General features: G+C 44.7%; 2 protein-coding genes across 4 annotated transcripts in view; both read left to right on the top strand.

Annotated features, from left to right (window-relative positions):
• Positions 1-23,467, top strand: part of LOC107384657 (microtubule-associated protein futsch) — a 43,971-nt gene extending 20,504 nt beyond the window's left edge. Inside the window, exons 13-20 of the mRNA XM_054735987.2 lie at positions 1-1,287; positions 1,367-1,586; positions 15,744-15,954; positions 17,454-17,642; positions 17,729-17,942; positions 18,968-19,047; positions 19,349-19,405; positions 21,500-23,467. The exon at positions 1-1,287 is cut by the window's left edge and continues 839 nt beyond it. Coding sequence (XP_054591962.2) covers positions 1-1,287; positions 1,367-1,586; positions 15,744-15,954; positions 17,454-17,642; positions 17,729-17,942; positions 18,968-19,047; positions 19,349-19,382 — 2,235 coding nt within the window. The 3' untranslated portion in view covers positions 19,383-19,405; positions 21,500-23,467. The remainder of the gene's footprint in view (positions 1,288-1,366; positions 1,587-15,743; positions 15,955-17,453; positions 17,643-17,728; positions 17,943-18,967; positions 19,048-19,348; positions 19,406-21,499) is intronic.
• Positions 23,468-34,407: 10,940 nt separating this feature from the next.
• Positions 34,408-61,937, top strand: abi3bpb (ABI family, member 3 (NESH) binding protein b). 3 transcript variants are annotated; one of them, XM_015957924.3, is made up of 23 exons: positions 34,408-34,610; positions 38,523-38,702; positions 44,083-44,151; positions 44,229-44,361; positions 46,626-46,807; positions 48,076-48,128; positions 48,547-48,577; positions 48,699-48,779; positions 49,084-49,158; positions 52,104-52,325; positions 52,511-52,588; positions 52,966-53,148; positions 55,178-55,243; positions 57,520-57,582; positions 57,680-57,805; positions 57,945-58,034; positions 58,113-58,322; positions 58,443-58,548; positions 60,061-60,140; positions 60,618-60,647; positions 60,731-60,889; positions 60,967-61,089; positions 61,592-61,937. In XM_015957924.3, the coding sequence occupies exons 1-23, from the start codon at positions 34,532-34,534 to the stop codon at positions 61,705-61,707; spliced, it is 2,535 nt and encodes an 844-aa protein (XP_015813410.1). In that variant the 5' UTR covers positions 34,408-34,531; the 3' UTR covers positions 61,708-61,937. The 3 variants fall into 3 exon arrangements, with proteins under 3 accessions (XP_015813410.1, XP_015813411.1, XP_015813415.1); XM_015957925.3 differs by lacking the exon at positions 52,511-52,588; XM_015957929.3 differs by lacking the exons at positions 52,511-52,588; positions 52,966-53,148; positions 55,178-55,243.
• The last annotated feature ends 9,461 nt before the right edge of the window (positions 61,938-71,398 follow it).

The following is a 71,398-nucleotide window of genomic DNA, read 5'->3' as shown; positions in this document are numbered from 1 at the left end:
GTTAGTGACATTAGCTCTGAATCTGTCACTGATGAGGTCTTCTCGGATAAGCCTGAACATCCACTTATCGAGACAAGAATCCATGAAGAGGTTCAGATCTTAGAGGAACAGCATTTAGAGTCTGGTACATCTGCAGGACCTACCAAAGCCCCAGACCAAGACCTTGTCGTAGACGAGGTTTTTATTTTCACAACAACAAAAAGTCCTGTTCCTATTCCAGACCACAGCAGCAGCCTCGTGCTCTCACCTGAAAAGGACTCGCCGTTCACTCGAGTGTCTGACTCAGTGCCAGAAGATGAAGATCTGTTTCACCAAGTAGATCAAAACCACCAAGAAGGGACTGAAGTTCCTGTAAGCCCTCAGTCCTTAGATAGCTCTCAATCTACATCAGTGGGCAAAATGGAAAGTGCCCTACATGATCTCCAGGGATCACCAGACTCTTCATTACCTGACCAAGATTTGGGTCCAACCACAGCGGAAGTTTCAGGAGGGACAAAAGAACAGTTGGGCGTGGAACTACAACCTGCAACAACAAAAGCAAGCTCTGTGGAAGGCAAAGCAGAACCTTCAGAGGTCAAAGTACAAACTTCAGAGGTCATAAAGGAACCCTCACAAGCTATAGGAGAACCTTCAGATGTAGATACTTCTGGACAAGAAGGCAAATTCAAACCTTCTGAAATGGAAAGCAAAGAATTTTCTCAAGAAGAAGCAGAACATTTGACTAAAGAAGAACAGCTTTTAGAAGCAGACCTTTCAGGAGAAGTTAAACCTTCAGTAGTAAAAGCTGAACCTTCAAAGGGAGAAGTGGAACCAACAGGAAGTAAAGTGGAGCCTTCTGAAAGTGACCCAGGGTCATTAGAGAAACCTGTAGGACAGGAAGAAGAACTTTTCAGAACGAAAACAGAACCTTCTGGAGAAATAGAACTTTCACAAGGGGCAGTAGATGGCATTATCCTTCAAACACCAGCTTCCTCTCTCAAGAAGGTGAATGGCAGCACTCCTGTGATTGACCTCCAACCTGTTGAACAGGATATCCTGGACGTTCCAAGAATTGGTGTCAGCATTGATCTATTCCAGTATGGTACTGGGGCGAGCGAAGGTGAGAGTAGTGGTTTCTCCAGTGAGAATCAGGGATCCGACCTTCAGGCCTTTGCTTTACCGACCAGGCCAGGCAGAGATCTGACAGTTTTCTTCAGCTTGAGGGTCACCAACATGGTGTTCTCCATGGACCTCTTTAACAAGAGCTCCTCAGAATATAAAGCTCTTGAACAACGGTTTGTGGAACTGGTGAGAACTCAGAATATGTCTCAATGAGTTCACTTTGAGCTTTAGATGTTTAAAGTAAATTCTTGTCTTTGCTTTGCAGCTTGTCCCATACCTACAGTCCAACTTGAGCAACTTCCAGAACCTGGAGATCCTCAACTTCAGGAATGGCAGCATTGTTGTGAACAGCCGAATGCGGTTTGGTAAACCAGTCCCTAAAGAGGTCACCAACATCATCTACCTGATCCTGGAGGACTTTGCCAACAATGCCTACCAGACAATGAACCTGGCCATTGACAAGCACTCCCTTGATGTTGAATCAGGTACAGCTGGGAGAACTTCAACCCTTTAAGTCTTTATACAACATAAATAGGAAGCTGTTGTTGTAGAAGCTAATTTTCACAAGGGATTAAGGAAATGCTGACATTGTTTTGATATCAGTCGATGGTGGCAGAGAAGTTAAGTGCCTGCCCCGCAATCAAGGGGTTGCAGGTTCATTCCACATTCAAGCTACCGCAGTCATTGTGTTGTTGGGCAAAACACTCGCCTGCTGAGGGTGGTCGGAAGGACCAGTGGTGTCTAGTGTGTATGTCTGTATATGGTGTAAAGTGCCTTGGGGAGTTCTAGGATCTAGGTCTGTTATATAGAAATACTATTTTACCATAATCCCCAAAACTTCTTCTAAGTAAGTACTTGTCAATTAAAAAGAGCCTTACAACAAAAAGATAAGCAGAAATGCTGTTGCTTTATGTTAAAACAGAATAAAACCAATAATGAAAGTTGATAAAAACACAAGTACCAAACATACAGATTCATAGGGCTGCTCAATTAATCGAATTTTAATCACGATTACGATCCGAGTTTTGAACGATTATAAAAAACAAAACAAGCCGATTATTTGCTCCTCCCACTTGCGCTGCCCTGAGTTGCAAATGAAGCGCTCCTCCTAGGGTGTTGCCAACTTAGCGACTTTGACGCTATTTCTAACAGCTTCTCAGACCCCCTTCTTGACTTTTTAAATCTTAAAAGTACCTAACGAACACCTCAGAAACATCTCTGGTAACTCTTAGCTACTTTCTGGATAACTGTCGTCGACGTTTCCTGCAGGTTAGCTAAACACTCCGCCTGCGCTCCGGACCGTTCTTCAGGACATTAGGAAAGGGAATGATGTAGTGATGTGTCGGTCGCTAAAGAAACGGCTCTCGGAGCCGGTTCCCTGTTGGATTAACCAGAGTGAGTGACACACACTGTACCTGCGGGCTCCTGAGCTGCTAAAAACGGCTAAATGTGCGTGTGCGGCGCGCTAAACATACGTGCAGCTTGCCCCGATTGCTGTGAGACCGGGTTGGGGGGTGGGGGATTGCAGCTGTGGTTGGGACAATTATTACATTAACTGATGGACTTGTAAATAAATAGTTTATAAATAAGGTAGAATAAGTTCCTCACGCTGATAAATAATAACTAATCTCTCTGAGGACATGGTGCTAGTGCACGCTCCTACAGCAGCTTGACACAACTTAAATAAATGTTATGCAACATTTTGTGAACATCAATTTATTTGCGTTTATTTGTTATAAATGCCACTGTATAATTCTTGCTGTCAGTATTTGCAAGATATTGGTATTTGGGTCTGTACTGGTTAGACTTAAATGAGTTAAACCAAGGTCTATAGCCCTTGGGTCATAGACTATGAGCTATAAGTATATTGGTCTTTTTATACTGGGAATCAGAAGTTATTTTAGTGATCATCTTGTTTCTTATTTATTTTTGTCCTGATTGCACCCTGAGCAATTTTATGACTGAATAAAAACAAATAAAATCAACATAAATAGAAAAATCGTCCTAAATAATTGTGATCTCAATTTCAGTCACCATAATCGTGATTATTATTTTTGCCATAATCGAGCAGCCCTACAGATTCATATGTACTAAAATCATGCATACTCCTAAGACAAGGTGCAAATACAAAATGGAAGGCTGTGACCGTCCTATGTGAGTGTGGGGGCTTTGGCATGGATTGTTTAATACAGGGGTGTGAGCACCTGGTTCCAAAATCTGCGGCTGCCTTGATCTCACGAAGTTATCTTTGCGTACATATGCATGACATCAGAGCAAGTCGGCATCGAGTTAGCGTCAAGTCGGACACAAATCTAACCGGCATTCACTGCGCGCCGATCACCGGTGATCTAATCTCCGTAGAACTGGCTCATCTGGAACAAGGCTGCTCACATAAGTCTGAGCAGCTGGACCATGCAGTCAGTGTGGAAAGATAAACACTGCAGCAGCCATCGAGTCAAACTGACCTGAGCGTGTCATTAAATCATCTTGGTCTGGAAGGTCTGTGCGCTTTCTGTCAGCAGCAGATTACTGAGCGGTTAAAATCCATTTCTGGGCTTCAAAGTGGGCCAATTTCTGAGTAAACTCGCTGAGTAAGAGGAGTGTTCTCAGTTTGTCCGATGCGTGGGACGGTACCGCTGCAGACGCTGATGCTAGTAGCATGGGCGCTAATGACTGTAAAGACACTGGTTTTTCTTCTTGAAGCATAAACATGTTCCATCTTTGTTGAAACACCCTTCCTTCTGCATCGATCTTTCTCTTCCTGGACATTTTGGGATCATTTCTGGACAGTTATTTTCACTTGTTGCATTAAGTTAACACGAATTTGGATACACTGCGACCTAGTCGCGAAATACTGCCACTGCAGTGGTAACACAATCGCCATTATGGGAAATGTAGTTTATAGTCAATGTATGCTTTGAAGCGGCATAGACCTATTTTAAGACACTTGAAGCTCTCGCGAGCCACATCTGGCCCGCGGGCCTTGTGTCTGACACGTGTGGTTTAATGCTCTTAAGGCCGTCCGATAGAAACTGTCTACTGGTCTTTTTGCATGAGCCTTGGCTGCCTTGTACCTCCTGCCCAAGGGCATCAGCTCGAAAAGGTTGTGGTCCAGATGAAAACTGTCTTTGCTCTGTTGAGGTAACAAGCTTTGGTAATGTCCTCCAGGAGAGACAGCTGACAGCTTATAATTGTTTCTGTCATTGTCAATGCTCTTTGATTTTTGTCCGCTTCAGAACTAGAGTTCCACACTGCAAGGCAGTATGTCAGGAGCGACTCCACTACAGCGCAGTAAAATGACCGTAGCAGCCTTTTCTTTGTCTTTGCTTTTTTTTAAACTCCCAGGAAATAAAGCCTCTGATGAGCCTTCTTCACTGTAGTGGTCATACTGTACTCTGACGAACTTAAAGGACCCCACTCTTTCAACCACACCTCTTTAATGTACAGGGGTGCTGGGTCCTGGTCTCTTTATCCCAGAGTCCACAGCCATCTCTTTGGTTTTACTGGGATTTAGGTGGGTTGTTTTCTGAGCATTAAACTGTAAGTCTGTGCACTTCATCCCTATAAGCTGACTCATTGTCACCCGAGACAAGTCCAACCACAATTGTGTCATCAGCAAACTTAATTATGGTGTTAGATGGGTGCACAGAATCACAGTCATATGTACTGTATGTGTAAGGTAGTGGGCTTCAAACACAACCTTGTGGAGTGCCAGTGCTCATGTCACGGTAGATGAGGTGTAAGGGCCCATTCTTACATATCTCTGTTGATGTTCTAAATGGCTCCGGGCTTTCTGGCTGGCTGTGGAGACTGTACCTTCAGTAGATCTTTTGGGTTTAAAAGTAAACTGATGTGGATCCAAGTTGGGAGGAAGAAATGCTTTGATGTGTTGCAGAAACACTTTCTCAAAACACTTTATTGCGATGGTAGTGACAGCAATTGGTCTGTAGTTTAGATCCGAGGCACATGCTTTTTAAGGAGTGGTATTGTAGTAGCTGATTTATTGCAGGTTTGGGTGTAGGCTTGTGAAAGGCGAAGATTGAACATTTTGGTGACAACCCCATAAGCTGATTTGCACCGGCCTAGGCCAGGAGCCTTCTTGGTTTCGCAGACCTCTTCACCTGTCTGATATCATGTTACAGCAGAGAGAAGTCATGTAAAGACAGAGAGTGGAGCAGGGAGGGAGGCAGCAACAGGGCTAGTCGTCTCAAAGCGGGCAAATTGAGTTCCTCACACTAATTGTCAGCACCAGTGATATTGCTGAGCATGTCCTTGTGATTGGTGAGCTGTTGTAATTCTTCCCACATCCTGCATTCAGATGGGCTTCAACCTCCCTCCTAAACACCCCTTTTGCCTCTTTAATGCCTCTCCATAAATCCGCCTTAGCTGTGCTGTAATTAATGTCACTTGTTTTAAAAGCAATGCTGCACCTCTTAATTAGCATCATGACCTCACCAGTCACAGTTTGATTATGCTATCCGCCATTAAACCAAGAAGAAGAATCAGATCAAGTTTAATATCGCTGTTTGGTGTCATAAATAATGTTGTGCCTCTCCACTGCCAGGATTAAAGCCATGAAAAAAACACCGTTGCGCTTCTCAAAAGATGCAGGGAAAAATAAGCTGTTAGGTCACACATATGTGGATAAGAAATCACTCCTCTGCAATAGTTTTTATTTAGAAAATGAAACGACTTTTTTCACTGAAACCATGTGTGATTTCCTGTCTAGCTCTAAGTTAACTGCAGAAATTAATGTGTCCCAGAAGCTGCTCACAACAGAAAAAGACCCAATCCTATCTTTAGCGAAATGTTCCGCATAGCGGCCGGCTTGGATTAACCCAATAGACCAGGGGTTCCTGACCTAGGGTCAGTGACCCCGCCAAAATTGAAGGGGGTCCTCACAGTTTTGTCTGTGCTGAGATTGTGAAGTTACCAAGATTATATTTGTAAAAATTACATTTATAAAACCCAATAACACATCCAATTGTATAATGCAAGTGCTGCATTAGTTATAACTATATGTCCCTACAGAGTGTTTAATTGATCACTTTGAATGTGTTTATGGGTAGAGCTGTGGTTGGGGGTCCTGGCTTGTCTTGGACATGGTCAGGAGGTCCTCAAGCATAAAGCATTGGGAACTGCTGCTATAGACTATGACGGATTCTATTAGATGCAGAGACGTTCCGCGCAGCTCATGCCTCCAGTGTGGATTGGGGTTTTGACCGAGACTGAAAGACCTACATTTGTTTGGCCTCTAGTCAGTGACCTTCTTCCAGGATCATATTAATGGATTTGTTGAGTGACACATCCTGATGATCTCATCTCCTCCATCATAGTCATCTTTCCCCTTAAAGCTGTAATCTTGTCTACATGTAAAATAAGCAATACAAGGTGTGGAGACGTGGAGGTAGTTCAGCCAGCTTTAGTTTATTTGTGGGTATATTCACTTTGTTCTCGGTGTCCTTTCACCTGTTAGGATCTGATCTAATACCTGAGATAATCTGTCTGAGTGGAACGTGAGCAGCAGCATGTACACTTACTCACTGCTGTCATGTTTATTGTTTACCTCCATCTGTTTGAACACAAGGTGTTTGCCTCGCTTCTGGCCTTTAAAATGTTAATCAGAAGAACTTATTCCTGATGGCACGTGTTTGTCAAGTTGTTTACAATCAAATCTCACTTAGAGTGGCTGTAGCTAAGCTGGATCTGCGGTCATCAACCTGGGAAAAACACCAACAATAATTGATTAGTTAAACACAATAAGATTTAACATTTCTTCTTTAAAATAACAAAATAAAAGTATAAACTGATCGTGGTGAAATTTAAACTTTAGAGAGGTTTCTGCATGAAAAACATTCAGATTCTAAAAGATTCAAGATCACAACCCTTCAAAATTCTACAATTGATGATTACTGATTTGAAAAAGTGTTATTTGGAGAACAGTGTCTGTTAGACGTGTTAATCTGTTGTTGTACGGCCCTCAGCAGGACACAAACTAGATTAATATAGGTTTAAGAATGTTTAAATGCTACAGATTACTCATGGTCATTAGTGAGCTGGAGATACTCTAACATCCATAAATGGACATTTTACCTGATGTCCTCTGAGGGATACCTCCTTCTTTTCAGCATCGCTGTTGAGCTGCAACTCTCTAATCTGTCTGAGCCATCTATAGGAGCTCCTGACAGACTAGTAAACCTAATCTACAACTGTGAGTCACTGCAGTCTGAACTCACGATAATCAGTTTACTCCCGTCATCTTCACTGTACTGTGCAGACAGGTTTTCCATTGCACAAGCACATGCCCGACCATACTGGGTCATGACCCGGCTAGAGGGTTGCGTGGGGTCATCTGCGTGACAATAACTTTTTCTTTCTGTCAAAAGGACAGAAAACCCACTGGTTCTAACGAGATAGCAGCCCTCGGGTTGCCTATGTCTGATTCACAAGCCACTCAAAAATACATGTAAGGAAAATGAGAGGTTCTTACATTTTATTTAATGAGCCGTAAGGCGCGGGATTCCATAGGAAATATGAAATCCGCCTTACGGATCGAGGGTTATTTGAACCAGAAGATTGGATCTTTTTAATACAGAGATTATGTAACCGTTATGTATTCACTCAGAGACAACAGAATAGAGAGAGTCAAGTTTAAAAGTTAAGAATTTTATTACTAACAAATTAAAGAGCGGGTCAAGTGTGCCTCAGAGTCCTTCTCCACCCACGTATCAATTTTAAAAACTGCAACAGGCGTTGCCTGGCAGACCGAGAGGGCGAAGCCGCGGCAGTGACGAAGACGATGGGTAACGAGATGATGCTAGCTCCCTTCACTCTGAGCAGTCATTAGAAGTGGAGGACGTTTCTCCCCCTCCTTACCCAGACACTTGAGAAGAAAGGAACCAAGTCTATTTGGAGGAGACAAGCGGACCTGAGCCTTATTGTTTTGAGCTTGTGAGTTGCCTGAAACTACCGGAACTGACCCAACAGATCCAGCTCTGAATGGTAAGTAGCCGTTAGCCATAGCATTAGGTTAGCTGCAGGGTTTGGCTCCACGGCCCTAGAGAGCTAGTATTCAGCATGTTTTAGAGATATATCTGCTTTAACACACCTGGTTTTAATCAGCAACAAATAGCTGAGCTGCTTAACAGCTAATCTTTTTTTTTTGAGAAGTTTGAGAAGTTTAATGAGAAATTAAAATCAATAGTACAACATAATAGTATAACAAAGAAACATTTGCAGGTTTACAAGCAAACACACAACTTACACAATGCTAAGAATGGGTGCAGGCAGAAGCATAAGCTTATAAGCCCAGCCCCCCAAACCCTTTGAACTTAAACAAAATTTTAGAATAGCATACCGATTCCATAATTTTTACATCATGTTTGAAATGTCTGGGAATATATTCAAATCCCCATTCTAGCTTTATAAAAACAAAATAATGATAACCTGTTAAAGCAGGAAAACCACTGAAACGTGCTGGATATCAGCTCTCCAGGAGCCCTGGGCTCAAGTTAGTCTGCTGCATAAAGTTATGAAAATACCCCATGAGAAAATTATTCTGTAATGTGTTCAGCCCACTAAAACTGCCCTGATTTCATTATTCATTTACTGATACCAGCTGCTCTCTTGGTCGTAGGTGATCCTCTGGTGTCTGCAGCTGGTCTCCTGCTGGTGTTGTCAGGATCAGGAGCTTCCAGAAGAATGTGCCTTTCAATGACTCTTTCCCCCTTATTTGTTATATTAATTAAATAAATCTCAATTTATATATTTCCTGTTTTTGTTCATGTCCATAAATACTTAAACATGCTTGAAATTAAAACGAGCTTTTAACAGTGAGGTGCTAGTTTAATTCATCACAATAGAGCTAGTTAAACATGCAACAAAAATGTGATAATGTAATTTATAAATATCCATTAAATTATAAAAACTGGAATCAAAATAAGACATTTGGCAGCACAAAAAACTTGTCAAACACAATATTTATTATAATAATTGTAGGCAGACAGGAGACAGAGCTGATGGAGGTTCTCAGTCATCAAAGGATGGCTGAAGGCTTTCCAGGAACAGGAGATGTGGTGTTGCCTCTTCTCTCTATTCTGCCAGATGAGCTGATAGGTTACAGGTGTGTGAGGACATCCTCATGCTGTCATAACCAGATGACATGAGTTTTCAGGTGATCAGCCAGACTAATGATGAGATGCAGAAAGAAATCCAGGACAGTGTACAGTAATAACAATAATAATATGTGGTGTTGCTCACCTTATGTGCTGTTATAGAGTTATTAACGTGTGCCTGCCTCATGGTGTAGAGTCCATATTTTGCTGAGTGTCCTGCAATAATGCAGGTTATTAGTTAATTTACTTTTGATAGCAAAGAACAAAATATTTAATGTAAAAGTTATTTACCAGGTGAATCAGCTCACACATCACCACCAAGTGTCACAGGGGCAGAATCGCTAGCCTCCTTCATGATGTCATGATGTAATCACATACTTATTTAATTGTTAATATCTTAAAATTCTGAAATGTTTTTATTTATTTTTTTTACCTTGAACAGTTCACTGAGCTTGCACTGTCACTGAGGTGGAAGCTGGAATCAACAGCAGACACCTCACATCTTGGTCTTTTCAGGGGTGTGGACGCTGCTCTGGGACTTTCTGGAAGATGAATTTCCATCATGGTCCCTGTGTCACAAGACACACTGAGGCTGTGAACTCTATTCTGAGTGGTTATGTAAAAACAAAGAAACAGCACATTTATAAATGTTTAAAAGAGCATAAAATCACGTGTAACAATAATCTGTGAAACAAATTAAAACTAGAAGGTGATAATAAAATGTTTACATAGAAGATTATTAAAAATAATTCACCTTTGATACGCCGGTAAGGCTTCACGTCAGCCTGGACAAATGCATTCTTGCAGATTACTAAATCAGTCTGACAGCCAATGTCTTGGGTAGATTTAGCCTGAAAAAAATAGAAGCACATTGTTGTTGGAGTTTATAAAGTCAGATAATATACAAAAGAAACTGTCCTATATAGGTGCTTTATAACATTCCTAGTGTGTGATCGTTATTATAACGTAAAAGTCAGTCACATATGATGTGAAGAGCCTGAAATGCGACCTCCTGAACAGAATTCCTCACAGAACCGGGTCACGTTGTGGTGTAAAGCTGGATTTCACGCTGTAATGCTGTCTGTCAACTAGTGCTGCGTTAGTTAGAGCCACTGTTATCAGAATTACAGACTGACACAAAAACAACCCGAATTTTCTCCGAGCCTGACAGTAATAGTCATGTGGACCATTTCGTCGGCCAGGGCTTCGAGATATGTTCCGATTCGCCGCTGACTCTAACCTTACATCCCGTTCCACATTTTGTGAACTTGACAAATTAGCCCGAAGGCAGTGCAGACTGATATTAGCTAAATGAAGTGATCCACATCTCTCAAACTTTGCATTTAGGTAGGGAATTGTCTTTAGAAGATGTTATAACTTTTTTTTAGCTTACTCTCCTCAGACTGGAGCCCGCCATGGTGGGGGAGCAGAGTCAGTGGGCTGCATCTAAATCGTGGAAGAGCCACGGTGGGCACGGCCTCCCTCTTCAAACGGAGACGTGCAGAATAACCCAGTTCAAACTCCATCATGTTGGCGATGGAATCACGGGTAAAATGCTGGTTGCAAACTACAGCACCAGGCGGGAGCTGACTGTTTTCCAGTACATCGATTACGCGCAATCACTGGCGCCTAATTTCTAAGTCCAGCGGAAAGGAGTGCAACCCCACAGAGCCACCGAACCCACTACACTACACCCTCTCACCATACTAACACGATAGGAGCACTAAACCCGAACTACTTTCCTAATCACACTAACAGCTAAACACTAACTAAACTACAATATCCAACAGCCAAGCTAACACTAAATAAGTATGTATAACACTAAAAGATATGCTAAAGATTAGGATATGCTAATGCTGTATGCTAATGCTGAACTACCGCTAACCGTCCGACACTCGCTTGCAAATCCAACTCCCAACTCGCCACAAGGCGTGGCCGAGACTCTCGATGCTTTTATAACTTTGACACAGAGCTGCTACGTAGTACTCTACTGGTTTACGTAGTATCTTTCTCTTTAGCCATTGGCTAAAGTGTATTCAAAATGGCTCAAACTCTATGTTTTAAGCTGAAGGTGGCACTATACTGTGGTATTTAGGCAGAATTTTTAATTTTTAAAGAAAATGCACCAAAATGCTAAAATGATGAATACACACACATTTAAAACACTATTAGACACTCATTTATACAGTTCATCAGCAAAAAAAAGTTGATGTAGACGTTACTTGCTCTTTAAACTAGGCTGACTTCAGAACTAAGTGTACAGTGTAACTAAAAATGGATGAGACGGTGAATGGATGACGTGTCATGTAAATCAGAACCAGCAAATCCAAAGAAGCGATTAGTTCTGACGGGAACTGAAGATGTTGTTTTGAAATAAGCTTGGGTTAGTTTCAGAACTGCATGAGACACCATCAAGCCGGGTCTACCTGCCTTGGGGAAGTCCTCTGGTAGATCAGGAATGTCGAGGCCCAGCGGACCCTCTCTGGAAACCGAGCTGGTAGAAAAAGTCGCGGTTCCGACCAGACCCGTCTTGAGTTACCTCCGGCACACGGCTGTTTTATTGGCGTCTGTTCAGACCCAGCCTGGGTCGGTGGAGCTTTTATTCTGAAAGGAGCTGTGGTTGCCGCTGGTTGTTATAGCGACTGGATTTTTCAGCTTGTCTTGGTTCTTTCGGTTGAAGAGTTAAAGGTCGGATTGGCCACTCCGACGCTTGCTCTGGAACTCTTGAACTTAGGTTAGAGCTGACGTGGCATCTGTTTTATACCTCGGATGTTATGGTTTATTGTCGAATGAAAATGACCAAACACCGTCAGAAGCACGCCTCCGTCAGATCTGTAAGGTTATGATTGGATCAGTGAAAGAATGTGTTATGTCTTTTTAACACTACGTGAAATGAGTCCTGTTGGAATCCTTAAAGTCACAGACTTATTTTCTAGGATCATAATTTAGTAATTAGTATTTTAATTTCACAGGTCGGTCACATCTTATTATATTGACTAACACTGATGGATTAGCTTATTAAAATAGAGTTCTTTGATTAATTAAAAGAAAATAGTTCATTCTTCGTTCTTCTGTCTTCATTGCTGGAACGTAAACAGTTTAGAAGCGAATGCATGACCTTGAGGCTGTTTCATGCACTCTGACACTGTGTCAAAAGGAAACAGCTGTTAGAGGGTAGAAATGACTCATCACGTTACATACATAACACTACATTTCAACAGCATGCTTTTAGACAGGTGGGTGGTTAAATTCCAGATTTGTCGGCTCCACATCCATGATGGGAATGCCCCTCTCCACCACATCCCAAAGGTGCTCTAGCGAACTGAGATCAGATGACTGTGGAGGCCATTTGGGTCCAGTGAACTCACTGTCATGTTCAAGAAACCAGTCTGAGATGATTGGAGCTTTATGACATGGTGTACTATCCTTCTGGAAGTTGCCATCACAAGATGGGTACATTGTGGTCATAAAGGGATGGACATGGTCAGCAACAATACTCTGGTAGGCTGTGGCTTAGCAACAATGATCAATTAGTACTAAGGTGCCCAAAGTGTGCCAAAGAATGTCCCCCACACCATCACACCACCAGCAGCAGCCTGAACCATTGATGTGAGGCAGGATGGATCCATGCTTTCACGTTGTTGACGCCAAATTCTGACTCTAGACTCATCAGACCAGGAAACATTTTTCCAATCCTCTATTGTCCAACTTTGGTGAGCCTGTGTGGAATGGATCATAGCCTGTTTCCTGTTCTTAGCTGACATGAGTGGCACCGGGTGTGGTCTTCTGCTGCTGTAGTCCATCTGCCTCAAGGTTCGACGTGTTGTGTGGTCAGAGATGCTCTTCTGCAGACCTTGGTTGTAGCGAATGGTTATATAAGCTACTGTCGCCTTTCTATCAGCTCGAACCAGTCTGACCATTCTCCTCTGACCTCTGGCATCAACAAGGCACTTTCACTCACAGAACACCGCTCACTGAATGTTTTTCCCTTTTCAGACCATCCTCTGGAAACCCTAGAGATGGTTGTGTGTGACAGTCCCAGAAGATCAGCAGTTTCTGAAATACTCAGACCAGCTCGTCAGGCAACAACAACTACGCCACGTTCAAAGTCACTTTAATCTCCTTTCTTCCCCATTCTGAAGCTCGGTTTGAACTGCAGTGGATTGTCTTCACCATGTCAACATGCCTAAATGCGTAGAGTTGCCACCATGTGATTGGCTAATTAGTAATTTGTGTTAATGAGCAGTTGGACCGGTGTACCCAATAAAGTGGCCAGTGAGTGTAGACTGGGTCAGACAAACCAGCCTAAAGGATTGAACCCAATCACAACTTTCTTTGTATGAGGATGACTTAACCTTATCTTTCAGGAAGGGAGATGACTTCATGGTCCTCTGATCCCTTCTGGTATCTGGGCAACCACTCCTATCTCTATTATGTTTGGGTGGCAGTCCTTGCCTGGGCAGGGGATGAGATAATATTAGATAACAGAACCCCCTCCCCCAACTCACCACCCCCTCCACGCTCACACCAAGATTTCTCCTTTTTCTTGATTTTCTTTTCTCCTGTGTCTGGTTGACCACCCCACTCTTTTTTCCATATTTGAACAACCTCTCCTATCACTCTCCCCTGCCCTGTGTCTTAAGTTTTACACAAGTGTCAAACTCAGTTTGGTCCAAAACCCAAGCTTTGCGCCTTGATTTGACCTTAAGTTGTCTCAAAAGACAAGAAGATCATTGGTTATATTTAACTGATGAAGCCAGTTGGCAGACTAATGGCTCTTTGTCATTGCTCAGCATGGCTGCACTTGGCTAGACTGTACTCTGCCCTACATGGTTCAGGTGGTTTTTGATTCCAACAGAGAAAGGCGGACGTACAAAGGCATGTGGGTTACTCTCCACCCTCTAGCCTGAAAGTCTCTGACATTACGTTTTCTGCCCTGCTCTGTACACTTGGAACCACATCAAAGGCAGTGCTATAAAAGGAATGGCAACCTGGCACCTGTTAGTAATAGAAACACATTGAAACAGAGTTGAACAGAATTGAGACATGCCGAATAAGTACTTAATAAATACTTAATACTTAATACTCAAGAATAAATATGCCTATGGGGGCCTAAGTCACTTCCGCACCATGGGTCCTCGGAAGAACGAAAAAATGAATGCAAGTCAACGGGGCTAAAAATGTTATTTTCTAATCTGCTTAGCCTTAGGCCATGGATCACACATATGTTGTACTGCAATTTAAATAAAAAGTAATGATGGGTGTTTCGACCACGCCAGTCATGTACTTTGAGATTTATTAGCTTGTAAAAGTTCGTAATTAGCATGACTACACACCACGTTGCATATGTGACGTCACCACATAATCTCCTCTCCGTTAGCGTAGCTGCTACCTACCAAATGACCAGATTTATGGTGGTTCTTTCCTCCTGTGGGAAGTTTGCTGAATTTACAGCCCTTTTCCCTCAGTTTTCTCCGTGTCTGGTTCGATGACATTACTTTCGTGAAGCGCATTCGGAGTCCTGGACTTATTTTCACATAAAACTTAAAATAACGTCTCCCCCCCCCCCCCCCCCCCCCCCGTTCGAAAATAAGCACGTTCTTGGTATCAAAATACGTCTTTAAAATTCACGGACATCATATGTGAAATCCATGGCGCAAATCAAGTGAAATTAGAAAATAGCGTTTTTAGCCCCATTGACTTGCATGCATTTTTTCGTTTTTCCGGGGACCCCTGGTGTGGAAGGGACTTAGGCTCCCTATAGACCTGTTCTTGGGTTCTCGCAAAATCTACTGTTGCATCATCATGGTCAAGAATACACCACTGTAAAGTTACACAAAATATGTTTTCTGCTTCATCCTCCTACTGGTTGAAAGTGGAAAGTGCTAACGCTAACACAAGACAACTGATACTAAAATAAGCCACAAGATGAAAAGATCCACACTGTTGGACAAAAATATTATTACTTACAAGTGAAGAAGCAACAAAGCCAGGTCACCACCATTCCCTGATTTTGCTGCCTCCTTTAACGCCCTCTATTGAGTGTATAGGCCACTCCACCATGTTCACTCTCGTTTTAAGTCTTTGCTTCGCCTTCAAAGTCATTACTCTCTTACTTTTACTTCCAGGCTCCACCATGATGCCAGCAAATAAAAGCTAACAGCTAGCCTTTGTATTATCTACCAGTAGAGTAAACAGCTACTGCTGTGAAGCAGGTAGAAAGCTCCATCTATTGCACCTACACATGCCAAAAAGCTGTAAGTGCGATTTCTGGTCAGCAAAGGGCTGCAGACTGCTGTCCAGTGTGAATCTGCTACAGGGTATGGCTGAAGAATCACAGGAGCAAGTTTGAAAGCAATAGCTTAAAATGTTAAAAATTCTTTAGTGTTTCTTTTAAGCAAAGTGTCCATTTCTGTAAATCTGTTTTTAGCTGTCTCTCATCTGATTCTGTTATCATATTACAGCTGCAGTAAGTTAGTCTCGTTCCCCTAAAACATCCAACATTTACGTATTTCTCTTGTTTCTCAGGTGATCGAGCAGACCCCTGTAAGTTCCAAGCGTGTAATGAGTTTTCCAAGTGCAAGGTGAACCAGTGGTCAGGTGAAGCAGAGTGTGTCTGTGACCCTGGCTACCTGAGTGTTGACGACTTACCATGTCAGAGCATCTGTGAGGTCCAGCATGACTTCTGCCTCAACGATGGCAAATGTGACATAATTCCTGAGAAGGGCGCCATCTGCAGGTGAGAGTGGAATTTATGCTGTTTGACCTAAAACTTAACAATAGGAAAACTTTTGTCTTTTAGAAAAGTCAACCACTACTTAAAGACACAGTGTGTAATATTTCTACTTGTTTACTATCAAATTCTGTGTATCTCGTTCATAAACATTTCCACTTTCATTTACTCATTCACTGCCATTGACGACTAATGTCGTTATTTTAAATCCAACCGTTCACTGCCAATGATGACTAAAGTAGTCATTTGCATTTTTATACTGTGCGGCATCAGAACAAGCCCCGCACCGTGAGAACAAACATCCCAGCTCTAAAGCCGATCTTCATCCGCTTAAATCACACATCACGTTATCAGGATGCAGAAAATCCATGTGTTAGGAGATCTTTTTGGGCCGCCGCCGTAAAAAAAAAAGTGAGGCGTGAACCGGAAAAGCTTCTGCCGATCACAATTCGACAACGGATTATGAAAGAATGGATAGTGCTCGAAACGCGCTGATTCTTCCTGATGTAAGAGGTGAGTCTCCGCTTTGTTTTGTTAGTTTAGGCATTGGCGTCATCATAGAGCGCAACGTTCTGTGACTCTTAAAACAATAGTGAAAACGCTGGCAGTGAAGGGCTTTTTTGATCAGGAAACGGCTGGCAGTGAATGAGTTAATATTTCTCATCTATTTTAATTATTTCTTTTTTATTTAAATTTTATATTTTTTCATATACATGTGCCATCTGGAAATATGGAAGCAGTTTATGCAAATACAAGATATAATGTTCAGTTTCACATTTGCGCTTTGACATGAAAGTTCTCCTCCCTCTGAACATTGTGCATGGGATGGTGACAGTTTTCTCTATGGCAGCCTTGGTTTGGGGAAATTCTGCTTCTTCCCCTTGGGTTGCTTGCCCTGTTCAAACCTCATGTGATTGCTGGATTGCGTGTTCAGCTGAAAGGGGAGAAGGAAATTACAAATTGACCTTTTATGTGTATGGGCGACCATGTGCAATACCAATTCTGAACTGCATGGCGCTAAAGAGTCAAGTTTTTTTTTACACACTGTACCTTTAACTTCCTTACATCTTGCTTGGCATAGTAAGAGGAGTTTGAACTTGCAAATCTGACTAAAAAGCTAGTCATCTTGGTTGAGCTGACTGAAATGTTAAGGAGAGGTTATTAAAAATACCATCAACAACTTGGTAAAGGCTTATTAAGACTCATCTATTTGTGAGAAAGGCCCTGATATAAAGTCATAGAAATAACAATTGTATATTGGTAAAGTTTGTACAGATACATGGTTATCAATTAATCTGTCAGATAAATGCCATAAACATCAATTGAATAGAGTTCTTAGGGGAATTGGTGAACCTAGATGAAAAAAATACAAAATACATAAATAATAGTATCATCTGCATACAAGAGGATATGTTTTTAAAAGGAGGCTGAAGCTGTGATCTGAGGAACACAGTGAGATGTTTCCGATGAGTTTTAGGCAAGATCAAACCTGTTGTTTTCTACAGGTGTCGGGTAGGAGAGAACTGGTGGTATCGTGGGGAGCACTGTGAAGAGTACGTCTCTGAGCCATTGGTGGTGGGCATCGCCATCGCCTCGGTGGCTGGTTTCCTCCTGGTGGCTGGTGGGATCATCATCTTCCTTGCTAGAACGCTCAGAGAGCAGTATGATGATGAGGACTCCGAGAATCCTCTTCGGTGAACAAAACTGCTGACATTTAAAAGTCACCTTCGATCTGAATATTTACTTCTCAGCATTAAAGTTATCCCTCCTTTTCTTCTAGACAGGGGGATGGTGCTCCAACTTTGAAAAGTGCTACCAAGTTTAACCAGATGTATGAGAATGACCCAGTCACTGCCCAGTACTACCATCGCTACGATGATACCCCACCTCAGTACCATTACTGCTGTGACTCCACCCTCCCCCAGGATAGCTCCAGTGACCTAAACAGTGAAGAAATTCAGAAGATCCTTCAAAACACAACGCTGACTAGAGAGGTAAGAAACCACAAACATACATACTTTTTGTTTTAAATAAAATTCAACTATTTATTTGTGGAAGACGGTGGCACAGGAGTAAGGTACTCGTCCCATAATTGGAAGGTTGCAGGTTTGAGCCCCGCTCAGTCTGTCACTGTCCTTGTGCAAGCCACTTAACCCCCATTGCCTGTGGTGATCGGAGGGACCGGTGGTGCCAACGGTCAGCAGCCTCGCCTCTTGTCAGTGCACCCCAGGGCAGCTGTGGCTACATTGTAGCTCATCCCCACTAGTGTGTGAATGTGTGTGTGAATGGGTGAATGACTGATTGTGTTGTAAAGTGCCTTGGGGGTTCCAGTATTCTAGAAGGCGCCATATCAAATACACGCCATTTACCATTTATAAGTTCATTCCTATAAATGTAAAACAGAAGTGGCCCAATGGTGGATCCCTGGGGAACACCACAAGTACACAAAGCTTCTCAAAGCATAATGGATAACGGAAGATTATATAATAGCTGAACAAAGATCAGGTTCTTTTACTTTTGATATTTCAAGAAGGCTGCAAAGCTCTTTTCAGGGCAAAGATTTATTTGTACCATAATTTAAGACAAAACAGTTGGTCCTAAATGTATGTCCAACAGGCAACAGCCTGAAACCACAGTAGATTAATTATAATTCACTATTTATTAAAATTCAGATGGTTCCTGACCATCCTCAGCATTTTATTATCTGCTGTAGTTTGTGTCAGTGTTCCTGGTTTGGTGAACTCTCAAGGGGCTTTCCAGAGAGTTCCTGTTTGTCAAGTGACTTTCTCCACCTCGGAGCTTTAGCTTCGGTTTCTTCATTCGGTTGGGTGATTTGAATTCTTCTGGCAGAGCTGACTCAATGTTGTGACGTTTCTTTGGCTCAGACGCTTTCAGGCTCAGTAGGATGTCTGTACTACGCTCTTATTTTTACCTGCAGCTCAGCCTCCCCCTTTTCCTCCTCCTGCTGGGATCTTACATAAAGTTGATCTCTGTGCGCTGACCTTTGACCTCTCCACAGGAGATCCAGGAGCGTCTCAGAATCATTGAGTTGTGTTCCAGAGATCAGCGCTTTGCAGACTTCATGCGCCAGACTCAAGTGTGAGTGTTTTTTTTTGTATGAAACATGATGAAAGAATCAACTCTAAGCAAATGAAGAACAAACTGCAGAAACTCAACACTTTTAACTCAGTTTGAGTTTTATTATGACATCATATTTGTTGAAGGAAACCTTTTAAAACAAATGGACAATCTGACAACTTTTCTCCACTTTGACCACTAGTAAAACCACAAAGAAATAACAGTGAAGGCCTTCTTCTTGTCACTCCTGTTTCTCTGTTTATGTTCAGCATGATTTTGTGGTTTGTCTGTCTGCCACAATCTAACCTAACTAATCCTGCAGATTCCTGGAGAGGAGAGGGAGCTCCACTACATAACGGCTCAGCAGTCAGACCTCCAGGTACCTGTAGTGCTCTTCTTTATTTAGTTCAGTTTAACCTCACAGGTGGATAAACAAACTACACTACCCATCAACCCCAGCGCCAGATCAGATTGTATCTTTGAACTGGAAGAACTTGAAAGGAAAATACTATTGCATGTTGTAAATACTGGTGATGGCATAATGCCCAAAAATCTAACTTCCAGTATTAGAAAGTCTGCAGTAGTTGGAAACAAGGTATGCCCACTTTTTGAAATCTATCCTGTAGCATGACTCATTAACCTCCTCTCACATTCAGAGGAAAGATCTGAAGTAGAGGAAACAGAATAATCTGACTCCACTACAAAGTCCACATCAGACAGATAGTTTCTCCAGAAGTTTCAGGCTGCAGGATCTAATCCAGAACAAGTTGCATACTTATCTTGCTCCTTTGTTGTAACGGAATTGAGTTGACCAGATAATCAAACTACAAAGTGTTTGATGGTATCTGAGCTCCAGCCAGGTGCAATAACATACCAATTGATTTTGTTTTCTACACTTTGAAGTTCAGTGAGAGAGTGAAACTGTGTTTTATCTACTGGGCTGCATGGTGGCGCAGTTGTTAGCACTGTTGCCTTGCAGCACGAAGGTTGCAGGTTACAAACTCGGCTGCGCCCTTTCTGTGTGGAGTTGCGTGTTCTCCCCATGCATGCATGGGTTTCCTCTGGGTACTCTGGTTTACCCCACAGATCACAACATGGGGCAGCAGTAGCTCAACAGGTTGAGTGGGTTTCCAGTCATCAGAAGGTTGCAGGTTCGATCCCGGCTCCGGACAGAGAATTCTGCTGTTGTGTCCTTGGCCAAGACACTTAACCCACCTTACCTGCTGGGACTGGTGGCGCCTGTGCTCGGCAGCCTCGCCTCTGTCAGTGCGCCGCAGGGCAGCTGTAGCTACATCATAGCTCATCAGCATCAGTGTGTGAATGTGTGTGTGAATGGATGAATGATACACTGTAGTGTAAAGCGCTTTGGAGTCCTTACTCTGAGAGGCGCTATACAAGTGTGGGCCATTTATCATTTATCATTTATTTATCTATAGGTTATAAATTGTAAGTCGCTTTGAATAAAAGCGTCTGCCAAATAAATAAACATAAACATAAACATAAACATACTCACCAGAGGTCTGGTTGACCTTTTGACTTCCGTACAAACAGCAGAAGATCTAAAGAAATGTGTAGAGTTTCTCGCCTGGGCCACATATGGAGAGAAAGGACTGAATATGGTGGTGAACAATAAAAACCATACATTTCAATCAATCAATCAATACTTTATTAATCCCAGAGGGAAATTAGAGACTACTTTTCTCCAAAATGAAACCCTGATATCACAGAAAGCAGGAGTATTTGTTGCAGATGTTACAGGATCGAAAACTGTGGTTTGAATGGAAGTCAATGGGACGTTTTTGTCCGCTCAGATCGATCTGTTTTTACACAAAAGCTACTGATGCAAACATTTTTATTTATTAGATATTTCATAACGTAACCAAGACTGATTTATAATAAATGCATCAGGAAGAAAAAGTTTTTATTTTTTGGGAAAATAACAAATTTTTCGTGTTTTTTCATAAATTATAGCAATGACTTTGAGTAATCAAACCAATATTTGAAGGATTAGAATCCTCAAAATAGTGGAAGTTTTTATATTTTGAGCAGGGCTGAAGTTGTTTAACAGAACTATGAAAAAAAGCAAAAGAAAATATTAATGCATACATTTTTATAGCCATTTTTACCAGCGGACGTTTTTGTCCTATAAAGACTCAAGTGTATAGTGGGTTTATTTTTTTTTCATAGTGTTCCCTTGGTTTATTTTCAAAATTGCAATTTGAATTTCAAAATTTATCCAGAGAGAGGTTTTGCGACTAACTTTTGTACCATATGCACAAACAATGTTGAAATGGCATCCAAAAGAAAAGCAAAAAAAAAAAAAAAAACCTGCCCAAATGTACAAAAATGTCCCGAACGAAGCCTGACGGTTAAACCACTAGGGGGAGAAATGGGAAACTTATAATTTAAAGGATTGTTTTTTTAATTTTATGTAAAGCTTGTTGTTTTAACACCATTTTCCCTCTGAACCCAGACTTTACCAGGAGAAATGAGGAGGACTTTACCCTCTGGATGGACTGGAGGTGACTAGATGCTGACAGATGTTGGAGTTTTTTATTCTTTCTGTTTCCTCCTGGGATGGAAGTGAACTTTGACTTCTCTTTACTTGATTTTTACTTTTTTTTTGTTTTGTTTGTTTTTTGTTTTTTGTATTTTGGATGAACACTTGACTTGCTCATTTCAAACCGCTGATCACCTTCATTGCTGATGACGTGTTTTACACTTCCTGTTGGATAATCTGCTTACACTTGACCGGCCGGTGTCCCCTGCTGCTGAGGAAACCATTCTGGTGTTTTCTTGTGTTTCTGGAGCGGTGACCTGCAGCGTCTCTCCCTGTCGGTGCCTTCACTGCTCTGTTAGCTCTTCTGGAGTGTGATGGGAAGAACCTCAGAGTCTCTGATGTAAATCTGCTCTCCTGTAAATTCACTCATTAACACCTGAGCTCCGTTCTGCTTTGCTGTCTCGAATGTTTACATTTCTGTGTGAGTGGTAGATTCGGACCTTTCTGAGTTGTCTAGCTCGTCTTGTGTTTGTGTTTTCAGAACTAACTTCAACAGTAAAAAATATTGTTTTGTTCCTGCAGAGTTTGGATCCTACCCATGATGTGGGTTGTGCATGAGACCTACAAGGATGTTTTATTCCTGGTATCTTGGTAACATTAGTTACCTCGGCGATCTCGGTTAGACCCGGTCTAGTTCTGCTTCAATATATCTTTTCTTAATTTCTTTTTACTTGAAATTTCTCTTTGTGCAGGTTAATGATTGTCTGGTTGTTGTTTTGCTTTTTAACCGGAAAGCCCAGACGGCCCTGACATTTATTAGTCATCCAGTATGGCGCGGTATGGGGGCCAAAATTAAGACTACTGCCCAGCAGCAGGAGGCTGCATAAATTCTGAAGCAAACTACCGACCTGATTAACGATAAGCTGGCGCCGGTAACTGAGAGGCTGGCGCTGCTTACTGAGAAATAGCACCTTTACCGGCGTTATTACTAGAGACGCTAGGGACTAGCAGCCCTCGGCTGGTCATTGACTGGTTCACACACTCCTTCTGCTGTCTATTAGCATGGATAGGCTAGCGTTAGCCTGGACGGGCTTTGCATTGGAGCATTGGAGAGGCTAGCCATTAGCGTGCCTAGGCTGGCCACTAGCTGGATTTCCTACCCCCTTGACGGACCATTAGCATGGATAGGCTGGCGTTAGCATCGGAGAGGCTAGCCATTAGCGTGCCTAGGCTGGCCACTAGCTGACTAGTGACTCTCCGAGACATGCTGATGGCTAGCCTCTCCGATGCTAACGCCAGCCTATCCATGACTAAGATCCGTCAAGGGGGTAGGAAATCCAGCTAGTGGCGTGCCTAGGCACGCTAATGGCTAGCCTCTCCAATGCTAACGCCAGCCTATTCATGCTAATAGTCTGTCGAGGAGGTAGGAAATCCAGCTAGTGGCCATCCTAGGCACGCTAATGGCTAGCCTCTCCAATGCTAACACCAGCCCGTCCAGGCTAACACTAGCCTATCCATGCTAATAGACAGCAGAGTGAGTGTGTGAACCAACCAGTCAATGACCAGCCAAGGGCTGCTAGTCCCTAGCGTATCTAGTAGTAACGCCGGTAAAGGTGCTATTACTCAGTAAGCAGCGCCAGCCTCTCAGTTACCGGCGCCAGCTTATCATTAATCAGATCAGTAGTTTGCTTCGGAATTTATATAGCCTCCTGCTGCTGGGCAGTAGTCTTAATTTTGGCCCCCATACCTCACCATAATCCAGAGGCTTTTTTGTCCTCACTGGGCACCCATCCAGTGGGATTTCTGACTTTTGTGAAGGGCTGCTGTTGTCTCTGTGTTTTCTATTGTGTGTTTTTTATGCTGTTCTAGAGCAACAACAGTGTGATGTGTAAGTGTGTGCTGTCACACCATTCTAAAATAAAATGGAAATATTTTTACAGAGTTCCCATCCAACAGAGTGTTTGTGCGAGAGTTCCTGGAAGATTTTCTCGGGGTTGTCTGGATGTTTGACGAAAAGACTCGTGACGGAGCACCGATCAGCATCCGTTTGGACATTTTTTCAAACAGATAGTTGTACCCGTGGATCCATTTAACCCTATGACTGTAGAAGATTTGATCTCCCCACTGCTGAGACCAGAACTTTTCACCTGATGTGTCAGAGTGTGTCTCTTACAGAAAAAAATACAACAGAATTTTTGTTCTTGGTAAAAAGAAAAACTGCTTTTCAGTTGATAGTCAATGAAACAAAGTACAAGTGTTTGTTTTTAAACTGGAATATGGAACGCCCAAGCTCTAAAGTTACCTAGCTTGTAGGGGTGTCCCGATCAGGTTTCTTTGCCCTCGAGTCCGAGTAATTTGATTTAGAGAGTCTGCCAATACCGAGTCCTGATCTGATACTTTTGATACATGAAAAAAGAATAAAGAAAGCAAAGAAACAGATCCAGACTGTTTCATATATTTCATTTAATTAGCTTTATTTATACTTTTAACAACTCTTTTAACAAACAGATCACTTCTGTGAGATAGCTTGAACAATCAAGTAATTAATAACATAAATTCTTCACTTTTGGACTTTAGTGCAAATATAAAAAAATCTAATATAAAAACAAATAGCACCTCAACTTCAAACACCAAGCAGGGGTCTATTTTGCCTTGACCCCCAAAAGGCCTTGATAAAGCGCTGAGTTTTGAAGCTGATCTGAATTGTCCATCCATCCATTTTTGGCCACTTAAGCAGGGACGCAGCTGCCCGGAGCGCATGAGTAATCATCTCTGTGACTCCCGGTCTCCGCTGAGAGTCCGTATAAATAAAGAAACGTAGGTAGAAACAGGATCTTTTTCAGGCTCCCTTTGGGTGTGCAAGTTGAGGGCTTTAGGAGAGCCCAACGACCTTTCAACCTTAGCTCTCCTGTAATTTGAACCCTGTATCCGAGTCTGGATCGGGCAGTTATGCCTGATCCCGATCGACTCTGAAACCACGTGATCAGATCTGGGCATCCCTAATCTCGAGTGTCACATAATCAGATTAAATCCACAATGAAGAGAAATATTTGACCTATTTAAGCACCTCATAAGTTCCACTGATGAAGTCATATGGACCTCTGATGCCAGCTGCCCTATGTTCTTGCCCAATCGACTTCATTCTTTATGATCCTTTAAATGAGGATATGACGATGTTTATTTTTGACTACTCGTCCTATTCTGAAAGTGTGTGTGTCTGCTCTATCTTCTCCATCCCCAGTGAGTCGTAGCGGATGGCTGCTCAAACGAAACCAGGATCCTCTGGAGGTTTCTTCCTGTTAAGAGTTTTCCTCTTCACTGTCGCTGCATGCTTGCTTAGTAAGAGGATTGCTGTAAAGACACTAGTCAGTGACTCGATGCAACCTGCTGGGTTCCTTCAATGGGAAATTGAAATAGTTTGAATAATTAATTGAACTCAATGCACTGTTAAGTGGATTCAGTTGGAATGCTTACTTTGTACAGTGCCTTAAAGAGCAAGTCACTCCCAAATCAACTTTATTTTACTGATAAACTATATAAACAAGTGTAATTGTGCTGTAGACATGTGCAGTAATAGTGCAGTCAATATTTTGGCACTTTAGTGCATCTTAGTTCAAATTTAAATATTCTGCCTAAAACTGTCAGTGTTGAATTTAATTCTGCCATCGCTATTGGCTAAGAGGTACATTATGGCGTTAGCTGGTACATTATGATGTCACAATGCCGCGGTGAGCCTGTGTGTGTGTGGGTGTAGGCAACTGCATTTGTTGCATTTTTCAAACAGGAAGTGAGAGTGGAGTAAGCAGGGGGTGACTTGCTCTTTAAGACGACTCTTGTTGTGATTTAAATGTGGATTAAAAAGCAGAAGTGAAGAAGAAAAAGTTAGTTAACATTTAAAGAAAGGAGGAGAAAAAGAAAAAAAGAGGAAAAGTGACCAAAGTCTCTGACCTGAATCTGGTCATTATGGATCCTACTGCAACAACATGAAGCTCCAACAGCATTATGGGGGTCCACGTGCATGGAGCTCCTCCCTGAACATCACCAGCTGTGATTGGTCCAATTCAGATGAAGAATCAACCCGTTTCTAATCAGAAACCAGAATTTATTAGTGAGGAAACTAGAAGACATCAGAGACGGTCAGGTATTCATTATCAGCAGCTGCTATTAATGGATTTTTCATTATCATCGACCAGAGATGACGAGGGGCAATCACAAACATCAGCTGTTGTTAAACGGACTGGTGGTGCCTGGGTGTGAGTCAGCAGGACAAGCTGTCTCCCTAGACTGTGATCCTCTACAGAAGCTCCCCCGATATGACCTTAACAACAATAACAGACTAACTGGTCTGAGCAAGAGAACAGGTGTTCTGATCCAGATGTTCCTACTGGTTCTGACCCAGAGATAAGGATCAGAATCAGCAGGTTTCTGTAATTAAACTCCTCTGAAACCCTGGTGGACTCCTGATGATCATCACCAGCCTCCTGAAGAAGAACCCTCTAACAGCTGCTCAGACTCTGGATCAGCAGGTGGCGCCATTGAGTTCCTGAGAGGAGAAGAGTCACCTCTCCGAGTGTGTGGAGGACAGAGGAGGTCAGGATTATTTCAGATGACAGAAAAGTTTGGGCTTACTTGGAGGTGTGTGTGTGTGTGTGTGTGTGTGTGTGTGTGTGTGTGTGTGTGTGTGTGTGTGTGTGTGTGAGAGAGAGAGAGAGATAGAGAGGCTTGGAGTCATGTATTCTCTGAATATAATTAATTTATCATCTTTATAATTTAAATTTATTCAACAAGAGAAAAATCTGTTTAAGTTCACAGTAGAAGGACGTCCATCATGTGTGTGTGAGGGCATTTGGGTCTGTTTTACACAAGACCTGAACGTCCCTGTAGACATCAGGGAGATTTTACTATAACAGGTGAAAATGCTCCGCCCCCTCTGGAGCTACATAGCTCAGGTAGACTCCATACCTGGTTTTAACTGAAGATCTGCAGGTGTGAACATCTGGAGCCAGAGAACCTGAGGTGATGGGTTGGTTTATTGTTTGAGTCAGCGAGCTGCAGACTGAGGTGAGAAACATTCAGATTCTCTGTGACCTACTTTCCTGCTCCACCTCCACTGTGGAAACTTCTCTTTGGTGATTGATGGAGCTGGAGCTGATTTATGGCTTTGTAAGACCAGAACATGTAGTTAGAGGTCCGCTCCTCCACACAGGAACCTCCTCTGGGTTTAACAGGGTTCATTTATAAGGCTTTACTGAGAGCTCAGCACATTTGTTTCTGACTGAAGACACTCCACAGAAACAGATTCTTCACCTGGACTCTAAAGTCCTGTCCTTTAGCCTCTCTTCTCCTGTCAGGCACTGAAGAAGGGATCAGCTGGTTGGAGCTGTATTCATCTATAAAATAAACCTCAGGATCAATCTGACTAGTTAGGGATGTGCTGTCTAAATTAGTGTCGTCCTAAAACAGCTCCCGGTTTCCCGGCGGTCCTTGTTTTATAAATCTTTCCACCTGCTGCAGCAGGATTAGCTGGTTTCCATCTCTGATCCTTTTTAGCTCTGTGACGACATTAATTATACTAATAATGATCTACGATGAGGGATTTGGATCAGAACTTCTTCCCGAGTCCCAGATGAAGTTTCCTTATTACAGCTCAAAGTGGATCTGACAGCCCGATCCAGTTCTAACTTCAGAGTCTGAATGCTCCTTCTGTTCCTCATCATCCAGAATCGGACCCGTCTCAGAACCAAGTGCTGTCACCATCCCCTCCTTCCTGAACCGACACAAACCAAAGAGCTCTTTGTATTTTTTAACTTTCCTCTTTCTGTCAGCTCCGGTCCGGTCCGACCCGGAGCCTCTCCAGCCTCCACCCAAACTTCTGACTCCGCGCTGGGAATGCGTTCAAGGTGTTTGGAAAAAGTACCGAGTTATTTCTGTGGTGATGAGCTCATGCTGTGGCGCCCACCTGAGAGCTGGCTCGGTACCATCGTCCTGACAGTTCTGACCCAAACCTCACAGGAGCAGGTGGAAGCTCTGATCCAATGGAAACTCTTCATGGGATCTTCAGCCCGTTTGGTGTCAGAGAAAACCACAGTCGTTAGAAATGGAATCGGTGAGTCTGATTTACCAGAAAGACCCGGATCCGTCAGAGTGTCAGAACCCTGGGAGGATCCGACTGTGACTATTTGTCTTCAGAACATTCTGGTTTTGACACAAACTGCCATCATAACGAGGAGGAGTGTGTGGTGTTCTCAGGACTTTTGGACCTGGGCTGAAGATCTAAACTTAGAGAAACCCAAAGAGCTCAGTGGGAGAATTAAACCAGAAGTCTTAAAGTTCTAAAGGTTTGGTTCTGGAACAAGTCCAGAGCTGAACATGATGGTTTTGTTTCCATGTTTCAGATCTGAATCATCCCCATCAGAACCTTTACCAGTCCGACAGAGTTGTGGACCTCCAGAGGATGTTACCACTGACCTCACTAGCTTTGTTATTCCTGCTGGTACAATGGACAGTTACAGGACCAGATCAGATGCTGTTTCAGAACTTGTCAGAGGTTCTGTGCCGGTTCTGGCGTTTCCTTTCCTTTGGCGCCGAGGCTCGAGGGCAGCAGACAAAGACAGCATTGTGGTGCAGAAGCAGGTTATATAAGAGCTGCTGGCTTCTCCTGCCTCTGGCCTCGGAGCTCATCACCGGGATGCGACACAGGTGCTGCGAGGGTTCTGGGACCACACCGGGTTCTATAACAAGGGTGGGTTCTGAGACAGCTGATTGGCTGTAGTGACTCGGGACAAAGATCCAGTAGAACAAGTTGATCCAATCTACACAAACTTCAGACTTTAGTCTGAGTTTATGTCATATCAGCAGCCAGGAAATTCCCTGTAAAACTTTGGGACCTTCACAATAAAACGGCAGATCTTCACAACAAAACACACATTTACACTTGGCAGTTTAGGCCCAAACCTGGTTTTCACTGCTGAACTGTATAGATGAGTGTCTAATAGTGCCGTAGACATGTGTAGTCATTATTTTGACATTGTAGTGTCTTATTTGAAATTTAACAATAGAAAAACAATTGGGGCCACCAATGAAGAACCATAGACGGTTTTATTGCAGAGTTTGCATGGGATTTCGTAAACGACTCCACATTTAAGTCCAGCTGGTATCTTGTGTTTTGGGCGTACTAGTCTGTTTCTAACTGTTGTGTATCGTTTTGTTGGTGTTTTTATGTTGTGTTTTTTCATTGTTGCTATTATTTTTTCTGTTATGCCTTTGATGTATGGTAGGGTTATCACTGGTTTTGGTTCTTGTCTTTCTGGGTTTCTGGTTCTTTGCTTAGGCACCGCTTTAAAGACCTGCGGATACCCGACATGAGCAATAAACGAAGAAAAACAACAAACAACAGCAGAAAGAAAAGAACAACCAAAGCAAAGAACCAGCAACCCAGAAAAACAAGAACCAAAACCAGTGATAACCCTACCATACATCAAAGGCATAACAGAAAAAATAAGAGCAACAATGAAAAAACACAACATAAACACACCAACAAAACCATACACAACAGTTAGAAACAGACTAGTACACCCAAAAGACAAAATACCAGCTGGACTTAAATGTGGAGTCGTTTACAAAATCCCATGCAAACTCTGCAATAAAACATACATAGGAGAAACCGGACGCCAACTCAACACACGAACAATAGAACATAGAAAGGAGTGTGAGAAAGAAACAAGTCGAAAACACACAAGAGCAGCAAAACAAGAAGCAGAAAGCACAATAAAGAAGTCAACTTTAACAGATCACTGCACAAGAGAAAACCATATAATGGACTGGTACAACACAAGGATCATAAACACCGAACAACAGAAATATAAAAGATGGATAAAAGACGCTATAGAGATAAGGATATGTGGATGTGGGACTATGAACAGAGACGATGGAGTTTACTCGTTGGATTGCGCATGGGACTGCATCTTCGGAGAGGGGAGAGAAGGCAGCAGAGGGCGACAACGTCTGCTGCTCGCAGATAAACGGAGTAGGAAGTGTTCCCCCCCCCCCCCCCACCCACCCACAAAAACACACACACACACCCTGCACAAAGCTTCCATCAGCCTCAGCTCTGAGGATGTTTGCAGCCGCTAACGAAACGTCAGCAAGGTGAAGAGAAACATTTTCTGTGTTTAAAAAAGAACCAAAAATGGAATTAGAAACTAGACACAGTAAGAACACACCAAAGAACCTGAATGTTTTATATTTATCAGCGTTTTTATTGTCTTTTTAATCATTTTGTAACTGGGAGGCAACATAAACTCTTATTATTGTCATTATCTATATTATCAGAAATCCAGGTGATAAAAATCAGGGTTTAAACAAGTCCTTAAAGCTTATTTACACGAGTAAACGAACTTGTTTTCTGTTGTTCCTGATTGCTATTTAGCCGTAAGATCACAGTCACCTGCTGGGCCTCGTTAGCCTTATTAGCAGAGTTCAGTGGGAACTTTGTGCTCCAGGCTGCGAGTCTGTTGGTAATAGTGGTGTTTTTATAATTAGTTTGAGCCTGTCGAGCTTCACTGCCGTTTGATGTGGGAGTGTTGGAGTTTAAGAGGACGAGGCATGGAGCTGCTTGGCTGATTTCAGCCAAAAACAAACTTTATGGGTTCAAAAACAAAGAAGAAAAAAAGGACAGAAAGAGGAGAAGAAGCTGAGCTTTCATAGCCTGGAGCGTTGGCTGCAACGTGTCTAAACCCGCTGGTCGCAGCTGTCAGAAGCTTTAACAACAGAAACAATTATGCTCCAGAAGATCAACGCAGGTTCATCTCTTCACTCATGCATGATTTAGTTTACCTGCTGCATTCATATCTCTGCTCACAGACTGGAAACCAGCAGAGAGGAAAACAAGTCAGGACGTCACAGACGAGTCAGAATCAAAGTGTAAAAACAAACATGGCTTCAGAAACCTCCAGGAGGTCCTGATGTTTGAACATTTCAGGAATTTCTCAGGAATGTCCGAAGACATTTCCACTAGCGAACAGAATTTTTAAACTGTGTCTTATCCACCCGGATCATCCTCACCTGATCTGTGTGGTGTGCGATAAAGTATTACCTGTGGAGAACATACCTCATCTGTATTCTGGGAACCCCCCCCCCCCCCCCCCCCCCCCCACACACACACACACACACACCCTGGAGCAGGGTGACTGGAGCTAATAGCAACCACCACACAAGAAGGCGAAAATGAAGCTCAGAGAATCACAAGAGGACATTCTGCACTGTGGGGCTGGGGGGCACTAATTAATCAGGCTATAACAAAGCTTCCATGACACCCCCCCCACCACCACCACCACCACCGCCACCACCCACCCACCCACCACCTCACACACACACACGTTAAAGTCATGTGAGGCAAACAGAGACGTGTCTCTGCAGGCCAGTATGTGTGTGAGAACATGTTCTCAGGACAACGTTTATAATCGTGGCTGGCTTTAGCATTTATGCTAGTTTAAATCCTGTTTTCCAAGAGCTTCCAAGAATAACAGGCAGCTAATTAACTCTGGATTGTTGGTTGTTTTTATTGTCTCCAGCAGACAGAGCTTTTGGTGAAGTGCAACAATGCTTTTGTATGTAATGTCTGGAAAGGACCTCAGAGATATTTACTTGTTGAGAGTTCGTTCGTAGGTGTCTGATATGTGCAGGTTAATCGTGAGACATGAATCTTATTGTGCCATCAGAACAAAAGGATGAAAAATTGGCTAGATGAATGTACAAAGCTGCTTTAAAAAATTATTTAAAGTTTAATTTATCAGACTTGACTCTTGACTTGGGATGTGAAGATAACGACTTGAAACTTACTTGAGAATTGCAAAACGATGACTCGGTCCACCTCTGCTGCAGTCTGAGCAGACGTGGCTGTGACTCGGTCCACCTCTGCTGCAGTCTGAGCAGACGTGGCTGTGACTCGGTCCACCTCTGCTGCAGTCTGAGCAGATGCAAAGGTAACTCGGTCCACCTCTGCTGCAGTCTGAGCAGATGCAAAGGTGACTCGGTCCACCTCTGCTGCAGCCTGAGCAGACGCGGCTGTGACTCGGTCCACCTCTGCTGCAGTCTGAGCAGACGCGAAGGTGACTCGGTCCACCTCTGCTACAGTCTGAGCAGACGCAAAGGTGACTCGGTCCACCTCTGCTGCAGTCTGAGCAGACGCGGCTGTGACTCAGTCCACCTCTGCTGCAGTCTGAGCAGATGCGGCTGTGACTCGGTCCACCTCTGCTGCAGTCTGAGCAGACGTGGCTGTGACTCGGTCCACCTCTGCTGCAGTCTGAGCAGACGCGGCTGTGACTCAGTCCACCTCTGCTGCAGTCTGAGCAGATGCGGCTGTGACTCGGTCCACCTCTGCTGCAGTCTGAGCAGACGCGGCTGTGACTCGGTCCACCTCTGCTGCAGTCTGAGCAGATGCAAAGGTGACTCGGTCCACCTCTGCTGCAGTCTGAGCAGACGTGGCTGTGACTCGGTCCACCTCTGCTACAGTCTGAGCAGACGCGAAGGTGACTCGGTCCACCTCTGCTGCAGTCTGAGCAGACGCGGCTGTGACTCGGTCCTCCTTTGCTGCAGTCTGAGCAGATGCAAAGGTGACTCGGTCCACCTCTGCTGCAGTCTGAGCAGACGTGGCTGTGACTCGGTCCACCTCTGCTACAGTCTGAGCAGACGCGAAGGTGACTCGGTCCACCTCTGCTGCAGTCTGAGCAGACGCGGCTGTGACTCGGTCCACCTTTGCTGCAGTCTGAGCAGACGCGGCTGTAACTCGGTCCACCTCTGCTGCAGTCTGAGCAGATGCAAAGGTGACTCGGTCCACCTCTGCTGCAGTCTGAGCAGACGTGGCTGTGACTCGGTCCACCTCTGCTGCAGTCTGAGCAGACGCGGCTGTAACTCGGTCCACCTCTGCTGCAGTCTGAGCAGACGCGAAGGTGACTCGGTCCACCTCTGCTACAGTCTGAGCAGACACGAAGGTGACTCGGTCCACCTCTGCTGCAGTCTGAGCAGACGCGGCTGTGACTCGGTCCACCTCTGCTGCAGTCTGAGCAGACGCGAAGGTGACTCGGTCCACCTCTGCTGCAGTCTGAGCAGACGCGAAGGTGACTCGGTCCACCTCTGCTACAGTCTGAGCAGACGCGAAGGTGACTCGGTCCACCTCTGCTGCAGTCTGAGCAGACGCGGCTGTAACTCGGTCCACCTCTGCTGCAGTCTGAGCAGACACCAAGGTGACTCGGTCCACCTCTGCTGCAGTCTGAGCAGCCCCGAAGGTGACTCGGTCCACCTCTGCTGCAGTCTGAGCAGACGCGAAGGTGACTCGGTCCACCTCTGCTGCAGTCTGAGCAGACGTGGCTGTAACTCGGTCCACCTCTGCTACAGTCTGAGCAGACGCGAAGGTGACTCGGTCCACCTCTGCTGCAGTCTGAGCAGACATGAATGAATGCTACTTGGTCCAGCCTGCTGGCCTTTGTGGGCGTGTCTCCTCCGACCTGATGCTGTTAGCTGGTGAAGCTGAGAAGGTGCAGACGGGAGGATGAAGCTGAACGTTAACACCAAACCCCCAGTGGGTTCTGGTCTGGTGCTGCAGGCTGAACAAACTGATTTATATTTGAACTTTTTCATCTTCAGATTATTTTCTCTGACAGGAGTTTGATGCTTTAATTGAACTCTCTCTCTGGTCTTGCTTTAACCGTGTCCCTTCATGTCGTTCGCCCTTCATCATTTTTATTGCTGCTGTTACAACATGAATATTTCCTATTTCTGCTTCGGCTGCTGTTTGGTGTTTGGCGGTCTCCATCCTGTCACACGTGTGATGCCACGTGTTGGATCCATACACCCAGAGTCATGAGCCAACATTTGGATTTTTTCCCCCAGACCTCCTCCTCCTCCCCATCATTTCTTCATTCCAACTCCCAGTTTGTCAGACTCTGAGGAAACGTGTCGGTGGTTTTGGCTCGGTGTCTGCTCCCAGCCTGCACGTGTGGAGCAGGCGGGTGTGCTCGCCCATCATGCTTCGTGTTTGTGCGGCAGACATTTTTTAATTAACATCACATGAAGATCGCGTTGGACTGGAAGTGGGGCCCGGCCAGAACTCCTCGAGCTGCCGCTGGTCCAGTCGGATCCTTCAACGTCGATAAAGTCACATCACAGAGACACGTGTCCAGAGTCTGAATTTAATCTGCTCAACAAGTTCACGCTGAGTCAGACCAGACCCAATGATCACAGAAGGCAGCACGCTGGGGGTCTGTGGGGCCAGAAGACTAAAGAAATCAGGTCCTGGATGAAACCCTCTCTATTGTTGTTTTCAATAATAGGTCACTGATGTCATGTGGGCGGAGCTTCTGCAGGTAGAACCAGAAAAAAACTGTCAAAGAAATTAAAAAAGCTGCAGAAAGAACGTCGGATCTGCATGTTAATGTGATCACATGTCAACAAATTAATCATGTGAGACAAACTGAACTAACTCTTAACACACACACACACACACATACACACACACACACACACACACACACACACACACACACACACACACACACACACACATAATTTGATTTACTGATTGATCATCCTAATAAGAACCCGTCTGTAAACAGAACCTCCGTGTCTGGATCTGTTTGTGTTTCTTTCAGGTCCAATTTGATCTCTGCTGGAAACTCTGCATGAACAAAACGTCCTGCAGGGAAACTGGATCAGAACAAAGCAGATTAAAGTAGGAGGAGGTGCCCAGGATGAAGAATAAAAAAGCTTATGTTGGGAATCCAGATATTCTGCTGAGGGAGGGGGCCAGGCTCCACCCACCTGCCCGGCCCCACCCACCTGCTGGGCTTATAGATGGAGACGTCCGAGGGGACCCCCCTCCACATCGAGGACGTCCCACAGCTGCACAAGTCCTAAGAAACTTAGCGAAGTTGTCCAGCTCCTGGTTACTCCTCATCCTCGTCTTCATCACCTCTATTATCTCCTGGAAGCTCTGAGAAGTCATAGGTCATGGCCAGCATCCCCGTCCTCCTGCTGTTGCTCGGCGGGACGTTTCTACTCAGCGGCACCCCTGCACAGAGGATCAGAGGCAAGTCCAGAACCAGAACCTGAGTCGAGTCAGGAGGAAACTGCAGGGAAGTAAATTATTAACATTAAGAAGGCAGGAAAATCTAAAACTAACACCGGAAAAACGAAGTTAAACAAAAATAAAACAAAGAAAATGATCCAAAAATGTTGGAATTTTGGTAAAAATTAAAAAAAAAATAAAAATAAAACTATGGAAGAAAATGTGAGAAAGGAAAAGAGTGTGTGTGGATGAGTCATGGGTACAAGCTCAGGTGTGGACTCAAGCAACAAACTGGTATAAAAATCCAAGTCTCTGAGGAGGAGACGGGAGCAGATCCAAGTCCGGGTCCCTGAGGTGAGACGTTCCTGCAGAACCTGATTTGGAAAAACGTCTCTTCTTTCTGATGTTTAAGCAGCTGCTTCTGGTCTGATCTTCTCTCCAGTCGGAGAAGCTGTTTAACAAACTGGGTTCATGTGGATGTGGGCAGGTGTGGAGCTCCAGCAGGTGTGGGCGGAGTCAGTCGTCTTATCAAATGTTATGTAAGATGATTACTTCCTGTGTCAGACAGAAACGTGGAGACTCGAGGAGGATAATCTCTCCAGGAGACAACCTGCCAGTGAAAACAAAGTGTGTGTTTAGATGTGCTCCTGGAGCAGAGCGGGTTTATTCACGATAAAACTAAAATTATGTAATCAGTTTGGTTGTTTTTTCAGCTTTGGGGGCTTTAACAGGACACAGCTGTTAGATCCATTGTTAGAAGACGTGTTCTGAGTTCAGAGTGTCCTCTGATTGGACGAATGGACTCTTGTGTTTTAGTCATCATCCTCTCAGGTCCAGTTTGATGGAAAATCAGCTGGTTTTTGTCTTTAATTTGCTGGAGGAGCAGCTTTCTGAGAAAGCTCGTGGTCACCAACGTGTCTGACTGTTAGAGGAGACGATGAGGAGTTTGTTCAACATGAGGTTCTGTCGCCTCTGTCAGCGAATCCCAGGACACACACCACCAGTGTGTAAATGTGTGTGAATGAGTGAAGGGTTTACCAGACTAAAGCGCTTTGGAGTCCTCTGACTCAGAGAAGCACCGCACAAATGCAGGTGGTTGATCAGTAATCAAGGGTCTGGCACAGCGGCCTGTAGGGACAATGCTTTAGAATGATTTGTTCCCTTTAGTTTACACTGAGATGTCAGACATGTGAAGTTGTTTCTGGCTTCTATTAGAAGTTTCTCAACAACATCTTAGATGTTAACCCCCCCCCCCCCCATACCACGCTTTAGTTGACCTGAAGGGGAACAACACCTTATCACAGCCAGCAAGACTGTAGGTGGCTCCGCAACTAGAAACATGTCAAATATTAAAACTTTAAAGAGTCACACGATAACTGAGCATCATCCAGGAAGTCAGCTTCAGCTGCCTTGTTGTATACTTTGATTCTTTACAACAAACCAACCATTTAACCAGCCCAGCGGTCTGCCAAACAGCTAATTAACCAACCCCCCAAAAAACCACAAAACACAACCATTTGACCACCTCACTAATTAACCAACCAGTCAATCAAACAGCCAACTGACCAACCAACAAAATATTAACATGTGACCAACCAGCCAATTAACCAATCTACCAATTAACCAACCAGTTACCCAAACAGCCAATTATTAAACTAGCAAAACATCTAACCATATAACCAACCAGCCAATTAACTAATCTACCAATTAACCAACCAGTCCACCAAACAGCCAATTAACCAATCTACCAATTAACCAACCAGTTACCCAAACAGCCAATTATTAAACTAGCAAAACATCTAACCATATAACCAACCAACCAATTAACCAATCTACCAATTCATCAACCAGATACCCAAACAGCCAATTAATCAACCAACAAAACATCTAACCATGTAACCAACCAATCAATTAACCCACTGAATAACCAGCTATTTAACCAATCTGTCACTAAACCAACCAACAGAATTAACAACATTTAACCGGCCATCAACCAAACCAACGAATCAACTCTTAAGGTGGTCCGAGGGAAAGCAAATAAATACACAGTTATACTAATAGTAACGTTTTTTGTTTATTTCTAATCATCTTGTTTTGACAAATTACTTTCAAACTAAACCTGGGCGTCAAAAACCTCCGTGGGCTTTTATAAAGCATTTAAAATATCGTTATTGAAGTCCAGCCGTAATAAAACTCAGCATCAGGACCTCCATGGACGAGTTCAGCCCATTTTAATGAGCATTTACACATTTTCACAGACGTTCTTTATTGAGGTGAGTTCCACAGTAAAACCTGCAGCAGCTGACCCACATCTGGCTCCAAAATCACTTCATCATAATTAATGTTACTTGTTTCTGCTTGTGCTTCATCACATTTTAGAGGATTTGCTTGGTGCTAAATAATGTTTTACAACTGATTTTCTAGAGGTTTGTCTTTTATTGTAATTAACTATGAATAAATCTGAGTTGAATTACCTTTCTTTTCTTTATTCCATTTCGAGCCATTTTTGTTGAGATTTGAATGCCAGATGTAGAATTTTGTTGGTTTCTCACCTTTTTGTCTCGGTTCAGAGTTGCATTATTGATATTTTATTAATTATGAGTTTCTCTTCTTCTTGTTCTGCATCTGGTCACAATAGAATTTTTAATTCTGAGACTAAAACATCAAGTCAGAACAGAGCAAAGAGATGTAACCTGAACTAAGCTGTTGATGACAGACTGCAGATCCGAATGTGAGCTGGTTTCTCTCCTGGAGAAGATGATAAAGTGGGAGAAGCAGCAGCAGCTCATTAGAGACGGAGGAGTCTGTGTTGTTTCAGGAACAGAGTTTGGTTTCCATCTCTGTTTTACGGTTTGAGTTAATGGAGTAAAGCTGCTCCGACAGCGTTTTCTCTTGTTTATAGACTCAAAGGCTTCCAGACGTGGTGGTTTTACCCTGAAAGGCAATGAAGGGGAGGAGAAGAGATGCTGCATACATTTGTTCAGATGGAGGCAGGTGATGATGGAGGTCTCTGACTGGTCCGTCCATTCAGGTCAGGGCAGGTGAAACCTGGAGGGCTGAAGATCAGCTTCACTACGATCAGAAGATTGTGGTTCTGCTTGGTGAAACGAGAGTGTGTGCAGTCAGGTGGTGCTCTTGGAGGATGGTTCTGATTATTTTAGCACTACTTGGTCATCTGTGAGCAGCAGGCTGGTCCTGGTTAGCTTTAATCTGATGGAGTTTGTTGTTCTGGATCTGCAGCAGCAGGGCGACGTGGGCCAGGCTGGAAGTCTAGCTCTGTTTTATTTAAATGTTTGTGTTTGCAGAGTTCTGCTGTGCTCCATGTTCACCCCCCACCCGGGCCTCCTCTGTTAGATTAAATCAAAGCTGCAGGACTCCAAACACGCTGCTGAACTCGACTGAGCCTAATGGGACCAAACGGAACAGAACACCGGTGCTGGGACACGCCGTAATGACTGATGAGACAAACTCCATCAGCTAAACAAACATTTGTCCTTCGCAGGATCCCTTTGTTCTGTTTAACGCCGAAGAAACTCTGAAGCAGGAGAAAACACCCAGACTTAGACTCATAAAACATCACGTTCAGCCTGACCAGCACCGTGGAGAACATCCAGGCTCCAAATGGAGTTTCAGGGACAATAAAGAACAAAACGAAGGGTTTTTACTTGTTTGTTTTCCAGAATAAAACCTCAAACGTCTCGGGTGAAACCATAAAAATGTCTGCCTCAGTTTTCATTTCCTGTCTTTAACAAAAGAGAAAAGAGCTGTTTTAAAACTTTCATGGATCTCCTCGTTCTGTGATGTTCCGCCGTCGACCTCAGGAGCTCGTTTCTTCGGTGTGAAACCAAATTACAGCTAAAGGAGCATCAGATGTTCAGAATCAGCAACACCAGGTCTCTGTGATGATCATTCTGACTTCCCTTTGTCCGTCAGCTCGCCACCACAACATGAAGGTTCGGATCAACGCCACAGGCGACACCATCGTCATGAAGTTTGTGCGTCCGAGTCCAGATGTGAAGCTCGAGGGTTACATCCTGGGATACGGCAGCAGCGTGTTCTCCAAACAGCTGATCCCGCTACCCGAGAACGGAAAACCCTACGAGACGGAGATGGGTAAGAACGTCCTGTTAATCCCACCAGAAACTTCTGGGGAATATTCTCAGCATTCATGTTTTAGGGAGCAACTTGTGAACTGTAATCTAAACCCGTGAGGTTTTTGGTCTTCAGATGGAACTAAACATCTGAACCAGCTCCATTGTGGGAAAACAGCGTTTATACAGAAATCCTTTTGGGACAGATCAGAACGTGAGAAGATTTTGAGCAGCAGCAGGTGGTTCTGATCTGTTTTGTGAAGCTCAGCCAAGATGTTACATCCGATCATGGTGAGAAAACACTGAAGCTCGGGACGAGTGGAGATGAATCATCTCAGCAGGTTTTAGGATCCAGAACCAGACACGGGTTCCTTCTGAATCTTCCTGGTTTTGGGTTCTTTCACATGATGTAAACTTTGTTCCTAGAGGAGGGAATTCATGATCAGCAGCAGGAGGATCAGACTTCTGCTGGTTTCTGGTGTGTTGTCGGTGTTCAGATGGATCTGCTAGACCAGGATGGGTTTCTTCTCCTATTTAGACCAAATTTGGTTCAGTAATTTATTCAAATTCAAGTTTAGATTTCATTCATTAAAGGTGTGGTTAACTGAAAAATATTTTTAATGGTTATTTCTGATTATAATGAGTCACTCTGAGTTTTTCATGCTGGCTGAACACTAAAATAGTCTCCTACACGTATCTCCTGCATTAAAATTCTGATGGAAAATAGACGGTGAAACTTTAGGATTAGAAAATCCTGACAGGTCTACGTCACACTGTGAACAACGTTCATGGACTCACCCATCTTGACTCACGATGAGGAAGGCTGTTGTTGGTTTAGCGTCCAGCAAACAGCAGAGAACGTCTCGACTAGCAGAAGCTAACTTTTAGCATTAGCAACTCCACCACACAGCAAAACTCCTCTGGGCTTGTGTTATTTGATGAAACATCCATGTTGGAAAGTAAACAGAGTCAGTGGTAGAGTTGTGTTGCTGTTAGCCAATCAGAGATGAGATGACCAAATATCAGGAAGTAAGACTCCAACTCCTGCCATCTGAAGCTCTCCTCTATCTTCTAGATCCTGAGACAGGCCCACCAGGGCTCTTTGTACCCAGTGTATGACTTACAAGGCATTCATTCCGACTAGAGACGACGGCAAATACACAGATTAGACGAGTGATCCACACCTTTAACATTTTTCGAACATTTTAGAATGAAATCCAACGTTTTTGTTTGTCAACAAAAACACCTAAAATATTTGGTTCTGATCCATTTTTGGTCTTTTGGGGCTAATTTATTTATCAGACTCAGATCTGTTAGTTCTGCCTTGACTCTGGAGGAGCAAACAACAATTTGATTAAATTCAGGTTTTAGGCTGTTTGAAAGACGTCATGGTAACACTTTACAATAAGGGTCACTTTATTAGCATTACTTAGTGCATTATTAGACATTAATAAACTATTAAATAAAGTATTAACAACTGCTTAACCATATAATAAGTAATACGTTACTAAGCAGACACCCCCCCCCCCCCCCAGCCCTGGACACTTAATAGTTAATATCTGGAACTTTAATAATGGGACCTTTTGTTTATTAATGCACTTTGATGCTGATAAACGAACCATTATTGTAAAATTTTACTGATGTTTCTTTATTGTCTGACGTGGTTATGAGTGATGTGTTCAGGTGCTGCTATGATAATCCAATGCCCCGGCTTCCTCCCCTCTCGGAGGCTGAATGAACCCCAGAAGATGGATGATAATCTTGTGTAAACGTTTGGTTTCCAGGGAAACTCCTCTGGGAAACGTCTCATTTAATCTTCTGGTTGCTCATGTCTCGTCGTCTGGAAGCGACCTGTGAACTCCGACAGTTTTAGACACTCGGTGTAGTGTTTACCTCCCTGGTTTAACGGCCCCAGCGGAGGATCATCCATCAGCAGCTGGAGGACCACGTCGACCACAGTGTTGACTCTGTAAATCCAACGTTGTCGGTGGTTTCTGGGCTCTGATTTTTTACCCACATGAGACACAAATGTGGCTTCAGGGAGGTTCAAGGATCCTTCACTGTTTCCTCTAAAGACAAACTTGATTTTATTTGACTCTGCTGTCAGAAAAAGGACCGACTGAAGCTCTGGAACATCTCAGCACACATAAAAACTATAAATCTCTCTAATAAACAGTTTGAGGATATTTATTTGAAATAAAACAAGAATCTGTGTCTGAAATCCTTTACGGAGACTAAAGACAGGGCTTCCAGATGCTGAAAAAAACAGCTTCACACAAATAAATCAGAGCCTAATTAAACCTTTATGGGCTGGATTATTGATTAGAAGCACAGGCTGTGTTTAACGTGTTATTGTCTGGTCATAAATAAAATACCCGGCTGAGCTGCAGCTGCTGCTCCACACTCATCTGTCATTTCAATAGGTCTCCAGAGAGGACTACTAACTGAAGTGGAGCTTGTATCCACTCTAGACACTGAGGAGTGCAGCTCTGAGCTCCATGGATTTTCCATGGATGGTGAAGTCACACTAAACATGCATTTAAATGCATCTGATTGGATGAAAACAATTGTTTTAATGGGGTGCAAGGGCATTCACAGCTCAACTTTAAATTCAGAAAAAACACAATCAGCAAAGAGAGACGAGGCTCAGACTGACAACATAGTTTAGGTTTGATGTATAAGAAAAGTAAAGACAACCAGGATCAACAGAAATGTTAAAGCTGCTGCCAGTGTCTCATCCAGGTCACTGCGGTAACCACCAGTAGTTCTCTGGACTGTGGGGGGATCTGCAAGGACTCTTATCGGTCCTAGAGCACTGTCACCTGGTTAAACTCTGAAGAACTCTACATGAGCTCCAGAGGGGGCGGGGCTACAGAATCCTACAGAGCTCCGGGAGTTGACGTCACTTCTCCCGGCATGCAACAGTTCAAATCAAAACGGCGCCATCTTGGCAGGCAGAAGCCCGCAGCTGGACTATTCGTTATTGTCAGAAAACTCAATCAGACAGGAAATATGGTAGATTCCTGTTGTGCCCCAGGATGCAGAACAGACGGGGACGACATAAGGAATGAGCCATCTACAGGATTCCCCAAGATCCGGAGCGCCGCAAACGTTGGATCATTGTAATAAAACGCACTAGAGACCGGGCTAAAATGAAACTGTGGGATCCCGAGAGCAAAGGTTTTTGCTTATGCAGTGACCACTTCATATCAGGTACTTAAACCAACGTTTCCTCAACTGTGTATGGTATTTATTTTAAATGCTTTTATTACGATTCTTAGTGGGCTTCCTAAACTTATTTTGGCGTGGCGTTTTCTGTCTTATTACTCATAGCAACAAGTAAACATCACGTAAAACGTTGCCTCATGATTTCTGCGTGCTGTCGTTTACGTGTTTTATGATCACAGCAATTAACCGGCTAAGCTGCATTTAATCAGATCACACATAAAAAGAACTTTGGATTGCTGTTATCTGTCTCACCGAGACGGATCTCAGACAGATCCTGAGACGCTCCTGCCTGACATATTTATTTTCTTCACGGATAAAAAATCAGACTAGTGATTTCTATTGGCGTTCAGTTTATACATTCAAACAGTACAGCACTCTATTTAAACTCCTTACATGTAAATCTATGTTATTTGTGTTTTTGTTTAATTAGTTTTATAAATTATAAATGTCAGGACATCTCAAATCCGGTAAAGCCGGGCGTACACTGTGTGACTTTTTCACTCGTAGCACTCAGCTTCTGCTCAAACTGTACGACTTCCTCGCAGGGCAGATCTCACGAGCCAGGCGCTCTCACTGTACGACCCAGTTCTCGGATGCGATCTGACTGCTCACACTGTACGTCTGGTAGCAACACGTCGGACCTAAAAAATATGCTAAAAATAGCAGTTTTTACTCAACACGTCAGACTTTTTTGTGTTGTTGTGCCTGTTGTCCTTCGGGAGTGCTGCAGGAGGACACACAGAGATTTATGGGGGTTGGATGAGGAAAACGAAATAAAGAAAGTAAATCTGTGTTTTGTGATCAGTTTAATTTGACATGAACACGACAAACACGCTTTCTTGACAATCTTTGTGAGTAAAAAAAACGTGTAGAAATAAAAACGAACAACATGTGTTATTAGGGAAATAGCGGTGTTGATGCATGATTGCGCATGCGCCGTGAGCGGTTCTGGTACTTTTTGGGTCGCAGCTGCTCGCAGCGCCGCTTCAACAGTGCGATACCCTCACTAGGGACGAGCAAAATATCAAACACGCCAGAAGTTCGTGCGAGCTCACGATTGCTGATCGGTAGCTGGTCACGTGGTGTTGATCGCCTCCCTGTACACTACACGACACTCAGCGCAAAACTCGCCCCGATCTTGTGGATTCTCGCACGAGTGGAAAATCGGCTCAAAAAAGTGAAAAAGTCGCACAGTGTACGCCCAGCTTAAGAGGTCCGCTCCGACAGCTTCTGGCGTTTTTTAAAAGTATCCCAGGGGCACAGTAAGGGTCAGAGATGTTTAGTCTATTTAATTTCTGACTAAATAAAACAATTTCTTCGGGTTTAAAGTGTGAAGTAAACTCCGACGGAGTAAAATCCAAGCCAATCCCGTTCATTTTGTTTACCTTTGTTGCCTGCCAACATGGCGTCCACTCTTTGAGAGTCGCGTGACGTCCGTAGCTCTATTGTCCATGTGGAGGATAATTAGAGGTTTTAGTGAGTTTGTCTCAATTTGAGAGTTAAAACAAAACCCTAGAGATGAATTACAACTAATTTAATGTAACTAAAGTTTTGTAGATCCTTCCTCTTTATTCTGAATTAATTCTCATTTGTTTTTAAACGTTCTGCTCTTTGACGAGCCGACCTGCGGTGCACGATGCGCACGAGACCGACGGTAAATAAACACTGAATAGAAACAGTTATGAAGTCTGTGTCTGGAGGAAAAGCAGCAGCAGTTTAATCTGGACTGAAATCAGATGAATGTTTTCACATGTTTAACGTCTTTCAACACAGAACCTTCATCTGAAAACGTTTACATTTGCGTTCCTGCCCTCTGTCCATCTGCGGCGCGCCGCCATGACATCATCGCCCTCATGGCTTCCACCGAGGAGTCCTCACATGTTTGTGTTCCCGCTGGAGGTGTTCACGCTTCACACATCATGACCCTGACGCTAACACGTCCCGATACACATCAGCTCACTGGGGGGACTTTAACCTGATCCACGTTTCTCATCACCCACTGTTTTCGTAACCAGACTCCACTCCTGTCTTACTGGTTTAACTCACACCTGATGGGAGGAACCAGAGGGACGTTTGGTTAAACATCTGAAAGTCATGTTTCAGAAGAACAAACAGATTTTCTATAAATGATGGAGTTCATTTAATATTTATTTAAACTCTAATGTTTGATTCAGACGCAGAACCGAAGTACCTGGTGGCCGTGCAGCCGATCCCAGCCAACGATGTGAAGAAACACTGTACAGGTGTGTTAGCTGGACGCTCTAAACTGGGCCTGAAGGGTTTCCAGGACATCTGACGGTTCCTTCATGTTTTCTCTCAGGTAAGGTTAACCTGGAGAAGCCGCTCCACCTGGTGATTGGCTCCATCAGCCCCACGTCGGTGCTGCTGTCCTGGGGAAACCACCTGAAGACGCCCTACGAAGGGAACGTCATGAACGAGTGTCTAGAGGAAGGGTGAGTCCACCCTGGTCTTCATGGACTTCTTTTGTTTGACTTGGGTGATGATCTAAAAGCCGGGTGGTAAAGTATAAAGCTCGGTTACCATGGCAGCATCAATGATGGCAAAAAAAAAAAAAAACGGTTTTCCTTCCTGAAAATAAACGGTCAGAATCAAGAGTCCATTATGCTGTTGTTGTGTTTGAACCATCTGACGATGGTGATAGATCCTACATGGACCTCCTACAGCACACGTTTCCCCTCCCTGTGAAAGATTTGGAGACATGTGTGGAAATCGTGACCCAGCTGTCCTCCACCGCTCTTATTAAACATAAACTCGTCTCCTTCTCAGAGTGTTTGGCTGCAGCTTCATATTTTTGGATCCCTGCTCTACAAAACACGACTTTAAGGAGAGAAGGCGATCGACAGAATGGCTAGAAGTAACAAGATGGTTGTTTCTACGCCGAGGTCACGCGACCGCAGGCAGCCAGTGAGAAACCACGTGGCTGAGAGACTCTGGTGTGTCATTAACCCGCCGAGCTCTCGGGGTCGTGGAGAAGGTTCAGCAGCTCCTTCAGAACCGTTGGGTCTGGATTTGATTCTGTTTACACGATTCAGCAAAACCACTTCTCAGCCACGAGTCCTTCACAAATACCAAGTCTGACAGTTCCTTTAGTGTCTTCTGTAGTTTGTAATTGTACTTGAGGACAGCACATGGGAATAATCCTGGGTTTTACGGAAGAGCGGCTCTCTGTGGAAAAGCTCCGATGCCTTCTGCTGCTCTCAGATGTTTGTTTGAACTCTTGGTTTTGGTTTCCCAGCAGACCTGAAGTTTAAATCTTCATCAGAACAAAACATTTTTGGATTAAACATGAGTTTAAATGTGTAACACGTGTTTACTGAAGTCTTCTAAACAAACAGGACTTTGTTTCTGATTGTCACAAATGCTTCATAAGCTTTAGGATGGTTTTCCGTACGACCTTCTGGGGTTTAACTTTACTTGGTTTATGCATAACGTGAATTCTAATTTGCGTCAATATTTAAGTTTTGCCTTTTAAAACAGAGTAGAAGTCTGATTTTAATCCCTGTTAAAAGGGAGTTTTCCTCTCCACTGTCGCTATATGCTTGTTTAGTATGAGGATTGCTGTAAAGACTCTGACACTAGTCAGTGACTTGATGTGGTTTGCTGGGTTCCTTATATAGGAAACATTTTTTCTGATTGGCTTAATGAACTGACCTGTATTGGAATGTTTATTATGTGAAGTGCCTTGAGATGACTCTTGTCGTGATGTGGCGCCATATAAATAAAATTGAATTGATTAGAATTGAATTAATCGTTTAGACCAGTGGTTCTCAATCCTGTCCTCAGCACCTCCCTGCCCTGCATGTTTTCCATGTTGCCGTTTCCAACAGCATTGTTTCTCTGCTGCCACACACCAGACTTAAATGAATGAGTGATTAACAGATTTCTGCAGCACTTGATGTCATCCTAAGGAGGCAATAGGTGAACCAGGTGTGCTGGAGCAGAGACATGGAAAACATGCAGGACAGGGGGGGGGGGGGGGGGGGGCTGAGGGCCAGGGTTGAGAAACACTGACTTAGACAAACGATAATGTTTTAAGTAAGTGTGTTTTAAGTTTTTCTATTTGAGGTTTTAAATCAGAAAACAGAAAAATGACCCACTTTTAAACAAAGCTGTTGATTACACGGGTTTAAGTACAGTCTGATTTTAGAAGTGTGAAAATCTAAAAGAACTAGAGTAGAACCCTGAGAAACGCCAAACATAATTTACTGACCTGACTAAGAGACGCTTACGTATTTTTGTGACTTTACAAATGATCCATCACAGCAAATTCTGACTGATTACGTTTGTCTTCGGGGGAGTGAATTTTCTTGGCATGAATTAAGCTTACATTTTTACATTTTTCTTTGATGGTTCCAAAATTCTCCATCCCCAGTGAGTCGTGGCAGATGGTTGATTATACTGATCCAAGATCCTCAGGAGGTTTCTTCTTGTTAAAGGGGAGTTTTCCTCTCCACTGTCGCAAAATACTTGCTTGGTATGAGGATTGCTGTAAAGACTCTGACACTAGTCAGTGACTTGATGTGGTTTGCTGGGTTCTTTATAAAGGAAACTTTTTACTGATTGGCATAATACTTTTTTAAATTGAATTGAACTATCAGCCTTTATTCTAAAGTTACCGAGTATTAGGCTCTGAGGAACTCCGTAAGTGCTTCTGCTGATTTGAATTGGTTATTGATGAACTTCTGTCTTCCATCAGATATTACACCATCCGCTTCAGGGAGAGGAACAGGAAGTGGATCTACCAGACGTGTCCAACCAGCGACACGGTGATCGATAACCTAAAGCCCAACACGCCGTACGAGTTTGGTGTTCGCTCCAACAAAGACAACCGCAGCGGCATGTGGAGCAAACCGGTGGTCCACAACACCAACACAGGCAGTAAGAGTCCTTCTATTCAACAAAGAAACATACGCTGTTTTTACAGGACCATAGCGTTAGCAAAACGGGATTTGCCGCGGCTCCCTGGAGAGGATTTTGGCATTTACAGTAGCAAAGCTGAAGCTAGAACAAACTGCCATCAGGCGCCTCTCAAACCAAGACGGGATATAGGGTGGTCGCTGCCCCCCCCCCCACCGCATGTGACGTACAGGGTCGCACATTCAGCGTAAGACGGAAGACACGAAAGACTGATGAAATTTCTTTTTCAGGACCTTTAGCTTTGATGTGACCTGCTTTTTGTCCGGCTTGACGCCCCGCTCAGCCAGTGTTTTCACCACTCTGTCGAACAGCTGGCTGTCTCTCAACGTCCCCATAAAAAGGCAACTATTACGGGAGCGGGAGCAAAACGGAGACCGAGAAAGAGGAAATTCAAAGCATCTCTTCCATCGATCATAATGGGCAATGTGAGATCACTGGCCAACAAGATGGAGGCATTCCAAGCCCTTTCAAGGACTCCGCCAGAGTTTCGGCAGTTTTGGAACCGCTGAAGGAGATCATGCAAAGAAGGATTCTCCAGAGAATCAAGAGAATTATGGACAACCCTGAGCGTTCTCTTCACAAGACTGTCCGACAACGGAAGAGTGTCTTCAGTCAGAGGCTTCTTCAGTTTTGCTAAAGTATTTTTGAATTGAATTGAATTGAATTAATCTGTTTGTCCGCTCGCACGGCCAAAAGCTCCATGGTCTCCGCGTCCGTCCAGTTTGCCATGTTGTAGGTGGTTGAAAGATACTAGTGAGAGGCCATGTTTATCTGCGTTTATATCTCTTCCGGCCGGCACTCGGCGCGCAGTATACGTCGCTAACGCGACCACCCTATTTGCGGGGGGGGGACCTCCCACAGTCGCTCCAAAGGGATTAGCTGGGCTGACACGTGTTTAGCCGTCAGAGGCGGGGGGCTCATGCGGCAATATTACTACGAGGCTAAGCGCATCATAATCGAGTTTTGTCACCTTGCCCCTTTGCTCCTTGCCACATTTACGAGACTCACAAATTCGGATTTATCACTCTGTAATGATGCAATGGTCTGTCTCATAAAAGAGGCGATATTGACATCCTGCTGCCTTTTGTTCGTTTATCACTTTATACGAAAAAAGAACACATTGATGTTGTTTGTCTTACTTTTCTTCCACAAAGTTTTTCTGTCTGCTCTGTAACAAAACCACCACTTATCCTCAACGATGTTATTGTTTTTTTCCCTCGATTCTACAGATAAGAACGGCCAGCAGCCGTACAAGCAGCGCCATCCTCCACCAAAGCTGATGGTAGGTGGTGGTAACGCCAGCCCTGCTGCTAGATTCCACAGTTACTCTGTTATAGTTTTATTTTGCTTTTAATAAGAGTTTTTTTAACCAAAATTGTAGGATTTTTTTTTTATTATGACCTTAAATCCTGCAGACGTTCTCCCCGAGCGAGGACCTTCATTTTCACTGAAGCTACCTTGTTGAAGGAATCTGCACCAGAAAGCTTCGTTCAGTTCTCGAGAACAGATTGTATAAATATGTAAAAGACTTTGGGTTTATTTATTTATTTTGTCTCCATCTGAGATTGATCAGACTAAATTAGGAAAAGCTGAAGATCTGAGCTGGAAAAAAGAAACGGCTTCAGACTGGATTTATGAGATGCGGGATGCAACTTGTAGCTGTGGTTTTACTTTGCATTTTTCTGGTTTGTGTTTTGCAGAAACCTCTGAAAAACATCCCTGTTCGTCCTGGTAAGGATTTATGACTCAGACACATGCTTTTGGCTGCTCCAGTCAGGAGAATTATGACCTATCTGCTGTAGAACATGAGGAGAGTTTTTATTGATTCTTAATAACTGTTGACTGTTTGCAGCTCTGCACAACAACACAAGACCTCATCCCCCCTCTCTGATCAAATACCCCGGTTTTTCCGGATTGCCGCGCTCCTCCTTTGGTGATTATCTCTTTATTCATTCTAGTCTTGTTGCTTTAATCCTTTGTTCCAGGGAAGCAGAGGAGTTTGTTTGTTGACCCTCCGAGGCTCAGCAGGTTCAGCTGATGCCTCTCAGCGAACATAAATGTTGGTAATGATTTAGTTAATCCCTCTGTAAGGAAAAATAGTTTGCAGGATCAAAACAGGCAAATAACATTTTTGCAGACCTGATCAGTCGAGCCTGAGCTGGGGTTCCTGTCTCTTCTTCAGCTTCGTTTTCTGCTCCTCTTCTTCACCTTGTAAAAACGTCGTCCTGTTTCCACAGAGTCGGTCCCTGAGAGCCAGCAGGAAACTATCCCTCTGCCCAGCTCTGAGCCCAAACTTCTTCTCGAGTTGCCCGGTAACCAGACAGTCACTCTTTTTTTCTTCTGTAACCATCAGCCTCTGTCATTCATGCAGCTTCAGCCATCCATCTAGGAGGGGGCGGGGCCTAGGGCCTGGAGCTGATGTGAATGGTTGCATGTTGGCATGCAGAGTCAGAAAGTCGATACCTGGAGGTGATGTCACTGGAGAAGAGTAAGTTGACTTGGCCCCGCCCTCCCTGAAAGTAGCCAAGTTTTTGAGGGTCATGTGACCAGATCCATGCTTGAGCATCCATTTATCTGTGATCTCTTCTGTCTTTTTATCACTTTCATTCATTATTTTTAATTTTCAGGCTCAAATCTGTTTGATGCCAGTTTTAGTTTTCATGAGTCCAGTAAAACCAAACCTTGTTGACTCTAGAGTTTCAACATCAGACAGAAGTCCTAAAATAAAGTATATTTACATATTTATATATTAGCTCACGGCCCAGAATCTCTGTCCTTCCCTCCTTTTGTCCTCTTGTTCCCATCAAAGCTGAATCTTTTCCTGTCTTCCTGCATGACCGGGCTGCATGCCAGATGCAGACGTGGTTGTACTTTCTCTCCTGAGAGAGACAACACAAGCCGTTCTGCTAACTATTGTCCAACCAGTATCATCTGATCTACCTGTCTCTCCACAAGTACATCATCATCATTATCATCATCTTCACTGTCAACATCATCAATGAGACCAAAATGCAAACATTTAGACTTGTTTTATTTTTCATTTAATTTGCTTAAAACACCCAACATAAAATTAGAAACTTTGTTGTGAAACTGTTGGTGTTTTTATATCTCTAAAAATCCTTATTAGTCATCTTTACAATTACGTGGAAGCTGTGGGGATTGTACATCAGTGGACTGTCACTGATGAACACCCTCCTCACCAGTTAAGCCCCTCCCCCTTTTGCTGGTAACTATCTTAGCCCCTTCTCCTCATGCTGGCTTATAGTTTAGTCCCTCCTCCTCATGCTGATCACTAGCTAAGCCCCTCTTTCTCATGCTGGTCACTAGTTTAGCCCCTCCTCCTCATGCTGGTCACTAGCTTAGCCCCTCCTCCTCATGCTGGTCACTAGTTTAGCCCCTCCTCCTCATGCTGGTCACTAGCTTAGCCCCTCCTCCTCATGCTGGCCTATAGTTTAGCCCCTCCTCCTCCTCATGCTGGTCACTAGTTAAGCCCCTCTTTCTCATGCTTGTCACTAGCTTAGCCCCTCCTCCTCATGCTGGTCACTAGTTTAGCCCCTCCTCCTCATGCTGGTCACTAGTTAAGCCCCTCTTTCTCATGCTTGTCACTAGTTTAGCCCCTCCTCCTCATGCTGGTCACTAGTTAAGCCCCTCTTTCTCATGCTGGTCACTAGTTTAGCCCCTCCTCCTCATGCTGGCCTATAGTTTAGCCCCTCCTCCTCCTCATGCTGGTCACTAGTTAAGCCCCTCTTTCTCATGCTGGTCACTAGTTTAGCCCCTCCTCCTCATGCTGGCCTATAGTTTAGCCCCTCCTCCTCCTCATGCTGGTCACTAGTTAAGCCCCTTTTTCTCATGCTGGTCACTAGTTTAGCCCCTTCTCATGCTGGTCACTAGCTTAGCCCCTCCTCCTCATGCTGGTCACTGGTCAAGCCCCTCCTCATCATGCTGGTCACTAGTTTAGTCCCTCCTCCTTATGCTGGTCACTAGTTTAGCCCTTCCTCATCATGCTGGTCACCAGTTTAGTCCCTCCTCCTTATGCTGGTCACTAATTTAGCCCCTCCTTCTCATGCTGATAACTAGTTTAGCCCCTCCTCATCATGCTGGTCACTTGCTTAGCCCCGCCTCCTCATGCTGGTCTATAGTTTAGCCCCTCCTCCTCATGCTGGCCTATAGTTTAGCCCCTCCTCCTCATGCTGGTCACTAGTTAACACCTCCACCTTTAGCTGGTCTCTATTTTAGCCCCTCCTCCTTTAGCTGGCCTATAGTTTAGCCCCTCCTCCTCATGCTGGTCACTAGTTAACACCTCCACCTTTAGCTGGTCTCTATTTTAGCCCCTCCTCCTTTAGCTGGCCTATAGTTTAGCCCCTCCTCATCATGCTGGTCACTAGTTTAGCCCCTCCTCCTCATGCTGGTCACTAGTTAACACCTCTACCTTTAACTGGTCTCTATTTTAGCCCCTCCTCCTTTAGCTGGTCAATAGTTTAGCCCCTCCTCCTCATGCTGGTCACTAGTTTAGCCCCTCCTCCTCATGCTGGTCACTAGTTAACACCTCTACCTTTAGCTGGTCTCTATTTTAGCCCCTCCTCCTTTAGCTGGTTAATAGTTTAGCCCCTCCTCCTCATGCTGGTCACTAGTTTAGCCCCTCCTCCTTTTGCTGGTCTCTAGTTTATCCCCTACTAGTCATGCTGGTCACTACTTTGGCTCCTTATCTTTCTGCTGGTCAGTCACCAACTTGGTTCATCCTCTTCATGTTGATCACTAGCTGAACTCCTCTTCCTTATACTGGTCTCCAGTCTGATGCTGGTTGCTCCATTCTAAGCTGGTCTCACAAGGGTTAATTGTCCAGCTGGGACACTCACACACTATGTTGTCTTTCATTCATTGCACCTGTCTCACAAAATTTGGATCTTAGTTTAGAAAAGGAGCACACCTGGTGGCACTTGAAGCCCAGTAAACGCCAACAGGCTGGGGGTAACTAATCAGGATTTGTCTCTTTTTTTGTCTTTTAGAAAGACACATGAAAAACAAATATTTAACCCAAACGTTATTTCATTGGTTGAATGGATTCAAAAGAGGAAATGCCTTTAAATCAGTTTCCAGTAAAATGAGTGAAACCTGAAAACGTCTCAGACTTGCTGGTCCACCAGGAGAAGTCTTACCATGGATGGAGATGATGAAAGCTTAGCTGATCTGCTGTCAGATCTGACTCCAGGTCAGTCTAGTTCCTGTGATTTCAGTATCTCTCTCCTCTTTGCCCCAGAAAAAGGAAACGGTCTTAGGACCAACAGAACCCGACCAGCGGATCGTCCGACTCCTGCCCTTTCCATACTCCTTCCCACGACTACCACCCCCACCACCACCTCCTCCACCCTTCGCACCATCTCCCCCATCACTAAATTACCCTCCAATGGTGGCTCTCTTCACGGTCAGACCACTAAGGCCCCACCTACTCGAGCTCCTGAGAAGCGTCCCAGTCCTGCGGGTAATTTCCACCAACTGCTTCCTTCCTTTTTAACAATCTCTTTCAACATGTTTGATGTTGTTCCGACTCCAGCAGGATTCCCTCAGACTGACGTCGTTTCCACACATAACAAATGTAACTGGTTTCATTTTACAGGAAGTGGACCATCTCTAAACTGGTCTTTGCCATTTTCTTTTCCCACACAGTGATGCTCAGGTCACAGGATGGCTCGTTGCTGCTGAGATCAGTGCTGGCCAACGAGCAAATAAAAGCTAACACCTGGGGTAAAAACTCTCACTTCCTGCTTCCTGTGGCGTCCTCCCTCTGTCTCCTCTTTCTGTCCATCTTCTATCAAACGTTTCCATCCACAGGTCTGGCTGCTTTGCTCCGAGGTCTGAACCTCATGTGGCGTCTGCATGCAGCTCACAATCTTCCAGTCATGCCTGCTGCCCAGCAGCACTTTCACTGACTGGTCTCTAAAGATTATGAGCGCTGAATCATCATAACACATCATGTATTCATTGATCATCCAGATTAAACCCCATCAGACGGTCCATCACTAACGTCACGGCTCAGGGCTGCTGCAGACTCACTTGCTGTCCATCACAGATAAAAATATCCAACCATAACTCAGGACCTGCAACTGTCTTTATCTCTTTAGGTCGAGGCAGCAACAGAAACGTGAACCCGTCTCTGCCTTTCAGACCCTACAGTCCAGCAGCTTCTTCAGAGTCTGGATCCCTGAGGCCTGCACTGAGAAACCCCCTCTATCCCTTCTCTAACGGATACAGACCCTCTTCCTCTAGATCCAGTAGCTCTTCCCCGACGGTGGAAATACTTGGGGGTAAACCTCCTCCAGTCTCTTTCTGACTTCACGATCCTATAGATCACAAATTTCCACAACAGATCAATCCTGTTTGATTTTTGTTTCAAGAGTTGCTTAGTAATTGGACTCAAGTAGGTTTACTCGGATCAGTAACGCACAAACAAAGCCTTCAGCTTCATGTCTTTACCCGTCTTTGCATTAGATCAAAACAATGTTGATAGCCCCTGATTTGGTCTGATCCGGTTTCTGGGTCCATTTTCATCATTCCAGCTACATGGAGCAACATCTCATGTTAACTAGAAGATAACACTCGTCGGTGAGCCACGAAATTAAATCAATTGGATTCAAGTGAAATCAGAACCAGAAGAGACTTCAGCGTAAATTTGATGGTATGCAAAAATGTGTGAAACTATTAACTTTTTCTGGAAAATTTTAGAAAAAAATTCTGCAGCAATTCTTTAATCAGTACGTGTTACAGTCCGGACAACCGATATAAAATAAAAGGTTTGGGACAGTGAACCTTGAGGGACTCCACATCTTTAAAGGTTCTATAGGATGCTATTTTAAACCGTTCAGAGCAATGATAGAGCCATATATGATACACTTTTACAGCTGGCACTACTGAGTCATCGTTTGTTCTGAAATTCAGTTATTGTCTAATGAGACTTTTGATCAACCCAGAAGTTAGACGCTTGGATTTGATGGAATCCACTTGTGTGAGTTCCACTTAGGTAATGACGCAATCCTAGACCTCCAACAAAGCGTCATGGGCCATAGAGAGAAAAAACAACTGCCAACACACACCAGTGGGGAATTGGCTATTGGCAGCACCTGGACATTTCCCAGTGGCCTGGCTGCCAAACTGGCCTACTTGGTGATTATGCGCACCACATCAGAGAATCAAGCCCCTGACACACACACACCGCTCGGACTGCAAAAAGGCAGCCATGATTAATAATCCCAGTCCATGTCTGATGTTCACCCACCAAACTTTACCATTCTGCTAGCAGTTAGCATTTTGGTTGCACTCACCCTTCTGACCTATCCAAAGGTGCCGGTTTAAAGAACTAATCCCCCGTAAACCTACTTTGGTTCTGGTGGAGGTTCACCAAGCAGTCTCTGAAATCAGGGTCACATTCTGGCTCGGTTTAGGGACTTTTTCCAATGAGGAAATAACAATATAACACGATCAAAAGCTCCTAAAAGTGAACTTTGCATCATATAGAACCTTTAATACCTGATTCTTTATTTTTAAAGCTACTCAACAGTTGTGAATGTCCCTTTTGTCCCACAAGCCTGTGCTAAAGGAAACAACTGATCTGTCATTTGGAACGTTTTGGTGAAATCAGAAAACAGAGTAAACACTGTAGCATCAGCTCAGGTTTGACTCTTTTAGCTGTTCTTTACATAAGTCCTGATCTACAAATAGAAACCATAGCACCACCACTCGCTTTGTTCCTGTTGGCTGCTACATGAACCTCACAGCAGAACAACCAGACCAGATCATGTCAGTCAAACTGGCCACGCCCACTGTACTATAGTTCATACTTATATAAAACAAGCAGTGATAATTTATTAGAAACCGGATTAGTTCTGCTCTGGGTTTGAGTTTTCCACACAAAGATCTTAAGGGTCCGATAGGTTCTGGAACCAGACGTGACCCGCGGCTTTTAGCACTTTGATGTAGAGTTTATTTTGATGCCAGCTGGCGTTAAACGTAAGCCCTTTTGGCTCCAGTTTGGTCGAGTTAAAATGGATAAAATGTGTGAGGACAGTTCTTCTGTCCAATCATGAAGCCCATCAGTTCTAAAGATCCCATCTCTGATGGGTTCCAGCAGCTCCATTATCAGTAGATCTGACAGTGGATGGGACTAAATGAGCTCATATGTTTTGTCCCAGAACAGCTCGAGCTGATCTTTATCTCTCTGAAGGATTCCCTGAAACCAGATTTAGTTTTGTACCAAACGGGTCTTGGTTGGTTGTTCTGGTGTCAGCTTCAGTTCTCAGGAGCAGACTCCTCTTCCTAACACTCGTTTTCTCCCAACAGCAAATGGACAGCCACACCGGGGCATTGCCCAGGCCAAACCGGTCTTATGGTCCAGAACTCGACTGGGTAAAAATACCTTGTCCTTCTGTGTCTCATCATTCACCTTCAGTCACTTTTGCAGCATTTCCATCTCCACTGCAGCTCATGTTAGTCTTATTGTCCAAATCCATTATGTCTTTAATCCTTGTTCCTCCATTGACTCGTCCTGTCACCCATTCCTGCTTTCTTCAGTCTGTCCCTCCATGTGTCTCCTTTCCATCAGCTTCCAGTTGAGCTTCTGCTGGTTTTCACCAAAGGTTTTGGCAGAAGGTCCTTCAAATAATCAAGATGCTGGAGTTTGGTTATTTGAGTTGGTTCTGTCAGCTCTCTGTGGTCCATGTTCTGGTGGAGCCGGGTGTTGGACTGTATGGTTTCTGTTTGCTCTATGGAGCTCTCTGGTTTCTGGGTGGTTTGCTGTGATCCCATGATGAGTTTTAGGTTCAGTAAAGATCTGAATAACAGACTGCTGGATTAGATAGAAAACATGAACATCAGATGGTAGTTTGTTCATAAGCAGTCGATGGGTTTAGTCAAAACTGACCTCCTTGATTCACACCAATGATCTTTAATTGAGGTGTAGAGCTGTCGCCAGGGCTGATGAAGAGGAGGGGAACTCAGTTAGATCTTTGTAACCTTCACATCTTCCTGCCTCTGGTTCTGGAAGTCCAGCAAACTGAAGGTGCCTATATGACTCTGGTTTGTTAGTGTTGCCTCTCATAGTGGTATGGTTTTACTTCTCAGACAGATAATTACTTAAATTATTAATTGAAACATCTGGAGGCTGAAGCAGGAACACATTCATAAAGTCATGTAAACTTTAAAGTTCAGATTGAACAAAGTGTATGGGGGCTCAACACTGAACCATGAGGGACTCCACCTTAATTGATTTTCCACCTATTTGACTGTTAGGATGTTCTCATTTTATTCCAAAAGCTTTTAAGAAAAGCTAGTTTGATGTAATATTGATATGTTTCAAATTTCCATATATATATTAATATTTTCTCATTTTCACCCTATGGAACTACAAGTCTGGCAGATTCATCGGTTTCAGTTTCAGGCCATCTTGGTCTGAGTTTAGACCAGAGTGTAGGAACCAGATCAGAGATGCTCAGGTCTTTCATGTCAGATGTTTTCATACTCAAACAGCGGATCGAACAATGAGCACTACGTTGCTGGTGGGTTCTGATCGTTGAGTTGGAGTTGCTTCACCTCTCCTTTTGCAGTCAACAACTCCTTGATGGGGGACAGACAGGAAGGTTCCTGATGTGTTTGGTGGTTCTGGCGTCTCCATTGGTAATGGCTCAGATCCCATCTGCACCGTAAGTCTGCCTTTCAGTCGTCAGCTCCACATGGTTACGAGGCGTCCTGAGGCTAGTTTCTGACATAAGCAGGAAGGGGAATGCTGGCTGCCGGCATTGATCCTCCGGCCAATGACTTCCGCGTGATCTGTGGAAAATATTTTTTGCCTGGAAGAGCAAGCTCCTCTGATAGGTGGCTTATTTTGAAGAACATTGCTCTACAGAGCTTTGCACTTTTTGTCACCATGCAGAAGCTTCTGTTTGCTTTGAGCTTCAGGACAGTTTGTGTGTGAGGAGATACTCATTGGCCTTGTGCTGTAATCCGTGATCACAGCTCTGGTTCCATCCCGACCTTCCAGGAGAAAGATCCTTGTAAAGCTGTTCTGTTCTCGGGTCTTTTCCTCAGAAATAGCACAAGTTGAACCCAGAAGTCCAAAACATCGGCTCCGCATCATCATCTGTGTTGTTTCAGCTTTCTAACTAAAATGTTGCGGGACTCCATCATCTTTCATGTTTGTGGTTTTACATTTGTTCCATTTGGTTCTGGAACCGCTTCAGTTCCCTGATTGTGAGGAATTTGGGCCTCTCTATAAGGGGGTGGGGGGGAATTGGCTGCAGGTTCTGGACCTCTGAATCAAAAACACAAACAACCTTCTGGATTTCCAGGAGGTTGTTCGTGTTTGGTGTTCGGAGAACACTCCAGATCAAAGATCCTGCAGGAGATTAGTGAGCAGCTGGCAAGAACACGGGCCCAAAGTGGCCCCCCACCCCACCCACCCTACCTCAGGCAGGCAGCGTTGCGCCTGAATCTGATTTACATGAAACATTTCTACAATTTAGAGAAGTCCTGATGATCCTAATCTGAGTGAGGCGAACGTGTTTCTCATTAGATCAGATGGTTCCAGGATTCAAATAACTTCGCAAGATACAGAAAGTGAAGACAGACTCTGAGGGAAGCGGCTGGTGGTCCATTAATCATCTGAAAGTCTGTGGCGTTTGTTTCAGGAGCCGTTCCTCGTCCAGCTGTCCACGCCAAACCAAACTTTGTCAGAAAACTTGGAGAAACGGGTGAGAAGTCATCGAGAATCGGGACTAGACATCAGCTGTGTCTTCATGAGCCTTCAGGTGGAAGTTTTAACCTGGGATGAAATGATTTTTGTTTCAGATAAAGTCAACCTGGTGGAGAAAAGTGAAAAGTCGGACTTCCTGCCACAGAAAGTTCCACCAGCGACCGCCAAACCAACCAAACTGGAGCGAACGAAGACCACGACGGTTCCTCCTACAGCTGCTGGTATTCCCAACTTTAGGAATAATGAACATTCCAGTTGTTGTTGTAAATCCTAAAACTCAAATATTTTCAGTCTAAAAAACATCAAATTTAATTCCAGCTTGATGTTTGAAGGTCAGATAATTTTTACTTCTTCTCTCAGCCACTAAGCAGGAGACCTGGGAAGAGTCGGACCTGTTCAAGTCTCAGCCAGCCTCCGACATTGACGCGTTGGGGAACAAACGTTATGTTGGTACGACTCTCCTCTGGTTTATCTGACCATTGAGTTTAGGAGGAAGGTGACTAATCTAGACCTTCGTTCCTCCAACAGCTCCTCATGTAGTCTACCAGACGGGAAAGAAACCAGATGAGCCTTGCTCCATCACCTCCTCTCTCACCTACTTCCCTGAATCTGAACCTGGAGAGACAAATGTGACATCTCGTCCCAAGAACCCACCGTCCAACCTCACCGTGGTGACGGTGGAGGGGTGCCCATCCTTCATCATCCTGGACTGGGAGAAGACCGACAACCACACCACCGGTAGGAAGAAATGAGTTAAAATGTTCCCGATTCCTGAACCTCGGATGTTCTGCTTGGCATTAGTAGAAGGTGACCCATGATTAGCAGTAGGATCTCACCACTGATATGTCCTCTCTGTAGAATATGAAGTCATCTCCACCGCTAAAGGTCCTGATGGAGAGCAGGTCTCAGTCCTGACCACCAACCAGACTCACACAGCTGTGGAAAACCTCAAACCTGAGAGCAGGTGAGCTGACATCCTTTTAACCATAACCATCTTCAGAAGGTGGATGATAGATAGTCCAAAGGTCTCCAAGTTCTGCAGAAGAACCAGTTTCACCCAGTTCTTCTGAAAGCAAACATGGCCGACTCTTTAGTAAATCTAAAAAAACACCTAGATGTAACGATGAATGATCAATAACCCACACTAGTGCCTGTCAGAGTCAGAGGACTCCAAAGCGCTTTACACTCCAGTGCATTTAGTTCCTCATAAGAATTGAAACTGGTGGATTTTCCATCACGTTTGTTTCAGAAACAACAAAGTTTTGTCTAAATGTTTAAAATAAAAGTAAAATCTGAATGTTATGTTCGAACAGTAACTTTCAGTGGTAACACTTTACAAAAAGGGTCCCTTATTACTGTCACCTAGTGCGTAATTAAGCATGAATAAACTATTAAATAAAGTAATTAACAACTGCTTAAGCATATTACGTAATGCATTACAAAGCCTCCCCCATTATTAATGCTTGATAATGAACCAAGTAATGGTTAAGTAACAGTGAGCAGTTTCCTGCTCCTCCGCCCTACTGGTTGATAGTGGAATAGCAACTATCGTAAACAACCTAACTGTAGCTAGCGCCAACAACGAGCTAGCACTAACATGAGCCAACTAATACTAAAATAAACCACAATGATCCACGCTGTTAGACAAAACTAGTATTACGTCCAGTAGCAACAAAGCCAGGTCACCATCACTCTGTGATTTTGTAACCTCCTCAAACTAGTGTAGGCCGCGCCGGTGTTCACTCAGGGTTTAGTGCTTTGCTCCGCTTCCAAAGAAGATCGAATTAGACAGCTGTGTAGAGGATGTGTCCTACCAAAATAAAAGCAGAGTAAAGAGATTTCCTATTTAAGGTGTAAGTATAACCCAAACAGGGATCCATGGTTCAACAGACTCACAACATCTGAAACCTTGGACAGGAGATCTGCTCACCCTGCTTTTATTTTGGTAGGACACTTCCTTTTCCCTTCGGTTTTGCATGCTAGCTAAATGTTTAATTTAAAAATGTCACATTTAAATTTATGAATCATCTGAAGCTGAATGCGGTCTGTTAGAGCTGTTATGATCCCTGTAGTCTGGTTCTTAATGAAGAACCTGAGGAGCTCCCTGCTGTAGATGCTCTGGTCTGAGCAAAGGAACATCTGGCACTTGGTGCTGCCGTCACTTAGTCCAGCTGTGCAAACAGACCAGAGACTGTCAGGCGAAGTTAAACAAGCAACAATTTTCTGCTTCGCTTAGCGGCGCTTTAATAAGTCCTGAGGATGGAGAAAAGCTGGCCCGAGGTCTGACTGGACTCAGACATCTCTGACCTTCAGCACTGCTTGGATAGGTTGTTAGAAAGTTCGTCTTTTATGAGTGAGTCAGCTGTTAGTTTTGGTTTCGCTGGTTACTGACTACTGGTTTCACTAGTCCTGATGTTAGCAAATTCCTGTGTCAGAACTCTGAAACATTTGTTTCTTCATCTGTCTGTTTCTCCAGTTATGAGTTCAAGGTGAAGCCGAAGAACGAGCTGGGAGAAGGTCCTCCGAGTGAGCCGGTGTCCTTCAGCACGGAGTCTGGTACGCCGCCCCACTCATCAGAGTCCTTACTCAGAGCAGCAGCACCTCCAGCCAAACATGAGGATGGCTGAAGGTCCCGTCTGTGTTTGGACTCTCCTCTGGGCTGCAGCTGATTAACACAAAGATCTACTTACAGGATCGAAATCTGATTTCTCATAAATGACCAGCTGAGTGCTGAGAGGAGCTGACATTTAGGATTCATCTGAACAACCAAAGCCATCCAGATATGCTCCATCATCTGGAACTGGGTCTGGTTCTGCTCTATTCACCAAACCTTCCAGAACTTTATGGGCTTAAAGGGTCACTAACAGGAAAAACACACGTTTCTGTGTGAAATGAATAAAACATTTAATGATTATTCCCCTTCCTACAGCTCAGACGTTTGTTCAGATGAAACCTGAAGCAGACTGGTGACTTTTTTCATTTATTTTTAGTCTCTTGATGTAGATTAATGGTTCTGTTCTGTTTCTCCTGCAGCTGATCCTCGAGTCAGTGAGAACGTTTCAGGTAGATTAGCACCCACTCGTCATCCGCTCTGAGATTAATAGTTTTTGTCTGAATATTCTGAGTCCAGCTGCTGCTGTTCACAGGGAAAGACGCCATCTGGACCCAGTTCCCCTTTAAGACAGACTCCTACTCTGACTGCCACGGGAAGCAGTACGTGAAGAGGACCTGGTACCGCAAGTTTGTGGGCGTCCAGCTCTGCAACTCGCTCAGGTACAAGATCTACCTGAGCGACTCGCTCACCGGTGAGTACAAACGCTGCTCCATGGACCCATTTCACCAGCAACCGGGTTCTGGTTCTGACCCGTTTTTTGCCCTGCAGGTAAATTCTACAACATTGGAGATCAGAGCGGTTTCGGAGAGGACCACTGTCAGTTTGTGGATTCGTTCCTGGACGGACGGACGGGCAGGCAGCTCCGATCCTACCAGCTCCCCTCCAGAACCGGTACATGTCCAGCTTCATGCTACATCCGCAGTCCACACACTGGGTTCAGTCCTGGACCAGCAGCACGTTTTAGATCAGGACCATTTACTGCAAATGGCCAATCACGTTAGAGTGATGTCACATCCTCATGACTCCGGTAAGGTGTGCGATGTTAGCTTTGATGTTAACATCAGAGCTAGCATCATAAGCACTTTAGCTAGAGTTGAGGAGATATGACATCACTGCATTGTGATCGGTCTACAAATCCACTCGGACAGAAAGTCTCTGCAGAAGCTTCTCGTTTACTAAAACAGGAGCTGCGTCGAGTCTGTTCATGAGTCAGAAATCCTCGGGATCAGGGCGGCTGTAGTGTCTCACTGTCAGGAAACCACACATGTCTGAAGCCAGCTCCTTCTGCGGTTTTAGAGCCAAATCAACAAATCTGATACGCTCAGACTTCAGAACCACACACAGCTCTGATTAAAGCAGCTGAACTTCATCACGTCTTCTTCTCCTGCTCCAGGTTTCTACAGAGCCTTACGTCAGGAACCTGTCCACTTTGGGCAAATGGGAGGACATTCCCACATCAACTACGTCTCCTGGTATGAGTGTGGAATACCCATCCCTGGAAAATGGTAGACATACTTAAAGTACGACTCCTCACCTCAGGAGGCGGCGAGCCCGTCCAGCCAGACCTCCAGACTCACCTGGTGCTGTAAAACGTGTACAGAACTTCCTCGTCAGGGAACCGTGAGGACAGCATTTATAGCAGACGTGTCTCATCTTTACTCTTTACCAACGCTGAAGCAACGTTCGAGCAGGAACTCACAGGAGGTCGGGTTCTGCTGGGTTCTGTTGGTTGAACTCATTCTAGGTGTGTTTACTTTATGTGTGTGAGATCGTGGGAAGCTGGCTCCCTGGATTACTATTTTCATAACTTGTGAGATGTTATTTATCAAACGTTTGTTTCTTCGTGATGACGCAGGTCAAAGGTCACAGGAATCTCTGGGGCTGGGATGTGATTTTCTGTTTGTTCTCAGTTCCACTCCTGCTTGATCCGTGTTCAAAAGCAGTCCGGTTTCTAAAACTGCGTCATTTTAACTTAAACCTGGCAGCTGATCAGTAAAAACCACAGACCCACAGTTCTCTAGGGGGAACATCTGTATCCTCCTGACCTTCCTAGTCTCTAACACGCACACACACACGCACACACGCACACGCACACGCACACGCACACACACACACACACACACACACACACACACACCTGATCGGGTGTTGGTGGAATGTTCAGCTTCAGTAGGAGCTCCTCTACTCTCGCAGTTTGCACAACAGGAATGTATTTATATGTATATGGAGATAATGTAGTTTTAAGTACCTTTGTGCAGATGCATCCCTCCTCCTCCTCCTCCTCCTCCTCCTCCTCAGGCTACAGCAGGACAGGAAGCTAACAATGCAATCAGTTATTAAAATAAACTCATGACACAAGATGATTTGTTAGGAAGTAGAAAGGAGAACAAAGTGCTGTCTGTATAAAAATGCACTAAATACACAGATGTACTTTAGTATATCTAGTTTTCAGTCATAATGAAGTAAATCAAAATGTTTACAAACCATAACTCATGCAGTTTAATTAAAACATTAAGATTCAAATATACAAAAAATTGGGTTTCAAATCAAATACGTGACTCCAGACTGCCATGTAACCGAAGCCCTTCAAAATAAAAGCTTGGTCCCCCATCTAAGGTGATAACTATGAGCTTAAGGTGTATCAATATCTGAACTCTGTTGTTGATCATTTTAACACCATCACCCTCCCACATCTCTGAGATGATTCTGTTGGCCAATCAGCAAAGAGCTGCGTCTTAAAAGAGACAGTACATGTTCCAGAGAGTGGGCCATAAATGTCTGCTATTTTAGATCTCCTGTCCCGTTCTGCTGATGGAGGCTGAGAACGCCGTTCCTCGTTTCCCTTTAAGATGGATCTGCTGGAGCTTTACCAGGATGTTTATCTGCTCAAACAGAGAGACCGTTATCATAAAGCCGTGACTGCTTAAAACGGGAGAACTTTGTAAGAATGTATAGTTATTAATGTGTTCTATGTGTGTTGGGTTCTATACTGGTTTTCTATAATAAAGATCTGAGTCTTTTGTAAGGGCTGTGTCTCATTTTACCTTCTCTTTCACGTAAAGAATCTAAATATTCTCACAATAAAGCAATTAGTGGTTAAACTGGAGAATCAGAACTAAAACGTTTTCCAGAACTTGTCTAATGGGTTTAATTCAACATTCTACAGAGAACTGGAGCTGAAACCACAGTTTCCATCGTAAAAGATCCAATCTCCCTGTCAGAGTTGTCGGGTCTTACGAGAAATCAGATTTATAAAAATGTGATTGAGTTTGAAGGAAGCCTAAACCGCCAGAAAGATCCGTGGAGACGGGTCACCTGATCGGGTCCAAGCTAACTAACGGGAATTTAAACAGGCTGCTGAGTTCCCTTTCACCTCTGCTTCTGATCTGATCTTCATGCATTCAGTTTAATTTTAGACCTTTAGACAAAAATGGTTTGAATAAGTCCAGGATTTTATTTTAACATCTGAGTTAAACATAGGGGAAGAGCTCCTTGATGAAGCTTTTTCAGCGAGCTACATTTTGAAAAACAACAATTCAAAGGTCCAGCCCCTCTTTCTTCAGGATCCATCCACAGCTGATGTACAACCACAGAGACACAACGTTCTCCTACCTAGTGGAAGAAATGGCGCCACCATGACACTGGTGCGTGTTGTTATTTAACGAGCAGAAACTACTCCGGTTACCTCGCCTCTCCACTCCATGATGAGTCGTTGGCCTCTATTGAGAGGGAGTTGTTGTGTTGATTAGACGTAGGAAGGTGTGGCCTACACTGAAACTGCTCAGGAATGAGATCCAAAGCTGCCTTATAGAGCTACGGACGTCACGCGACTCTCAGAGAGTAGACGCCGCGTTGGCACGCAACAAAGGTAAACAAAATGAACGAGATCGGCTTGGATTTTACTTCGTCGGAGTTTACTTCACACTTTTAAACAGAAGAAATCGTTTTATATAGGCAGAAATTAAATAGATTAAACATCTCCGACCCTTACCATGCCCCTGCGATACATTTTAAAAATGCCACAAGCTGTCGGAGCGGACCTGGCCAGGGAACGCCTTGGGATGTCCCCGGAGGAGCAGGCCCAAGTGGCTGGAGAGAGGGGTAGTCCCTCTCGACTTAAGCTACGGCCCCCGCGACCTGACTCCGGATGAAGTGGATCCAGATAAGCGGAAGAAAATGGATGGATGGACAAGCACATGTAAGGAGTTTAAATAGAGAGCTGTGCTGTCTGAATGTATAAACTGAACGCCAAGAGAAATCACTAGTTTGATTTTTTTCCGTGAATAAAATAAATAAGTCAGGCAGGAGCGTCTCAGGATCTGTCTGAGATCCGTCTCGGTGAGACAGATAATAGCAATCCAAAGTGATTTTTATGTGTGATCTGATTAAATGCAGCTTAGCCGGTTAATTGCTGTGATCATAAAACACGTAAACGGCAGCACGCAGAACTCACTAGGCAACGTTTTACATGATGTTTACTTGTTGCTATGAGTAATAAGACAGAAAAACCACGCCAAAATAAGTTTAGGAAGCCCATTAAGAATCGTAACAAAAGCATTTAAAATAAATACCATACACAGTTGAGGAAACGTTTAAGTACCTGATATGAAGCGGTCTCTGCATAAGCGAAAACCTTTACTCTCGGGATCCCACAGCTTCATTTTAGCCCGGTCACTAGCGCATTTTATTACAATCATCCAACGTTTGCGGCGTTTCGGATCTTGGGGAATTATGTAGAAGGCTCATTCCTTATGTCGTCCGCATCTGTTCTGGCATTCTGGGGCACAACAGGAATCTACCATATTTCCTGTTTGAGTTTTCTGACAATAACAAATAGTCTAGCTGCGGGCTTCTGCCTACCAAGATGGCGCCATTTCGATTTGAACTGTTGCATGCCGGGAGAAGTGACGTCAACTCCCGGAGCTCTACAGGTACTGGAAAGGTGCAATATAAGCCCCCCCCCCCCCCTTGACTCTGTTTTCAGAGATGATCAAAATTATTCCTTTAATGACAAATTGTTAATTTTAATTCCTACCATATGGTAAGAACATTTAAAGCATTTTAGCAACAAATGCATCTCCTACACCACCTTCAACAACCAGCAGCTGCATAAAGTAACTCAGACGGGTCATAGAAGGGATGAGAAACTTCAGTCCCACCTTTACGTGTTCCAGGAGGAACCAGAACCAGGAGACCTGTGGCTGGATCCATCAGTCTCTGCAGCAGATGGCTCTGAGGTCATCAAACATCTGCACAGTGGCAGTGTTACGCGAGGGTACACAGGAATAAACCCAAATGCAGGAGACAGGATGACCAGATCCGATACTGATTACTTTTAATAACAAAAAGTCACCACATAAGTGGGAAAAGGACTTCACGGGTAATACAAAACAAAACTACCACAGACTCGAAACAAAGCTATGCTCTAAACACCAGAAACTCTTCACAACAACGCCACACCATACACAGGAAGCAGCTGCTTAAATACATGGTGTGGCAATCAGGAAATTGCAGTCAGCTGCGGCATTCCCCGATGCTCCAAAGAGGGGCAGGAACAGCAGGAAGAGCCACAGCCAACCTACACAGAGAAAGAAAAACACGCATTACAACAATCAGGAGGAGTAACCCATAACATAACCCCCCTCACAAGGTCCGGCTTCCAGACGGACGACGAGGCTGATCAGGGTTGTCCCGGTGAAAACGGGCGATCAGGTCACGGCACAGGACGTGGCGTTCGGGGACCCACTGGCGGTCCGCCGGGCCGTAACCCTCCCAATCCACCAGGTACTGGATGCCCCGACCCACCCTCCGAGAGGCCAGGAGCTTGTTCACCTTGAAGACCGGGCCACCTTCCACAAGGCGAGGAGCAGGCGGAGCCGCAGGGGGCGGATGCAAGGGGCTAGCCACAAAGGGCTTAAGCTTGCTCACGTGGAAAACAGGGTGGATCCGCAGGGAGCGAGGAAGGTCCAACCTGACCGCCACCGGGTTGATGACCCTGGACACTGAATAGGGGCCGATGTACCGAGGAAGGAGCTTTCTCAAACCCCCTTTCAATGGCACATCTGTCGAGGCAAGCCAAACCTTGTCTCCCACCTTGTAGTCGGGTGCGGCTGATCTCCGACGGTTCGCCACTGCGGTGAACCGTTCCTGATTCTGGACCAGACGAGAGCGGTAATCCACCCAAGTGTGCCGACAACGTCGTACAAACGCGGCGGGGCCGGAGGCCGATGCAGACCTCTCCTGATGGGGGAAAAGTGGGGGCTGATAACCATAGGCAGCCTGAAAAGGGGAGAAACCGGTGGAGTTCACAAGAGAATTATGGGAATATTCTGCCCAAGGGAGCTGTGAGGACCAGGTCGGGGGGTTCTTAGAGCACATAGCTCGTAGGGTGGTCTCCAAGTCCTGATTAAACCGCTCCACTTGCCCGTTGGTCTGAGGATGGAAACCAGAACTTAAACTGACCGTTATCCCGAGGAGCTTGCAGAATTCCCTCCAGAATGCTGCCACGAACTGTGGACCCCGATCAGAGGTAATGTTCTCAGGAAGCCTGTGCAGTCGAAACACATGTCGTGCCACTATCTCGGCCAGTTGTTTTGCCGAAGGCAGTTTCTGTAGGGGCACAGCATGAACCAACTTCGAAAACCTGTCCACGATAGTCAGAATGACAGTGTTACCTCTTGAACGGGGCAGACCCGTGATGAAGTCCATGGCTATGTGGGACCATGGTCTTGAGGGGATAGGTAAAGGCTGTAGGAGACCTGCAGCAGGGGTTCTGGGCACTTTAGCACTGGCACACACAGGGCACGAGGAGACGAAAGCTCATATGTCAGAGGACATGGTGGGCCACCAGAAACGCTGAGCCACCAGGAAGGCGGTCCTTGTCATCCCGGGATGGCAAGCCAGGCGTGACGAGTGCCCCCACTTCAGCACCGCGGGGTGTAGACTCGAAGGTACAAACAAGCAGTTAGGGGGGCATCCATCAGGGATTGGGACCGTGCCTGAAACTGCAGACTTGACCCTACGTTCCAAGGCCCAGCGGTTAGCCCCAAGTACCAGGACAGGAGGAACGATGGTGGTGGTACCCAGGACCTCTGTCGACCTGCAGTCCTGCTGATATTGTCAGGACAAGGCGTCAGGTTTGATGTTTTTGCTGCCAGGGCGATAAGAGAGGGTGAAGTTGAAACGGTCAAAAAACAGAGCCCACCGGGCTTGGCGTGGATTAAGTCGCTTAGCCGTGCGAATGTACTCTAGGTTCTTGTGGTCTGTCCACACCAGAAAAGGCTGTCTTGCACCCTCCAGCCAGTGGCGCCATTCATCAAGGGCTAGCTTAACAGCTAGCAATTCTCTGTTCCCTATGTCGTAGTTTCTCTCTGCAGGATTGAGCTTGCAGGAGAAATACGCACAGGGATGAACTTTGTTATCAGACGCTCTCTGTGACAACACGGCCCCCACCCCAGACTCAGACGCATCGACCTCCACAATAAACTGTTTGGAGGGGTCAGGCTGTGTCAGGATAGGAGCCGTAGAGAAACGTCTTTTAAGCTCAGTAAAAGCCCTATTGGCTCCAACGTCCCAGACAAAACGTACCTGAGCTGAGGTGAGTTTATGGAGAGGTGCAGCCACGCCACTGAACCCTTTGATGAAACGTCTGTAGAAGTTAGCAAACCCCAAGAAGCGCTGGAGTTGCTTACGATCCGCGGGGACAGGCCAATCGAGAACAGCTTGTACCTTAGCCTCGTCCATCTGCACTGAACCAGGAGAAACCACATGCCCAAGGAACTTGGTTTGTGTTGTGTGGAACTCACATTTCTCCGCCTTGCAGAACAGCTGGTTCTCGAGAAGACGCTGCAATACGGCTCTGACGTGCTGCACATGAGTGTCTCGTTCTGGGGAAAATATCAAGATATCATCCAAATAAACAAACACAAATTTGTTGATCATGTCCTTGAGAACGTCATTTATGAGGCATTGGAAAACTGCGGGCGCATTGGTGAGACCAAACGGCATGACCAAATACTCAAAATGGCCATTGGGAGTATTGAAAGCAGTCTTCCACTCATCTCCCTCACGGATACGAACCAAATGGTAAGCGCTCCGCAGGTCCAGCTTTGTGAAGATCTGAGCCCCCCTGAGAAGATCAAAAGCAGACTGTAACAGAGGCAAAGGGTAAGTGTTCCGGACTGTAATACCATTCAGCCCTCTGTAGTCAATGCAGGGCCGTAAGCCCCCATCCCGCTTGCCCACAAAGAAGAATCCCGCCCCAGCTGGCGATGAGGAAGGGCGAATGATCCCAGCCTGCAGGCTCTCCTGTAGGTACTCCTCCATGGCCGCACGCTCAGGGATGGCGAGGGGGTAGATGTGGCCCTTAGGAGGCTGCGTTCCAGGCAGGAGGTCAATGGCGCAGTCATAAGGACGATGAGGGGGCAGGGCCTTGGCTCGCACCTTGCAAAACACAGCGGCCAAGTCTGCATACTCGGGGGGCACCGAACTTAAGTCTGGAGGTTCAACAGGAGGGTTAGAGACAGAGGAGCGTGTAGCAGCAGACATTAAACAGTTCAGCAAACAGAAAGAGCTCCAGGAGAGCACACAGCCTGAACACCAGTCAATGTGAGGAGAATGTTTACACAACCAAGGAAAACCTAAAATAACCGGAGGCCTCAGGGAATCCACTACATAAAAATCCATAAGTTCAGAATGGTTTCCAGAAACAGTTAGCTTAATAGGAACCGTGCGTGCTGTTACTCTGTGGATGATGGAACCGTTTATGGCACGGATGAGCAAGGCAGGGGATAAGGGTATTACCGGAATAAAAAGTGCGCTTACCACTTCCTGGGATATCAGATCACCATCTGAACCAGAGTCAATCAAAGTCTCATAAGCATTCTGCATCTGGCCATAGGTCACCAGCACATTGACGGGGGGTCGAGAGGGTGGGGAGGAAGATGAAAACCGACTCACTAGGTGCCCCCCCGCTAGTGAGCCCCCCCGTTTCCCGGACAGTGACGCACCTGGTGACCGGGACGAGCACAGTACAGACACAGCCCCTCCCTCATCCGTCTCCGTCGTTCAGATGCGGGGAGCCGTCCCACTCCCAGCTGCATGGGTTCCACAGGAGACGGAGCCTCACGAGCGACGGGAGGCTGTGACAAGGCCCTGAGGGGTGCGTGGTTAAAATCCGGTAGACGGCGTTCCTCTCTGCTTCGCTCCATCCTCCGACGATCGATGCGGGTAGCCAGCTCGATTAGCTCCTCCAGATCCTCCGGAACCTCCCGTGCAGCCAGCTCGTCCTTCAGAGTGCTGGAGAGACCTCGAAGGAAGACGTCGATCTGCGCCTCTTCCGGCCAGCGAGTGTTAGCTGCCAAGGTACGGAACTCCACTGCATAGGCAGAGACGCTACGTCCGCCCTGCCTAAGGCAGAGTAAGTCAGCAGCAGCAGTTCGGTGAGGAGTGGATGGATCGAACACCATGAGCAGCTGGCGAGAGAATTCCCGAAAAGAGCGGCGGAGGTCCGAGCCTCGGTCCCATTCTGCCAGGCCCCACCTCTTAGCTTGTCCAGTTAAAAAGCTCATGGCGAAGGCTACTTTGCTTTCTTCAGAGGGGAACTCACCGGGGTTAAAGTCAAAATGCAGCCTGCAGGAGGCGAGGAACGGCCGGCAGTCCACAGCCGTGCCATTGAAGAGCTCGGGGGAACCCAGGCGGACCTGACGAGGCGGAGTGGGAGCCTGCGGAGTGGGAGCCTGCTCCAGCCTAGAGAGGCGTCCATGGAGTTGTTGCATTCCGGACAGGCAGCCGCGTAACTCCCGAGCCAATACAGCAAGTTCACCTCCACTTGCCACGTCCTCATCTGACCCAGGTAAGGGAACGTTGGCAGCCGGTATCCCTCCTGCTGGGTTGGTCATGGTGGCGTTGTAATGTTACGCGAGGGTACACAGGAATAAACCCAAATGCAGGAGACAGGATGACCAGATCCGATACTGATTACTTTTAATAACATAAAGTCACCACATAAGTGGGAAAAGGACTTCACGGGTAATACAAAACAAAACTACCACAGACTCGAAACAAAGCTATGCTCTAAACACCAGAAACTCTTCACAACAACGCCACACCATGCACAGGAAGCAGCTGCTTAAATACATGGTGTGGCAATCAGGAAATTGCAGTCAGCTGCGGCATTCCCCGATGCTCCAAAGAGGGGCAGGAACAGCAGGAAGAGCCACAGCCAACCTACACAGAGAAAGAAAAACACGCATTACAACAATCAGGAGGAGTAACCCATAACAGGCAGAGCTCCATCCTTGTGGATTCTAATGGAGCTCAGGATTGAGCTGAACCAGCAGAAGGTCTCAGACAGACCCCACCTGTATCTGCTAAAGGTGACTCAGCAGAAGCTTTCAGCCCCCCCCCCCCCCCCCCTTCCTGGACCCAAACCCAGCAGTTACTATGTGGGGATGGATGACATCATTTTCCAGCTCTGAAACCACAGATATGCTGTGTGCTCTGTTGCCACGGTAACCAGGGGAAAGTTTCTTAGGACACTTGAGAAGAACCTGGATGTTCTGTTATGTAACTCCCAGAGAAAGCGGCCCAATCGGGAAAACTTTCAGACACGTTTCTGCACAAGGAAATATTTTGTTGGGATTCTGGCTCAAGTCTTGGAAACGTTTCAGTCAGACCAACAGGAAGACTACAGCAGGGTGTGGAAACAATGCTCACCACCAGCGTTCCTATCTGACCAGAGACAAACATCCTGAGCAAACAGATGTTGCAGAGGTGCTTCCTGCTGGTCCTGGTTCAGCTGTTGGTGCGCAACAAACATCTGGGGTGAAGTATCTGGGTATAAAAGTGTTAAACTTGTCTCATTAAAACCAGACGAAATGATCACAAATCTAAATTATTATTGCTATTATTAATTAAAAAAACTCAGAAATAAAGAGTTGATAAAAAAGTGGATTGGAGGGTGTTTGTTTCTGGGATTATGAATGATTATTAGCAGGATTTTTATAAAGGAAGGTCAATGTCAGCTTTTTTATTTATACCAGTGGAGTCAAATTTATTCTTCATATATTCTCCTGCAATGCTCTGGTCCTGTAGAATGAGCCCTGGCATCCATGCTTTCGTTCTTTTTAAACACAGAAACAGTTTTGTTTACCTGTTTTGTAGCTACAGTTTCGCCGACGGCTGCCGGCTTCTTCAGGCT

Source organism: Nothobranchius furzeri, chromosome 3 (assembly GCF_043380555.1).
Source record: "Nothobranchius furzeri strain GRZ-AD chromosome 3, NfurGRZ-RIMD1, whole genome shotgun sequence".
In the NCBI taxonomy this organism is placed as follows: Eukaryota; Metazoa; Chordata; class Actinopteri; order Cyprinodontiformes; family Nothobranchiidae; genus Nothobranchius; species Nothobranchius furzeri.
Note: the sequence above shows the minus strand (reverse complement) of the source record. Positions and strands in the feature narration are given on the sequence as shown.

Excerpts from the sequence above, each read along its gene's own strand:
- abi3bpb (XM_015957924.3), top strand. The coding sequence starts at position 34,532 with ATGGCCAGCATCCCCGTCCTCCTGCTGTTGCTCGGCGGGACGTTTCTA. Across the intron at positions 34,611-38,522 it reads CCCTGCACAGAGGATCAGAG|CTCGCCACCACAACATGAAG; the intron begins GCAAGTCCAGAA and ends TTTGTCCGTCAG. Across the intron at positions 48,578-48,698 it reads AAACATCCCTGTTCGTCCTG|CTCTGCACAACAACACAAGA; the intron begins GTAAGGATTTAT and ends GACTGTTTGCAG.